The sequence below is a fragment of the Xyrauchen texanus genome, chromosome 20, assembly GCF_025860055.1.
Source record: "Xyrauchen texanus isolate HMW12.3.18 chromosome 20, RBS_HiC_50CHRs, whole genome shotgun sequence".
Classification (NCBI taxonomy): Eukaryota; Metazoa; Chordata; class Actinopteri; order Cypriniformes; family Catostomidae; genus Xyrauchen; species Xyrauchen texanus.
The window spans coordinates 33,310,909-33,382,997 of NC_068295.1; the positions used below are offsets into that span (position 1 = coordinate 33,310,909).

General features: G+C 38.6%; 1 protein-coding gene across 1 annotated transcript; it reads right to left on the bottom strand.

Annotated features, from left to right (window-relative positions):
- Nucleotides 1-409: 409 nt before the first annotated feature.
- Nucleotides 410-39,226, bottom strand: si:ch211-250c4.3 (uncharacterized protein LOC100535981 homolog). The gene is made up of 8 exons (XM_052150406.1): nt 38,854-39,226; nt 28,768-29,564; nt 17,792-17,956; nt 10,039-10,207; nt 8,253-8,380; nt 5,299-5,432; nt 2,785-2,888; nt 410-1,934 (listed from the first exon to the last, which is right to left on the bottom strand). Exons 1-7 carry the CDS (start codon nt 38,930-38,932, stop codon nt 2,795-2,797), a joined length of 1,566 nt encoding a protein of 521 aa, XP_052006366.1. The 5' UTR covers nt 38,933-39,226; the 3' UTR covers nt 410-1,934; nt 2,785-2,794.
- Nucleotides 39,227-72,089: the final 32,863 nt, after the last annotated feature.

Below are 72,089 nucleotides of genomic sequence, written 5' to 3' on the forward strand. Positions count from 1 at the left end.
TTGCTTAATTGATTGTTCAGCCACAGCATAAATATTCTATAAACTAAATGTTAATTCTCATACATTGAAGTGTGCCTCCTTGTATTATGAATGAATATTCCTGGTTTAATCGACAGTGCCTCACTGTAACCTCGATTTTTGCTTATTTGAAAGAAAAGTAGGGACGAGTTGAAATTATTTTTTGATTGGTTGAGCCTAACTTGTATTGAACCTGGAATATTTCTTTAATGTCCTTTGACAAATGTGTCTTGACTTCAAATGAATTGGTCATTTTTGTTCAGGGTTAGTTGCTGGCCCCTAGACTAAGATATATGTGAGATCTCTTTAATTTCACATTATTTCTCCACACTATAATTAAACACATGTAAACCAATTGAAGCATCAGTCATTTAGAAATATAAAATTGTATTTATTAAAAATAACTTTGAATAACAAAGCAATATGAATATTCAATTATTCTGTCCATTTGGTACGCTACAATACAAAAGATATATATACAGATCTTATATCTTCTGTCCCTAACAAGACAGACAAAAAGTTTTGCTTTACATCAGCTCTCATTCATTTTCTGAGCACTTGTTGATTAAGAGAACACAGAACAGTGACTACTGTATAAAACAATATGTCAAGCGTACATAAAATGTGCCTGGCCAGATCAATATCATGTTACAAACATTAATTATCTTTAAGTAGAAACCAATGTTTTATGTTTCACTTGAAAGATTGCAAGTGGTTTGTAACATAATTTAATGTATAGACCTTATCCAGACTAAACATCAGACTTTTAGTACCTCACTCGATCAACTGGCAACAAAGACAGCACTACAATAATGCACTACACTCTGATAAAGGCCTCTTTGCTCACTTTCTGAGCTTAACTTATTGCTTTTCATGATGGTTCTTTTTACCGTGGATAAGCTGGCAACCCATATGCGAGCAGTCGAGTGCATTGCATCCACCCTCTAGATATTTATCCTAGCATAAAGCATTAAACAAGAGTTGAGTAAAACCATTTAGCCAGCTTGGTTTGGTTATATCACTGCACACTGCCCTGTATTTTATACTGTTTAATTGATACAGTGTTTATATCTTTGGACTGATATTTTGCAGGCACTTGTAGAATCATTTGTAAATTCATAGTTAAAGATAATATTTCAGGTTCCTGCACTGGCATTACTAAACATTAAGGGAGGAGAAAGGTCACAGACATTATATAACATCAGACAGGCGAGCAGAGTACAGAATGGTCATACAGTAAGTCATGTATGTGTTACCATAAGCCTCATCATTAGAGCGACATATGACTGTAGAGATGTAGGAATTCAGACATGGGAGTGCCCTGCAAAAGACTCTTCCACTTATCCATACAAATGTTCCATACATCATAGATTCTACACACATATTTGTTACATCTGTGTATACACATAAGGCAGTTTTTATAATAGTGGTACAAAGAGTTACAAATTATTTTCCAAGGAGTATCTGTATCATAGTTAAAGTATGTATGTTCAACTTTTGTTAGAGTTTATTGCAAATATTGTACAAAATGTTCAACATCTGGTAATTTACATTAGACTATACATTATTATTAGAATACACCATAATTCCCTTTGTCTGAGATCACATTCTGAAAATACTTTTTTGTTGTAGTGTTCTAACTAGTGCTTTATACAATGATAAATGACATGTATAGAAATGTCATACAAGCAAGCTCCATCATGAGGTCAACTTAACATTTCCATCAACATATAAACATCTCTTAAAGTATTATGTACAAACAATAAAAACTTTATGCCATCATTACTCATCCAGTCCCGTTCATTTTCTCAGCTTTTTCTCCTAATGCATTTTTATTCCCAATCCGGACTCCAAAAACCCTGACTTTGTCCTTCACTTTATGGAAAAAACTGCTCAGATGGCCATCTGCTCAATGTCTGATGAGAAAACAAAAGCTGAGAGTTAACATGTTGCCTGTTCACTGTGTGGATGATATCAGATGTACTGGAACAACACTGGGAAAGATATAGCTCTACTGTCCAAACAGTGCTAAAACAACAAATGACCTGGAACAGACAATATTGGGGGCCAAGCACTGGTTGTATTGTTCTGTTTTTAATTTTATTTAAGTTCTGACTTTTCTTCATCTGCCATAGGAGTCTATGGCAGCCAATAGAATGGTATGGTAAAAAGTTGTGAAATTTGGCACACTGATAGGTGCAGATCTGATTAGTCTTGTAAACAACTTTGAGACCTCCCAGACCAACCCTTTACCAACCACCTAGAACAGCTCAAAAGTGACTTTTTCTTCTACTTATAATGTTTGAACGTCTAGAAACAAACCTCTTTTCGGTATTGGTACTATACATCTTGTACAATCTTTAACAGAGTTGGCACAAAATGACCTACAGACCTTTATGAAATGGATTTTCGAATGTTAGGGGCATTTTTCAAAGTAGCGGTGCAGTGAAGTTGATTGTACCAACACCAAAAAATAAATGACTGTATCTCAGCACTGCTGTGGCCCACATAAAATTGAGGTTAAATCTGGTCATAACATTTAAAATAAATGGCAAAATAATATTTCTGCAATCCTTTAATTCTTTGGATCATCCTTGATGCAGTGTACATTTTGGCCCCATAATTCCCTGGGAATTCAACTATGACCTTGATGTTGTTGGTGTTATGCTTTACCAATCAGATATCAGGCATTTATTTAAATGTAACACTTTTTACCTACAGTACATTAATGACAGTGACATCATATTTCACTGGCAATTGGCTTACCTGGTTAATACTACTGTGGCCAAAGATAGTCCAGTTTGTGATGGCCCAGAGCGATCATGGAGTTACGGTTTATCCTGGGCCTCTCTGCTGACATCACATCCGGTCTGGAAAGAGAACAAATCACATTTTAGCGGTCCATCCTAAAGACCTCATGAAATCAAAATGGGAGTTTTGTGGCTTCAAGTCCATGTGTGCTAGCTTTAAAGCCATCTATATGCTAGTGTACACCTAAAAGTTGACAAATAAAGTTGTGTTAATGTAGCAAATCATGGTTCATTGCTGTGATGTCACTAAAGCCTATTGACATTTAAAAAAAAAAAAAGAAGACATGCCCTTCTATATGTCCTGCCACAACACAGGAATGAAAACTGCGCTCGTCAAGATATTTCATGGGGTCTTTTACAGAATTTTACTAGAATTTGGTGTATTTGTGCTGGAATTAGGGTGTGGATTTCAAGCATACTTTAAATATCATGATAAATGTTGGGACACTGCTGTGTTTAAATATCATGATAAATGTTGGGACACTGCTGTGTTTAAATATCATGATAAATGTTACGTAACCTTTTCTAGATAGCACCAGTGTTTATTTTCTTTAAAGTAATGGAGTAATGTCTGACCTAATTTTCAAATGGCATTGCACATACTCAACACCCTGATTATGATATTAGAAAACAGAGACACAGAGCACAACATTTACACTCAGCTTATGAACTACAGGTCTATACGGATATATCCCTCAGAATACATCTGTTCTTGGAAGGAAAGCACGTTCAGCATAGCTCCCATATGTCAACTAATGATTGAAATACATAGGGAATTCTCTCACTCCCACAAACATACCTCTGACCTGACACTGCATCTATGTAAATATTCATCTGAGTCTGTGCCAACCTGTGTGTGCAGGATGACAGCTCACGTGTAGAATAGGGTGAGGGGCAAGGAAACCTGTGTTACTCCCACTAGATTCCTTGACATTTAAACCCTTAAAATGATAGTTGACAAAAACTTTTTGGATTATCATGTACTCAAACTCATGTTGTTCAAAATCTACATGACTTTCTTCCTTTCATGGGACCTGAAAAGAGACATTTAGAAGAATCTCTGTTGTGCTCTTTTCCTTACAATAAAAGTGAATGGTGAATTAGGGATGGACACTATTGAGCACATACAGTTACTACATATTACTTGTGCACTACATTCTAACTCCTCTTTGTGTGAGGAACAGATCATATAGCATCAGAAGACTTGAAATATAGTGCATGAGTTATATGTACCAAAATATAGTGAATTATTGTCATTTTTGGAGCTCAACAACGTTTGGCACCATTGACTTTTATTGTATGGAAAAGAGCACCACAGAGATTCTGCAATCCCTTTGTGTTCCACAGAAGAGAGAAGGTCATATGGGTTTAAAACATCATGAGGGTGAGTAAATGATGACAGAATTTTCATTTATTTGTAAACTATTCCTTACATTTAAACATAAAAGTAACATAACACTAATGATTTATGTAACCACTTAAAAGTACGGAAAACAGATCAGATGTGTCAATATAGTCACATTAGATGTTTCACAAAAACATCTAGAATAGAATAGACTAGAATAGAAGAACAGGGAGCCCTGCAACAGATGTCATGGCCCATGCAGTGCCCCCCTTTGAACATTAAGTCAGTCTGGGATTACATGAAGAGACAGAAGCAATTGAGACAGCCTAAATAGGTAGAAGAACTGTTGCGAATTATCCAGGATTCTTGGAGCAACCTTAAAAAACTGTGCAAGTGTACCTAGAGAATGGGTGCTGTTTTAAGGCATTGGGTGACCAAATATTGATTTAAATGTTAATTGATAAATAAAAATGTTTCATTCCCACTATACAACATTTTTTACAACTGCCTAAAACTTTTTGCACATTACTATTATGTATAAAAAAAAAAGTTTTATTTACATAATATATATATATATATATATACACACTAATATGAATTAGATCTAATACCTAATCAGTGTTATGCTCTCTACTCATTCATACAATGTGGTGCTAGTCACGGACTACCACATGAGTCCAGTGCCAAGATATTCAAGAGGAGGCAGTGTACGGAGAAGATTAGGAAGCAAGCAGTTTACAGATTCAGTGCGCACAGAGTCTTATCTTACATCACATGGAAACATAGTAAGTCATAACATCAAAAGACCGGCCCATTAGTTCTACTTGTGTTTGTGACATAGTTTCCCAGAAGCTGCTGTTATGGCCCCATGGGAACAAGCGAACAGAGAAGAGTGCTTTAGCTTAAATTAATTTAAGTTAAATTCATTTCAAATTACTTTTTAATATGAAAATGAATCATCCATAAAATATGTGGATTGAACTTTAGAAATAATAAATATCTGTTTATTTAGAAAGCAACATTCATGCAGCCTTAAGGGGAAGATCAAATCTGGCTTTTATTTGGGGTGCTAATGAACTGAAACTTCTAAAATATTATGAAAACACATCTTGATGGATTAAGTACCGGTAGAGCTGTGGACAGGATCTCTTCAGGGAGCCAGATGATAGTCCCAGTCTGCTCTGGTTCCTCAATTTGGTCATCTTTACCAGTTCTTTCACCCTTCCCCAAGTATAGTTCTCACTTAACTGCAGACAAGCCTAGGTATATGATGGTAAGCATGATGTGAAAGCATTTCATAACACCAGTGGACCTTAGTCAAGGTAGACGGAATATTTAAATTGACGCAAATGAAATCACAGATGCAAGGGAAAGAAATACAGTCCATTCTAAACGCTGAAATCTCATAAATGTTCTTGAACATTTTAAAACATGACATGTGAGAGGAAGATATTCAGTGAATAATTAATTTAATCTCTGTCTGTTTCTCAGACAAACCTTTTGTATGAATTCAGAATTGTTTTAGTAGTGCACACATCATGCAGGCTACTTTTATGTTTTTTATTTCTTTCTCCTTTTAGAGATTGTGTTCTATGATAAAAAATAATGCAATACATGTACAGGTTTGGTACCTCATGTAAAATATTGTAAATTGGGCTGTCAATTGATTAAAATGTTTAATCAAATTAATTACATGATATGCTGATTAATTAATCATAATTAATAACAAAAATATTTGCTCAGAAAGCCCCTTTAAATAACAATAATAATTTGATCATTATAAATATAATATATATTATAAATACAATAATTTAGATAATGTATCACATTATTGTGAAATACGTTAAAATAATTGATAATACAATAAAAATGTAGATTTAGAATAGTGCTGTCAGTCGCGATTTTTAATAGCGATTAATCACATAATTTTTTGTAGTCAATCAGGATTAATTGCAGATTTTGAAAGTGCTGGAATTTGACACTATATATTGCCATTTATAAAAAAAAAAAATGTGACAATAAAATGCTTTATTCTTTCTTTTCCTCCCCAATTTGGAATGCCCAATTCCCAATGCACTCTAAGTCCTCGTTGTGGCGTAGTGACTCGCCTCAATCTGGGTGGTGGAGGATGAATCTCAGTTGCCTCCACGTCTGACTGGAGTCACTCAGCACGCACTGGATTCGAACTCGCGAACTCCTGGGGTGGTAGTTAGCGTCTTTACTCGCTGAGCTACCCAGGCCCCAAATAATATGCTTTATTAACATTTTCCAAACAAAGCCTTCCACAAGAAATGCACTAAAATAGCACAAATTCAAGTAACATTAAATGTATCCCAAAGTTAAACTGGAAGTTTGACTAATTGAAAGGAATTTCACCAAAGGTTGCATATTCATTGCAATGGGCATTAAATCTCTTAAACTCTCATCCTCCACAATATTAATCTGCTGGTAGACTGTGACTATCTGCTTTGTTACAGCAATCATGAAGCTGCATTCATGATTCAAGTCAGAGCATCAACGCCAGCACCATGAAAAGTGCTTCCAGACAAAAATGTCTCATTCTGTGTTTTGGTGATAGTTAAGTCTTGACTTGCTTCTGTAGTAATTAAAATGCACCTTACAAGTCCCATCTGGGCTTGTTCTGTACATGAAATAGCACTAAGCGCTCCTTTCTCCATAATTTTATCACTGACAGGGAAATGCTGTCAGAGATTCTTTAATTTACTTAGATAACAACGGCTCCACGGCTCTATCATAGTAAAGTATTACTACAGTACCACCCACAGAATGTCAATGGAACCGTCATGTTATGCTATTTTATGCTAAGCTTGTAGTCTCATTTTGGTAGAAGGGCTGTCTCACTGTGGTGTGTGTGTCAGTGTAATGCTTCAGGTGGACACATTTAAAAGGTTCCGCCCTTCACACAAGTGTTTATGACATATTATTTGTAAATTTGTTAATCGCGATTAAGAAAAATTAACATGTTAAACTTTTTTTTAATTAATTACATTTGTTAATACGGTAATTCTGACAGCTCTAATTTAGAAGGAAATATATTGTTTATTTCCATATTTTTAAATATAAGCCTATCAATGCCCTATAGTCCACAGTGATCCATCTGGCAACTGAATGTGTCAATCTTGTGCTGTCGCTAGTGTCAAGCATGCCTGACTTTGGTTTGTTCTCTGTACCGCTGTGAGTTGCCTATACAGCTGGAGATTCGATTACTGCCCCCTGCTGATAACAGGTGGTTTTTCAAAGTTAAATTGCTCCGATAGTGGGAATATTTTCTTTGTTACATTCCAGGGACATGATTAATTGTATACATTTTTGGAAACCATTATTTTTATTTTTGGGTAAACTATTTTCCATAAACCATGTTTTCCACTGGATATTTTTTAAAGGTGCACTCAGTAACTTTTGTCTTGCACCATCTTGGATATACACTGACATCTAGCGGTTTGGATGCAGCATCATTTCAAATCAATAGTTTTCAGTTTCCGATGCCATTGTAAAAATTAGTTATTCACAGTCTGTCATGATTATTTTAATCCATGAGTAAAAGTGTCCAATAACAGTATGGTAACTGAGATTAAGCGAGTAGTATGCAGCTGATCATGTGATTCCAACATGGCAGCCCCCATGTGCGGACCCTCATCATGTAGAATAAAACAGCTTTTATAAGGTTAATGATATGACTAGTCCTCATCTCATGTGAGTGTGTTTCAAAATTACAACTCATGTCTATAGGAGTTCAATTTTTTTAATGAGGAAAAAATTGCACCTTTAAGATACATTTACAATGTTTCGCTGGCTGAACAATCAACACAAAGTAAACAACAGTACAACATATTGAGCAGACTATACCTCTTTCCCTCACAGCCTTATTTTAAGGTCTACGTACCCAACAATTCCTATTTGTTCTTGAAAAAATATTAACTGTATGAGGAAACGGATGTGTAAGATAGTGAGGCTTGACCAAACAATAGCTATAATTCCATCTCCCCTGATAGTTGAATGATGTGTGACTGTCAGAGTGAGTCAGAGTGTTCAAGGGTGTTAATGTTGGACTGACTCACTCGTCTGTGAGGAGCAGAGAGGACCTCAGCGCTGTCACTCAGGTACTTGGCATCTCCTTCTGTGTAGCTCCTCCTGTTCAGACCTCGCCTCCAAAGAGGAAGAGCTGATTGGCAGCCCACCTCACCATCTGTCCAAAAAAAAGTTGCAATCACGAACACATGCTGACATTTATACAACATTTTATTCTGGTTCTCTAATGAGATTGGACAAGTGATGTTCCAATAGTGCTGATGTTCTGCATAACAGCACTGGGACGTTCTGCTTTTTATATCGCTCTGCTTTCTTGTGTTTGCGACATTCCAGACTACAATATTTGAGCGGTGCAGAGTAAACGTGGAGTTTTTGAGGTTAGATCATCTGTTTCCTCTCGCTCTTTGGAACGGGGTTTCTCTCAGCAGTGTGTACTAGTGGACAAAGCTATTATGACATTTTGATTTGAATCTGTGATCCCGGGACTTCAACCTAAACTCCAGATGCACTGAAGTACATTAACTCTGGTTTCCTGCCAACCAAGAATTCCAGAATCCATGAGATATGTTTCTCCTCTCTGGGTGGAATACCAGAAATTCCACCTATCGCTCAAGTATTAATTTCCCATTTCCCCACAGACTAATGTTTTGTCACCCGCCCACCTGACGAAACATGAGATAGAGGCAAAACAAACAAGGATAAATATTATTTTGGTGCTGCGTGGACAGCAAGGGTGTTCACATGACACGCTCATGAGGTTAATGTGAGGTCTCACAGCAATTTGTCATCTCCTTGGGGTAAAATGTGAGCAACGCTAGAATTATTTGACTCATTCATTAACTTGATTTAGGTTTAGAGACATAATCTTTTACTTATAGTCTCCCTATTGAGTTGTTCACTGGTCCCGCAGATACTGTCCAACATCTGCAAGTTATAGCCATTAAACGAATATTCCAGGTTCAATACAAGTTAAGCTCAATCAGCAGCGTTTGTGGCATAATATTGATCACCACAAAAGTTCATTTAGACTCCCCCCTTCTTTTATTTAAAAAAAAAAAAAAAAGCTAAAATCTGGGTTACAGTGAGGCACTTACAATGGAAGTGAATGGGGCAAATTTTGGGGATGGTTTAAAGGCAAAAATGTGAAGCTTACATTAATTATTTTGTTAAAACTCTAAGGTGTTATAAATCATTATTTTTAGAGCTGTATTAGGGTTTGTTGGCATCACATCATCATGGCAACGAAGTTGTAAAATTGGATATAACTTTATATAGAAAAGGTTTGTAAGCGATTTTATCACACTAAAATCAAGTTAACATGCATATTGTTTATGTCTTGTGGCTATACTTTTGATTGGCCCCATTCACTTTCATTGTAAGTGCCTCATTGGAGCCCAGATTTGAGCTTTTGTTAAAGAAAAGGAGGGATGAATGGAAATAATTTTTGTGATAATCAATATTATGCCACATACGCTGTTGATTGAGCTTAACTTGTATTGAACCCGGATTATTCCTTTAATATAAAAACAGCTGGATCTATCTCTCTGTCTGTCTGCCTGTCTTTCTGTCTCTCTGCCTGTCTGTCTGACTTTAAAGCCCATATATCCTTAAAATTTTACTTTAAGGTTTCAGTTTGTCTTGACAAGCATTCCTTTTCTAGTTTAAATATGTTATTATATACTGTAATTCCATTCCGATATCAAATGACTATTAGACATAGATAAGCCTGATAAAAGCCTTTTTTTAAATGGGAGCTCCAGGCAGTGTAAACACAGTTTATTTTACTGTACACTCCAGGTGTGTTTGCACACTAACCTGTTATGGCTGCACTGAGGGGGATTCGTGTGACCTCAGGGATCGTGGTGAGGTCGGACAGCGTGCCGCTTGATACCGTCATGCTGTAGTGGTCACTGCGAAAGTGTCTCCTCAGTTCCTTGAAGGCCAGACTGGCTGCTCCACAGCTACAGTGCTGCAGGAAAAAGTCCTGAAACAGAGACAGAATTGAGATGAGATTTGAGAAATTGTCTCATAAAATGGGGGGAATGTGATTTACTTACCTAGTCACTATAAATCATTCCCTCTCTTGATATCTATTTTATGAATTAATGCATATATACATTGTAAGAATACACAGGGGTATTAAAGGCTTTATGTTTATATAGGTGTGAAGTGCCCAAAAATAAAAGTGAAATGTGGCCACTTTGGGATAGAAGCACTCTTAAAAGAGTATACTTTATGAAATCTAAGTTATTTAATTTGTTAAGTTAATCTAACTTGTTGATGTTCATGCCAATGGGTCAAGGAAGCCATCAAACATGCACTGACTGAAAAAAGGAAAGCAACCATTTTTTTAAGAGTTATAGATATTTATTTCACAGTCCATCTCAATGATTTGTAACACTTTACAATAAGATTCCATTTGTTAACATTAGTTAATGCATTAGGTCTTATGAACTACCAATGAACAAAAAATGTTACAGTATTGTTAGTAATTAAAAACACAATTGTTTATTGTTAGTTCATTTTACTATATAATGCATTAACAAATCTTAGCATAAACAAGTTTTGATTTCAAACTGTTATAACTATATGTCTAAATTAACATTAACCAAGAATAATAAATTATTTAAAAGTATAAGTATTGTTCATTGATTGTTAGTTCATGTCATGTTAACAAATGGAACCTTATTGAAAAGTGTTACCCAAATATTTTGAGTAGCCCTGCAACTTCACAAATGTCAGATTATTTATGTGAATAAGAAATCTATACAATTAGTGTTCATTCCAAATCCCACTTTAGTTGATCTTATTGGACTTATATGACAGAAAAGATTCAAAGAGGTGTCAGTTATGTTATCAACTATGTTATCCACTTTGTCCCATGTGTTTCTACAAAAATTCAAAAGAGAAAGATAGTTTGGTCAATCTGATTTGAGTTCATATTGAGATCTATGATTGCTGATTGCAGACTTTGATATTTTGACAAATCTGAGACATTGCGGAGATCTCCTATGAAACTCTAGAGGAGACGCACCTTTTTCTGCCCAAAAAAAAACACAATATGTGAAGCAGGAGACTTACGCAAAATGTTTCATTTGCTCTACATTTAATTTCATTTTTCATTAAAGGAATATTCCGGTTTCAATACAAGTTAAACCCAATCGACAGCATTTGTGGCATAATGTTGATTACCACAAAAATTATTTTTACGACCTTTATATTTGTAAAAAAATAAATAAATAAATAAAATCTTTTAAAAAGGCAGTAATGGGAAGTTTATAATTTTATAAAAGCACTTACATGAATTCTTCTGTTTAAACTTGGGTATTATTTAAGATGTAAAGTTGTCCTATAAAAATGTATAGGATTTACGTCATTATATCATCATGGCTCAGAATTTCAAAAATTGGATATTGCTTGAAAAGGTTAGTATGCTATACTTTTTAAACAGCTAGCATTTTAGTGTTTACAGATTGGCCCCATTCACTTCCATTGTAAATACCTCACTGGAACCCAGATTTTTTGCTTTTTTGAAAGAAAAAGAGGGGCGAGTCAAAAATAACATTTTGTGGTTATCATTATTATGCCACCAATTCTGTTGATAGAGCTTAACTTAAAGTGAATCCGGAATATTCCTTTAACATTAATGAGATATCATTTATAAAAACAAATTTCGATAGGGAACACTTCTCTCCAAACAGTCAAAATCATGAAGCCAAATTAAAGTGGCCATGACTTGCTTTTCCAATAGGAAAAGTCTATATCTATGTCACTATTTTAGGCATTTTACTTGTGTATTTCACATAATCACTTGGAACACCTCAACATCTCACTCTGAAATCTGCTAGAGTCGTTTCCACCAATTATTCCTTTTGTTGCTCATATTTGCCTGCCAACCAAATGTACGCTGTAAATATCACATAGTTTTCAGGGTAGTGCTTCTTACAAACGCTTGAGAGCCTTGCATTTGCTTTTTAAATATTTGTAGGGAACAAACTGTGAAAGATAAGACCTAGTTTCATATACAAGGAACATTTAGCCACTGAAATTTATGGTGCAAAGTGTCTTACAGTCGGAATGCCAGTAAGAGTGATAAGGTGTTTCCTTAATATGTTTATCCAATGGTTTGTCATGAGATTATCCTCTTGGTTGCATTACATTTGTATTTGCATGGTAAACACTGGTTGATTGATGAGGTGATGATGCCATGGTTTATGCCTTTTTCTGAGGGTTTGATAAATTGTTGTTGCCCTGAAAGCAAGGAGATTATTCTTCAGCTTTACTACCTTCCATTGATTTGACCATGGTGTCACTGATTCCTCAGCAGGTATGTGTGGACCTTTAAGATTTCTAATTTGAAAAGGAAAGGGGAATTTTTGAATGGAAAGGGGAATAAGAATGGGCTCTGTCCCTAAACATAATGAACTGCCCTGCTGTCTACTGCCTACATAGTCAATATCCCAATTGAAACGAAATCTCATAAATTACATGAAATGCTCTACATAGTTCATCATACAAATAGCACTCCTCATGCAATGTGCACAAGAGACTTGACTCTTGACAATTAGTTTTAGCTTGGCATTAGAATGTTGCTAAGCTAATATCGTGACACTTTAGAGAGGTTATTTTTAGTCTGTCATACATAAGAGATGCATGAATAGCTATATAGAGGACTGTGGATTACAGATGAAAGAGGAACATGGACTACAGATGAAAGCATTCCCATTAAATGTCCCATAAATCAAAACAGCAAATGTTTAAACCTGCTGCACTGTGATGGAGGTTATCTGTTCACCTGATTGGTCATGGCTGATAACATCTAAAGAGATCAAGGTGTAGGACTAACAAGAGAGACATTGGTAGTAATTGCATATTGTGTGAGCCCTGAATGCTTTTTATGAGGGTTTAAGGGCAGGAGGGTAAAAAAGTCTGGGAGGACACTGGCAGACAGCTTGGTCCATTATAGTGGAGACTGGGGCATGTTTAAGCGGAGTTCCCCTGCCTTTTGATGTGTGTAACAGCATGTTGCTGCCTGTTGCCTTTTCTCCAAAGACACTAACAAAGTCTCTGACAGAATCTATGGGAGTCCAAGCTGTGTGGTCCACAGACTGTACATGTGAGTCTTTTTTCTCTTTGTTCAAAAACAGTCAAATTGACAGCAAGGTCTGGAAGGAAATTGTATTGTAATTTAACAATCACACTAATTTATTACAAAAAGCAGTACAAAATTATTCCAAACAACAATATGCCGCGTCCAAGTGCTCTGAAGGCATAGCCTTGTGTAGAGTTAGCATGTTTTTTACATTAAAAGTTTGCTAATATTTGGTATCTGAATAGATGCTATTCTGCTCATTTCATTTCATTCAGTTCAGTTCATTTCATTTTCATTTATTGTTTATTTTTACAGGGACAATGCACAATTAAAAGTAATTGCACCAGAATTAGCTAATAGCTAGTTTACATCTGCTGTCCCTGGGCAGGTAAACAAATAAAATAACATACATTACATATACCCCACATAAACCATCACAATACATAAATGTACAGAATATAAAATTTAAAACCAGAATATAAAACAGATAATGTACAACACAGTCATTAGTGGTTGCAGATCTGTTGTGATAGTAGCCAGTACTTAAGCTTATTTTTAAAAATTAAGAAGCTATTGAGGCTTTGAATGTTTGTAGGTAGGGAATTCCACAACCCCACTTCATGGGGTTTCATCCCCATTACAATTGTACAGAGTGGTTATCTGAGTTACTGTAGCCTTTCTGTCAGTTTGAATCAGTCTGGCCATTCTCCGTTGACCTCTCTCATCAACAAGACATTTCCATCCACAGAACTGCCGCTCACTGGATGTTTTTTGTTTTTGCACCATTTTGAGTAAATTCTAGAGACTGTTGTGAAAATTCCAGGAGATTAGCAGTTATAGAAATACTCAAACCAGGCCGTCTGGCACCAGCAATCATGCCACGGTCCAAATTATTAAGATCCATTTTTTCTCCCATGCTGATGGTTGATGTGAACATTAACTGAAGCTCCTGACCGTATCTGCATGATTGTATGCACTGCACTGCTACCACATGATTGGCTAATTAGATAATCGCATAAATAAGTAGGTGTACGTGTGCACCTAATAAAGTGCTCAGTGAGTGTATACACTGATCAGCCACTACATTAAAACCACCTGCTTAATATTGTGTAGGTCCCCCTCATGCCATCAAATCTGCAACAACCCGCATCTCAGAATAGCATGCTGAGATTATATTTTTCTCACCACAATTGTACAGAGTGGGTATCTGAGTTACTGTAGACTTTGTCAGTTTGAACCAGTTTAGCCATTCTCTGTTGAGCTCTCTCATCAACAAGGGTTTCCATCCACAGAACTTCCACTCACTGGATGTTTTTTAGTTTATGGCACGAATCTGAGTAAATTCTAGATACTGTTGTGTGTGAAAATCCCAGGAGATCAGCTGTTACAGAAATACTCAAACCAGCCCATCTGGCACCAACAATCATCCATGAGGTTATCTCATCAGACAATCATGTGGCAGCAGTGCATAAAATCAGGCAGATACAGGTCAGGAGCTTCAGATAATTTTCACATCAACCATCAGAATGGGGAAAAATAAAATAATTAGTGATTTGGACTGTGGCATGATTGGTGGTATTTCCGTCCTAGAAATACCAACAATAGCATGGCTAGAACCACACTTTATGTAAGAATACATACAAGTACTCATAAGATTACACTGAAAGACTGGGGTTATTTGAGTCATTTGTTCGCAAATCGGACTGGTATGTTTGTTTTTGCGTGCAACCAGTGAGGACAATGTAATCTGAATATTTATAGTGAATAGCGTTGTCTCTTGCACATATGTTGTCTTTGTAAAAAAAAAATATAGATTTTTATGTTAGACTGCAAGCTCACAACTCAGCTCAAACATAATTTCCTTTGCAGAGGTGCTGTATATTTAGCAGGAAACAGTGTTAGAGTATTTTAGTATGGAGCTCTGTCCACATGTTGAAGAATCAAGAACAAACCGAGCATCATTTTTATCTTTTTTTAACATGGATCTGGTTCTGGACTGATGCAAAACATTTACTTGAAACACACACTTGGTTTTCGTAAAATAACTTATGTTCTTGTGGGGTTTTTTTTATGTTTTCCCTTTCTCTAGCCTCTATTTCTCTCTGGCTTTCTTTGATGACTTTGAAGTGCAAGCCCCCACTGAGCTCACTCATTGTGACGTGTAAGTCTTTTCCGGCCCCGAAGCCCAAACTGACAGAGCCAGTTTAGAGCTGACTCTCTGAAAAACCATGAACAAAACTGTTCTCATTCAGAGGCATTGAGTCAAGAGGTCAGGAAGACAGCTACACAATATACTGTCACAGGCCTTTAGTCAGTAAGAGGAGGCCGGGGTGAAGGATGGGAAAGTAGAGGGTCCATTAAATGCATTTGAATTTCACTTATATACTGTATACACACTCACTGAATGCTAGGTACACATGTACACCTACTAATTCATGTGATTACCTAATCAGCCAATCATGTGGCAGCAGTGCAATGCATAAAATATTGCATTTATGGGTCAGGAGCTTCAGTTAATTTTCACATCAACAATCAGAATGGGGGAAAATGTGATCTCAGTGATTTTGACTGTGGCATGATTGATGGTGCCAAACAGAGTATTTCTGTAACTGCTGATCTCCTGGGATTTTCACACACAACAGTCTAGAATTTACTCAGAATGGTGCCAAAAACAAAAAACATCCAGTGAGTGGAAGTTCTGTGGATGGAAATGCCTTTTTGATGAGACAGGTCAACAGAAAATTGCCAGACTGGTTTGAGCTGACAGAAAGGCTACAGTAACTCAGATAACCACTCTGTACAACTGTAGTGAACAGAATAGTATCTCAGAATGCAAAACACGTCGAACCTTGAGGCAGACGGCCTACAACAGCAGAAGACCACGAGGACCATAGTGTTCCTAATAAAGTGCTCAATGAGTGTATGCATTTAATATGAAGTTGTTCTGTTGCACTTCTATCCTCTCAGTCATGAAATAGATAAAGGGACATTAAGTCCTGCCACAACTTTGAAAGTATACAGTGATTTTTAGTAATATATAGCAGAGCTTCAATGGATGCCACACCCACAACCAACTAAGAAGACAAGGCTTTGGAATATTTGCTTATATTATTAAATAAATGTGTCATGAATAATTCTGGGCCATTTTCAATAAGATTTGCTCTTTGATAAAATGTATGTTTTATCCAATTTCTATAGCTTGCCCCTAACCTGATGCCAACATTCTTACTTGACAAGCTCAATTTCTGGGCTCAACATTTTGGAGTTATGTACTAATTCAACAGAGGTATATGAATCTCAAGTGGAAAACAATGGCTGATGTGTTAGAAAAACTTGTTACTTTACAAAATATTGTAAAAAGTGTGGATGTTTTTTTCCTTGGCTTCAGGACGATAACATTCAAGGTCAGGTGTTCTTGAAAACAAAAACGCAGCACTGAGGTCAGATTTTTATGGATTACACATTGTGTACTCTGTTGAATGTGAGCAATTTACCCTAATTCCTCTATATTTTGTCATATTGTATTAAATAACTGCATTATTATGTAGCGATATTATATATATATATATATATATATATATATATATATATATATATATATATATATATATATATATATATTAGCTTGTCTGCTTTTTAAACATGTCTTTTATCAAGCAAAAAATATTTTATGCCTGAAAGAGCTTCTCCAAATGACCTGTCAAAGACACAGGAAAATACTTTTGTCCTCTGTAATTTTAACATGACACAAATAAAAACAAATGAAAACCATGTGAGGTGACACCAGGTCCTTTGAAATGTGTACCCCATCTGTGTATGGGTCAAAGAGGAATGAACCCAGCTGCCCTATTTATATAATATGCTTTTATCCATTGCGACTAACTACCCGAAAACCCCCCAAAACAGCTGGGTTTTCACTGAAACAGAATAGGTCAACAATCCTTTGCCCAAGGCATCCAAATGGGGTTTAACCCACAACAAAAATCAAAGTTACAAGACCTGTCATCTCTCTGGCCCAGATCTACAGCAATGCTCTTAGATTTTTACCTATATTATTCAGATAGAGGAAGCTAGATCAATGCTTTTTTGATGGGGGTTCAAGCATGTTATTCAGGTAAGACTGAGAAAAAAGGTTCTTCATTGGCTTGTAGGAGAACCATTTTTTGTTGTATAGGATTCTTAAGTTCTAAGTTTAAATTATTTTTAAAACAATAACAATATTATAATAAAATAAAAAATATTGATGTTTCATTATAGGTTCTACAGATCATTGCGTCAGTTTTTTTGGTTCTTTAAAGCATCAGTAAAAGCTTTTCAAAAGAACTAGAGAATAAAATGCTCTTTGTGGAACTTCAATTCTCCTATGATATCAGGCTGTAAAACGCTTTTTGATTTTATTAGAATCTTTCTTTTTAAGACTGCATAAAGATACATTTTCTGTGGTGTAGTTAAGGTAGTTGGTTGATCATACAGTACCTCTTTAGTCTTGATCACTCTGTCTTCCTTCTGTCGGCCACAGATCTGTTTCTGTAGTCGGAGGTTGTGTTCTTGTAACTGCCCAATCTTCTCTATGAGCTGGCAGATGTGCTCCAGGTAGCCCAGTCCAGAGCCCAGTGGATTAGACTGTTTGGCATGGCTCACCTTGTTGTCAAGACACAGCAGAGACAAAATCATAATGGGCACAGTAAACCATAGTATCTTAGTAAATGAAGAATAGTACTGCATGCCTGGTTTTTGAACTGTCCAGAACATGAGTCGATAATAGAGCATGCACTGATGTTCTCAGCAACTGTTAGACTATCTTTGTTATCTGATTTTATCTGATGATTCTCCTGTAGCTCACCTAGCAGAACATGGTGCAAGGTCATGGGTTTCATTCCTAGGAAACCAGTTAGGGCTGAACTAGTATTATGATTACAGCTCATCGTAAAAAGAACAACTGATGAATACAGCATTCCATTCTACCCTTGTGGTGTTAAAGAGTTCTTTTAACAAGTGTTTTTTTAAGCGGTTGAGTATACTAACCAAACTCAGACATGCCCGTTGAGTACTTAAATGGTAATTGTGACTCAAACGCACTTAAATTAGTCTATATCATCTTATTAACATGTAACAGTAATGACAACCAATATTACATTTGAACGGTCCAATCCCCAGATTCTTGCTTTATGTTTCACCACTGTTCACAGTGGAACATGGAAATTAATGCTGAAGAAACATCACCTGACTCTCGTAAAGAACAAAAGTGGAAAAACACGGTTGGTAATTTGGAACTATTTTGGACAGGAGTGGACTGGGAAGAGAAATCGGCCTGGGATTTTACATTGAAACTGGCTGTCCTTGTCTGCATATCACTGCCGCTTTCGGCATATCGCGGCGCAGTTTTGTGGCCCGTTCTGCATAACGCGGTTGGTTCATTTCAGCTTAGTGCCGGTTCTCCCAATGGCCAGTCTGCCACTGATCGGCCCAAATTTTTTTTCCTTAACTTTCCATCGCAACCAGCAGTGGAATGGCTCTTCAATAGTGGGATTTCCTCTTACATCAAACTCTGGGATTCCCCCAATGTACTTCAGCACATCACAGGAACGTGAAGGACAGTCGATATTTTACATCGGTGTGTATAAACATAGTGTTTGTGCTTTTCCCACTGTAGGCTACTCCCAGAAATGTTGAATTCTTTCCACTGTGTTGACTTGTTGTTGGGATCCTTCCTATGATGTTTGTTCATGCACTCCTCAAAAACCTGTAAGAATGCCGATTATGTGTTTACATGGCCAGATAAGCCATGTTCTCCAGGAGAAACCTAGGTGTGTTAAACAGCTTTCTCTTAATCCCTTAAAAGGTGTAAAGAAATCGGCATTATCGTGCACATGATGTTTCAGAAAGTCGCTTTCTGCAAAAACCCTGGAATATACCGTTTTCTTAAGTGCATGTAAACGTAGTCAATATAGATGGTCAATACACTGCAAAGAAGCTGTATAAATAAAATAGCGGAAAGGCCCTTTCGCACCAAATGCGATGCGAAAAAGCGAGAGAAATTGCAGACAACTGGCCTATTCACAACAAAACTGACATAAATACTCACTGTTAACACAATATTGACCACAAAAACAATATTATCTTAGAAACATTTGGAACCCAAGTAAGAATTTACTTGTATCCATTCATTTTTGCAAAAAAGCATAAGAGCCATCACTACAGGGGAAACAAATACTGATAATAGCTTGAATGAAGCGTAAATTTACATTTACATTTATTCATTTGGCGGATGCTGTTATCCAAAGCAACTTACAAAGTGAGGAATAATTCATCATAAGTGATTTATCTTAAGGAGACATCAGTATGAAAAATGCTGCATTACTAAGTTTCACTAGCATCAGAATAGTAGTGTCCAAGACAGATTAGAGTGCAACAAGAATATATATATATATGTATATATAATATACATATATAATATATATAATATATATATATATATCTATCATGAGTGCACGGTTAAGTGCTCATGGAAAATACGTATTTTTAGCAATTTTTTGAAGACAGAGTGTGAGTCTGCTTGGGAATTGGGAATATCATTCTATACAAGTCTGGTAAAGTGCTTTGGTGCCTCTTTGTGTTGGTACAACAAGGTGCCGCTCATTAGCCGACTGCAGGCTTCTGGTGGGAACGTAGCTTTCATTCAGAGCTCTCAATCATTATGTTACAGTAATCCAGTCAAGTTATGTCAAGTGACTGAACAAGAAGTTGTGTGGCATGTTCAGAAATCACTTTGAAAAAGGAGCGTCTGCAAAATGCATAAAAAGCTAAATGTAATAATAGAGAACAAAAGTGAGGTCTTTAAATGCTGTAAACATATTCACGTTGGGCAATAGGACTGTACTCCTGGGGAAGGACACTCCACCCCTCTCTGAACAATAGGTAGGCCGTAAATAAGGGGATAACAAAAGATGTTTAAGTTCACCATGGGGGTTAAACAACTTTTGTTTTACAAGTAATCAAACCCTACTGCATTCAACTGTTTGAAAGCCAATGGCTCATTTTAAGTGCTAATGAATACACAGTAAAGCAAAGGTTCCTACAGTAACTGATAAAGATCATTCCACAAGCATGACTGTATGCGTTCAGGTGGACCATAAGAACAAAGATGTTGACTCAAACCAATGATGCAAATCACCAGTGTCCAAGATGAGCTCCACCCATTATTTAACACTAGAGCGAACACAGAGGAATTCCAAATGGGATTTTTACAGCTTCAATCAAATGAGATGTTTAAACACATTTATAATGATTGCAAAATACAGTTTGCCCACCAGTTCACTGCTCCTTCTTTAAACAATCTCACAGATTCCAGGAGATCTGATATCTTCTAGAGTTAAACATCATTCACATTTTTTCCACCAAAACAGTTACATAATTTTCTCTGTACCAGGCATTCAAGTCATATGCTACAGAAAAACATACTTTTTTATCTTGCAAATGTACAGCTCAAATAAATGAGTCTAAATATATATTTTGCTCTTGAAACTGCAGCGACGTAGTTTAGAGTTGTGAATTATTGATTTGAAAAACACTACAACAAATAATTTAGCCTATTTTTAATTATGTATTTCAATTTTATAACAAAATTAGATCAAACTGAATTGGGTAATGTTTAACCAAATTAAATGAAAAAACATTTTATATATATTTTGTTCTTTTATTTTGTTAAAGATTAATCAATTTAATTTTGTTATGAAATTCAAATGCATAAATCTTAACGTAATTTTTTAGTGAAGGGTGCTATGTCTTGTTTATTTTATATTATTTTATTTTATTTAATTTTTCTATCTTTACAGCTGCAGATGCTCGCGTTTTTCCAAATTCAAAGGAAGTTTTGAACAAATATTTATAGAATCACTAACATTCCAAAAAGTGTCCCAACAAAAGCAGGATGTGAGTTCAGGTCTTGGGCTTTTCCTCTCAAAAAGCTTTTCCGTGCCACTTACATCCAATCTAGTCCCAAAGCCCAGCATTAATGGAAACACGGGAGCTAAACAATAGAGGACCTGCCAGAAAGCTGAAATACTAAAAGCTGACATCACTCACTTCCTTTGACGGAATGTGAGATCCTCAGCAGATCAAGCTTTTACTCCCTTGACAATGAACTTTTCTCATGCTTCTCTTGTACACTAAAATACCATTATTGCTTTAAAGGGCTCCTGTCATCATTTTATTAATATTTTATTTTCCCCTCAGGTCCACTTATATTGTTAGCAAAGTTTTGATTGTTCCAAAAGCCTTCATAATTTATTTTTTATTACCGTTTTCCACCCTCTCTAATCCTTACACTAAAACTGGCCGGTTTTTGCTGTTAAATATCGTTTTTAACTATCCCATCATGTAATAACAGCCTCTTTGCAAAGCCTTGATTTATTAAACAATTTACTTATAATATGACCCCTGTAATAATAATTATAATAATAATGATACTAATAAATATTTGACTGAAAAAAAAATATGTTATTCCTCTACTTCTGCCAATAGTAACTGTAGGAAACACGCTGTAGTTCATATGTGTAAGCTGGATTGCTTCTTTAATGATCCTGTCAAGGGAATTTTTGGAAAAAGACTCTTTCAGTCTCTGACTTTGCTCAGAGTGTGAATGAACTACAGACAGGGTTTTCTCTCGGTTAGACTCATATATATATATACCATTATATATGGAATTGCTAGCCAAACAGGTGGCACATGACAAGTGTTCCTAAGAGGATATCAATGAAAGGCGACGCACCACATGCCGCATACACAAGACAACAAGCACTCAGTGATACTGCGTGTGAGGCAGCTGCAAGAAAATAACCAGGGCTTTCTGAAAACAGAAACATGACAGATTGAATCGGCTTCCCTGTGCACTGGATCCCCAGTGACTCAGGAGAAGGGAAGACCAAAAGTTTTTGGAAAGCTCCACTCCCTTCCTCCCCACTTTCGTCTTCTTTCCTTCTCAATGTAAAGTATCTATGTTTCTCACATACATTTTTGCACAGACACAGAAACAACGGAGGCTGGATTTTCTTATACTAAAAGATTCTCAAACAAATTAAGATAATTTTCTATAGGGCTGTTAAAATGTAAGGGTTAGTTTAACCAGAAATGAATATGTCATAGTGACTCTTTAAAGCTTTATAAAGCACCTAAAAGTGTCATAAAGTAGTTAATTCCAAGTCTTCTGAAGCCATACGATCACTTTGTTTGATGACAAGACTGCAATTTAAGTCATTATTCACTTTCAAATCAAATAAAATCACTGATCAACTCATATAAACAGCACACAAATCTACTTTAGCAAAATATCAATAACATCAAACCTTGTGTCATGATGTCATGGTAACAAGATGCATAAGAACCAATGAGGGTTGATGTTATTGACGTGTCACCGTATTTGATTTCAGCTCTGTTTATGTGAATTGATAAATGACTTGATTCGATTTGAAAGTGAATAACAACTTTTTTTCTGTTCATCATACAAAGTGATCAACATGGATTAAAAATGGCAGTAAGTCTCAATAATTCACTGCAACTACAATACTATGAGAATGTGCAAAATGATTGACAAGTCGAAACGTCATTGTCTGCGGTTCACAGACACATTTTTGTTTGCCGTTTACAGAATCTAGAGAGGTCACAGAAACAGTTGAAATATCTTACAACACTTATTTCAGTAATATCTCTCAGGGAGTAGGAACATTTTTTGCATACCTATCCATGAAAAAATCATTTACAGCACCTTTAAGAAGACTATAAATATGAAGCAAAAGTCGCATGGACTACTTCTATGACACTTTGGGTGGTTTGTTAAGCTTTAAAATTAGGCACTATTGTATAGAAATCAGCATCGCAACATTCTTTGAAACATCTCCTTTTGTGTTCCACAGTATAAATAAAGGGAACATCATATGGGTAAATAATGACAACATTTTTATTTTTGGGTGAAATATTCCTTTAAATATGGCATTCTGGTTAAATAATTGATTGTGCATCATGTGGATAGTGTAGTGCTCTATCTGCTTTGATGATTTGTTTTTTTAACCACACAATGAAGATCAAAATAAACTGGGAAATACAATTGTGCAAATGCCTTTGGGTTGGATTGCAGGAACAATATTTTTGTAATTGCATAAGCTTGGTATTACCAAATATGAGGAAAGACATTATAAACCCATCGAGGCAAGTCTAAGAAAATCACTTTTTTATTTGAAATATTTGAGTAAGTCTGTTTTAAAGCAATGCTTTCCTATTCATGACACCACTGGACAGGAATGAGGAACCAGATGTGGTGTGAATTTAAAGATATGGGAGGATTTCTTTTTTTTTCTGGGCATACTATAGCTCTGTCCGGGATATTTAAAACAATGGATAGGATAGTTTGATTGGATTAAATGCATTTAGATATAGAATCTGATTAGATGAGTAGCCTGTTGTGTTATGGGGCTTTTCCACTGCACGGTACAACTCTACTCAACTAGACTCTGCTCGCTTTTTTGGGGTTTTCCACAGTGGATAGTATCTGGTACTTTTTTAGTACCACCTCGGTCGAGGTTCCAAGCGAGCTGAGCCGATACTAAATGTGACGTCAAAATCCTGCAGATCACTGATTGGTCAGAGAGAATCGTCACTACCAGCGTCACTGGATTTCCGACACGTGACATCAACCCACTAGTTTTAAAGTTAGCAACAGCGATAACAGTAGCCTATCATTTGTTCACGCGACTTTCGAATTGTGAAAAAATAAATGTCTGTGTGCAAAACCACGCTGTGGTCAATAAATGAAGTGCAGACGTTCCTCTCGTTAGCGAAGAACAAAACCAAAAAGTCTCTCAGGAAATGTCTCAGCTGTTGGCCCACACGGCTACCACCGGACCTACCAACAATGTAGGAAAAAGTAAAAAATAAATAAAAGTGACTACAGCACCATCAAGGAAAAGTGGAAGTTGTTCAACCAAATTGGACGCTATCTAAACCGGCGAGCAATGGAATGGACTCAGCCAGGATGGAGGATGGTACATTTTATTACGTTAACTCTATTCTCTTTATTACTTTACTTTATTTAGTTGACCAGCTACTGGAAGCTTGCTTCTAAAACAACCAGGCCAATTTAACTGTTCCACTTGTGTAAAATCACCATGCAACAACTGCTTTATGCAGCACAATGAGCTAGTAGCTAACAGCTAGCGGTTGTGTTATTGTTTTGGTCAGTTTGTGTCATGTTTAAGATGATGTCATGGCAGTAGAGCCGGCGCAACTATGACGATCAGTCTATAATCCCAACCAGGTTGAGTGGCACTAAACTGCAGTGGATATGCAAGCTCAGAAAAGTAAAGCAAGTAGAATTGATGCGAGTTGAACCGTAATGTGCAGTGGAAAAGTGCTATTTTATGATTTAAAGGGATAATCTACTAAAAAATGAAACTTATCTCTTTTCATTTTTATTCAATAGGGCTATGTGATGTAGGAATATTCAATACATCACATAGCCCTACATGCCATCATTGAAAAACTATAGAACACATAAATCTTCAGGAGTTAATGCTGACAAAAGTTTAAAAACACTCCTATTATTCCAAGTTCACCCTGACTATTTTTCCTGAAGGTTAATTTACAGTTCATTAACAGTTTACATCCTGAACTCATAGGTGTTACAGTGAAGTCCTGAGGGAGATACATTGAGCTTGTTTTCTTCTTGAATTTAACACTATATTTTTATTGATCATACTGACGATTACAGAACTGAGAACTAATATTATTGGGTGATGTTATATCTTACAAAACAATCTTTGTGTATTTAGCCAAAGGCTTGCTGCGAGACCAATAATATATGTTGATATCCCATGTTTTTCTGTTTATCCTAAAGCGATGAAAAATCCTTTAAGTTTCATGACCTCTTACATCACATTTCAGGGTGTCAGCCAAAAGTTTGAGGTTAGATGTGGCGTACACAGCACTGCTTTCCATGCCTCATCCATCATTAGATTAAAGCCTCACACTAGCATGCTGGAAATGTTCGCATTGTGACTGTGTTTATATGCTACAGCCAAGGAATTCAACTCCTCAGCTGTGACCGTCCTGGGGTGGGTGAGGGGGGCAGGTTGGGCTATAGCAATTATGCTGTCTTTATTCCACCCCGACACCATATTTCACTCTGCTCCATGCATCTGTCAACTCAGATTTAAAAAATGCTTTTTATGTCCCATAGAACCCCATGAAGAGACACTAACATATGCAGGCATCCAGCTGAACACATGCATTTGATTAACACTCAATCCTTTAGAGTAAAATACATCTCTTTCACCTTTTTTATAATGAGCAATTCAATCTAAAAATATTGCAATTAAACCTGTCACATGCTTACATGGAAAACATTTTTAAAAACAGTGCAGATGGACACAAAAACTTGTTTAGTGTGAACGATCCCTTAAGCAGGATAGATCCATAAAATGAAAGCTAATGGAGACTAGGAGCTGCCAAGCCCCAAAAATGCAAAAAAAAAAAAAAAAGCATCATAAAAGCAGTCCATATGGCTTGTGCTCTATAAGTTTTATGAAGTCGATACAATATTAATATGACAGCTTTTTGTCAGAAACAGACCAAAAGTTGAGTGGTGGTGGCATAGTGGTCTAAAGCACTATACTGTTAATAAGAAGGTTGTCGGTTCGACCCCCACAGCCACCACCATTGTATCCTTGAGCAAGGCACTTAACTCCAGGTTGCTCCGGGGGGATTGTCCCTGTAATAAGTGCACTGTAAGTCGCTTTGGATAAAAGCGTCTGCCAAATGCATAAATGTAAAAGTTATTCACTTAAATTTTTTCCCTGCATTACTGATTTCAAATCTCATTGCACATATGCACATATTCAAATCTGGTGCTCTGTTATCGGTTTACAATAGATACATTAGAACACGTTATTTGTCATAATAGGCATCAAGCCTAGTGTAGCAATTTTTTATGTGCCATATTGGAAAATATGCATACATGAAATCTGAGAGCTGTGGTGGAGAAAATTATCAGTGAATAATGACTTACATTTCCTGACAAGTCAGTTCCACACACAAACATATTATGTCTTCAAAATATTTACAATATAGCACATTAATTATTACTATTTTATGGTACTTTTTATAATTTTTTTTAACTTAGCCCCTGGTTCGTGGTCACCATTCATTCTTATTGTATGGAAAAGAGGGACATAACATCTCCTTTGTCTTTCCCAAAGGAAGTCACACTAATTTGGAACAACATGTCAATGTGTAAACAATTACAGAATCATCCTTTTTGAGTGAACACATTTTTTACTATGTTTAAATCCTTTCTGCAGAATTTCGCAGAAAATATGAAAAATAAAAAGCCAATCTGGGCCTGCTCATCAATCACTTTATCACGATTGGCTTACAGCTGCTGTACATTTAAATCTTCACTGTAGCTTTATGTCCTTCCTACCCCATACATTGGAAAAAAATCAGATTAGAAATGAGGGGGAGAGAGAGGCCCTTTGAAGTCGCCATGTTTGAGGCGGATGGGAAAAAAGCTCATTGTCCCTCTTCAATATCCTCTTCCTCAGGCCACAGAGCTCCATTTAACAGGCAAGGGAATTAGCTTATTAGCTGTGGTGACAGGTGATGATGAAGACCGCCCTGACTACCTGTCATCGCAGCTCCCGTAAAGTAGTCCATTCGTCAAAAAAAAAAGTCAAGTCACCTGCCACCAAAAGACCTCGAAGCTATTAAAGAGGCATTATTTGGAATAATATGTGAGTAATTTGAGCTATTTGACACCTGTTTGTTGCATCCAGGTTGGCTTTGACAAGCATGGTGGACTGAGGGGCACGGCCCAGATGAGAGAGACTTTGATTATTCCAGCTGTAATCACTGCAGCCATCTGTATGGTCTCTCAACACAGATGAACAGGTGCTGTGTGATGTGGCAGCCATGATAAAAGCGGAGAGATCTGTAGCACAGTCTACACTACAGTACATTCTCTCTGTTCTCAGTACAGTACTAGCACAGACAGCACATCCAACTCTATCTTAATAACCTTTTGTGGCTGTTGTGGTCATCGGCAATTAAATCAGATACACCATGTGGTTGCCACTACACAGGTGAAAGATCATACCATCAAAGCATCAACCATATTTGCTAAGCCAAATTCTAAAAACAAACTAATCCAATATACCATGCAAATGCGATCAATATGTGATGGATTTGAACATCGATACATTAATATTAGAAGAGATTATCTCTAACATTTAACATTATCTATATTTGCTCTGGTCCTTTCACCTGTTCCAGTGTCTATTATATTCATCAGAACACTTTAAATGTAATGCTGTTTATTCTTGTGTACTATACACATATGCTGAAAGGCTTTTATCCTGTATCCTTTTCCCTCACAGTATGCATTCACATTCAGGGATTAGTTGATGACGTCAAGTTACAGAAAGGCCGTCATTATGGCTAATGAGAAAGTATGAGTGTATGTCCATAGACTGTGGGTATAAACACGATGCTGTGTACACTGTTGATCTCTTTATCACACAGCAAAATAAAATATTCGGTTAAAAAAACTAAAATAGTATTTTTGTCTTGTTTTTCAGTACAAATATAACATCCTTGACATTTTCTTGTTACGTCGCTCATTCTGTGGCTGCGCTGCTTATGAGGTTTGTTAAGGCAGACTGACTGCTCTGCTACATAAAGTTACAGGCACTTTAAGCTTGAATTGCTTTGATGGTAGAAAAATAAGTGCTTTTATTAGAATCCTTTATTTTGGTCACACATTATACACACAGTTTTTTGCATATATACAGTGAAATTTATTAGTTTTCACATATCCCAGCTAAGCTGGGGTCAGAGTGCAGGGTCAGCCATGATACGGCGCCCCTGGAGCAGATAGGGTTAAGGGCCTTGCTCAAGGGCCCAACAGTGACATCTTGGTGGTGCTGGGGCTTGAACCCCCAACCTTCTGGTCAGTAACTCTGAGCCTCAACCACTGAGCCACCACTGCCCCTACGGAATTTACGTACGAGCCAGGGGCCATGAAAAAAGAAGTTATGATATCTTAAGCAACCCCTCCCTCCCCCACCCCAATGTTGTTTAAAGTATGTTAAGAGAGTTAGAGTACTGTAAAACAATACAAAAATGCTGATTGAGAAATTACTTTTTGCAGTGCACACCTTTGTTTGAAATATATTTTCATTCAAGATTCCTTGACCTTAGGAGATGTCAAATATTGCTCTTGATAAATAAACTTTAATTCATAGCAGTGCGGAAAAATGCAATTCTCCTGTCCTTGGATGTAATTTAGTTTTTATAGCATTTAAATGCTTGCAATAAGGCTCACCATATTAGTTTATAGAAATGCAGATGTTACACTATTATGTCAAGTAAATAACAATAAAAATCATGTAAACTGTTGTTACTACCTCACTAAGCCTGCAGCACTCTTCCATGTACTCATCCAGACTGTCTCTTCTTGTACATTTTCTCAAAGGTTGTTGTTGAAATTCAGGTCCTGTTTTGCCATCATATGCTTCAATAGAACATCGGTTCCTTGACTTTGTGTCCTCAGCCGTTGCAGTCTCTTTTATTTCCTCCTGTACTATTCTGATTTCTATGCCATCCTTGCAGTTCTCTCTGGTGTGCCACAGGGCTCTGTCCTCGGACCTCTCTGAATTTTCTGTGACGTCCATTAAATCATCAGCAGCATTCTCATCTTCTATTCTATCTCCAAGAATGACAAGATTATCTTGTTTAGCACACGTACAAGATGTTTGTTCAGTTTCCAAAGAGTCTGAACTTTCTTCAAGAAGACTTTTGGCCAGTACAGGAGAGTTCAGGTTACTACAGTCACATGAAAATTCTCTACTGTGGACTACAAAGCTTTGCTCTGAACTTGTAGGGGTGGATGGGGAAGTTGCTCCGCTAGTCATCTCTACCCCTGAGTCCTCCGATTCAAATTTGTACAACCTTGGATGTGTAGTATCTGTGAAAATTGTAGATAGAAAGTCTGTTTTTGATTCAAGTACTGCTGGCTCAGGAGCAGCACTGTGGATTGAGATCACCTCATCGGCCTGGAAGGGCTCAGAGTTTTCCTGCTCAGACATTGAGTTTGAGATGATTGAAATGGAATCTTCAACATTTAGGAGTTTCTCAGGGAAGTTATTGAGGAACTTCATCTTTGTCAATACAACCTCATTCTCAACCACTATATCCCCTCTGCCTGCAAAAAAAACAAAAGAGGACAATCAATAAATAACATTGTACTGTAACAGTATTGAAACAAAGACCAAGTATTTCATGGTAGACAAATGAGGGACACAAGCATTGGAATAAAGAATGACAAAAAATTTTCCATGAGTAAGGTTTTTTAAGCACATTGTACATTAATATAAAATGTGCAGTCACAGGTGTAAGTTTATTGGCATTTTACAATGTCTTTGATCAGATCAGAACATCCCATCAGAAATTTCCATTGTACTAGGAGAAACAAAATATCTACAGCTATTTTTGACATGGGATTGGTACTATCATTCATAAGAGCACATAATCATTCATCCTTCTGAAGTTATGTTTAAAACATTGGTTTTAAAACAAAATGTTCACTTGTGTAAGAGGCGATAGTGAAGCCAAAATTTCTTTGCAGGGTTCGGCTCTCATTATTCAAATTATATAAAAGCATTTCTATGCAGACATGCTTCCTTGTGCTGAAAGAAGACAGCTTATCTCACACTATAAAGCATTCTTTAGCATCAGCGGACCACAAAAACTCAGAACACAGATATATATTGTAGTCCTGTCCTGCTCTTTGATCTGTACATTTACTTAAAGTTATTGTAGGGTTCACTCAAATGTGACCTCTTTTTTTCTCAGTATTGGAAATCCGATACATTTCAGGTGTGAGTCTTATTATATCTTTGTCTAACTGGTTCTAAGAGTATTTGCTTCTATCTTCCACTGAAAGTGTTTTAAAGACAATATGAAAACAAAAGCTTTTTTTTTTGTTTTGTTTTTTTGGAGTTTTGTGACTTTTATTACATTTGAGGCCATCTTTATGCTAGTGCAGTCTTAGTTGACAGAATACATCTTTAGTTTTATACACATTTATAATGTACTGTCTTTCTCTTCTGGGAACACTGACAAAAATATTGATGACTCCATTTTGAATGGAATCTTGCTATTATGGGCATACCCAAATTTTTATCCAATAAAATGCTTTAGAGTGAGAATGTTTCCTCCCTCTAATACCACCTGCCACTAGGGTTGCTAACTGTCACTTATTAGCCAGGATGTCCCATATTTATGTGGCGAATTATTCAAACTTTCCCAAAAAAAAAATGTATATGGTCTTTGGCTCAGTCCTTGGCTCAATCATGTTGAACTTTATTGGTAGGATGAGGCATGAAGAGAATCTTGTAGTGGGTGCTGGCTAATTATCACATATGAATCACAGGAAGCATTGTGGCATTCTGAATATAGTTGGAAGGAAATGTGCCACTAATTTACGTACGGTGAGGAAATTGAGACAATGAGAAATGTCTAATGGCTTTCGGCCTTGACCCCAAAATTTCACACTGATACACTGTGAGATTATAAATCTTATGAGGTATCATTTCATGAGGCCTTGAAAATGATCAAATTAATGATAATTTCAGCTGTTCCCAGCTCAAAACAAGTGTGTGTGTGTGTGTGTGTGTGTGTGTGTGTGTGTGTGTGCGTGCGTGCGTGTGGTTTACGAGGATATTTTTTTTAGGTTACAAATGGATAATTACAAGGGTATCATGCTATAAATGTGGTATATGAGGACATTTGTAGTGGCCCCATAATTCAAATCTCTTTAAAAAAAAAAAAAAAAAACCATACTAAACAAATGTTTTCCTTTGAAAATGTAAATATGCAGAATGTATTTTGTGAGGGTTAGGGGTAGGGGATATAATCTATAGTTTGAACAGTATGAAACCATTATGTCTATGGAGAATCCTCATAAGTATAACCACACCAACGCGCGCGTGTGTGTGTGTGTGTGTGTGTGTTGCTTTGAATAATAAGCAGTCAGCTGAAGCCCACCCATGTGTTTTGTGAGAAAATAATCTGTTGTAATATTTTTTTGTTGTTGTTTTCAGATTGGAACGTGACTGTGAAAATAGTGATAGCATTTCAGTTATTTGAGGTTATCCAAACTTTGCATCTGGTCCAAGTTTCTTCCCATTCAAAACAGTGCCTGTGTTTTTGTGCCTGTCCTTTCTCATGGGCTCTGCCTTGTGTATACAACACCTGGACGGCAGTATAAAGCTATGTAAAATCTGATACAGATAGTCTATTAAATGCTAAATCTTATTTTGACTTTGATCGGCCTGTAATAATAATTATGTGTGGTCTTTAATGTCACATTTTATCCAATCTAAATGAAAATGTTATTTAAAGCTGTAATTAAATTCACACTATGTCCTAACCAGCTTTGTCATTTGTCAGTTGGTTGGTTTCTCTTTCTGTGGTGGGTAGCCACAGTGAAATGTCAATGGACCTAAATCCTGCTTCACTTAAGTCAACTCAAGTAATTTGAATTTGTACAGCGCTTTTCACAACACACATCATTTCAAAGCAGCTTCCCAGAAGATCAAATATTAACAGAAAATGAAACTGTAATATCTATAATATAATCTATTATAATGAGTCATCATTAGAGTCAAATATACATAACTGTATATTTAATTTCAAATACCATCTGGATAGCGGTGAATGAGTTGCATTGTGCTGCATTTCACTAGTATGGACAGACAAACACCTCATTTAGAACACATTCTCAGACTGACCTGACAGTATGTGTCAATACCTATAGGATCAACAATACTAGTCAATAATTATGCATAAGTTCTATCTGAGGCCCAGAATCATAGTTTAGCTAATTAACTTTTGAAGGTCAATTAGAGTGGCCTATTAGGTCAGCTTTCATACGGCAGTGCTCTCCAGCTGAGAATACAGAACTGCTGATGGTGGGGCATTTTTGATGCCACTCAGTAGGAGCAAGTAGTCAGCATCTAAATCCCCCCTAGGTTTCCAATTAACATCCCCGAGACATGGCTGCTTGAAAAGAGAGATCAAAAAGCCCTTGCCCAGCCCCTGGCAGCCAGGAATTTAAGTAATGCTAAGGTCCTTCGTGCTCCAGAGTATAATGCATTCAAAATAAAAACAGGAAAAATGAGGTCAGTGGCAGTGTTGGCAGTAATCAAAACCTACATATTTCTAGTCCTTATTGCCCTGCAGGCTGCAAATATGTGCTGAGGAATTATTTCAGAAGTTTCAACACTATAAGAGTGTCTGGGTGTTTCTTTAACTGGCACTTATGGTCATGAGCTCTTTTTTAGAAAATAAACACCCTAAACACACGTTTCATACTCTCACAAGTTTATTTGATTTTTCCATTAGCAATTCTCTAATTTGTCTGAGATTTCAAGAGCATTTCCACTAGTGGTCAACCGATATATCGCTGAGGCCAATTTTCCCATTTGGCCGATTTTTTCGCGAGGGTGTCAAAAATCACCTGCTTGCATGTGAAGCCTCAGAGACATGTAATCGACCAGTTAAGGTTCACTTTGTTATTGCGTGCTATCGTGTTACTACAATAATAGACCGTTGTGCAACACAGTCTCATTTAAACTGTCCGAATATCAGAGCCGCGACAGAAGCGTTTGAGCTCATAATGTTAAAGTGCTCACCTGTTCCATTCTCCCTCTCTCTCCTCAACAGTTCCCTGTAACGTTAACTGTCTTGTCTAATGAGAAAAAGGCAAATATCAATAAAACTAATATCATATACCCAGGGGTGGATCTAGAAATGTGTTCATGGGGTGGCATGCAGACTATGAGGGGTGGCAACACCAAAGCAAGTGCCTATGCATTGTTCCTATGGATTCAGATACCAAGCTTCATTGCAACAAGTACTAGTTCATAAATTGGAGTCACTATTAAATTATAAATGTCCATGAATTTGCAATAGAACTGCATTTCCACAGGAACCATTTTGCTACTGATTTGCCAACATAACAAAATAGACAAACTAAACAAAAATCTCCAGAGTACAAAGTCATAGTCTATTAAACACATCAACAAATTTTAAATGTTCCTTAGCTTGACATAAAACTGGCAGTCTGGAATAAACTTCACCACAATATGAAGGCCAAATTGTTTTATTTTGTTAAGTGTACCCATGGATGGAGACTACATGCATTCCCAATGTTATTCTGCTAATAAAATCCTGTAGGCCTATCAACTTTGTAACAGCTGGAATAATCCATTTGAAAGGGAACATATCAAGTTATCTGCCTACCTTTCTGGATGCAGCCCAAGGTAAAAGCATTTCACGTGTGCTATGAGTAAATGTCTTATTCACTATGCGAACAACTACTAGCTCCTCACCCCACTATCTAAACTTACTACTTCAGACTTCTGTGCCCTCCGGAAGCCTGTGCTCTGCAGGTGAATGGCGCCTCATGGTGCCATCTCATAGAGGCTCAAAATCTCTGTCCCGGACCTTTACCTTGACTGTTCCCCGCTGGTGGAATGATCTGCCTAATTCCACCCTAGCGGCTGTGTCATTAGCCTCTTTCAAAAAACAGCTAAAGACACATCTTTTTCGTGAACACCTAACCCATTCATACAAATGCACTACCTTCGTGTTCTCCGAAAAAAAAAGAATCTGCTAAATGAATAAATGTAAATGTAATTGTATGCCAGTGTCACATCTTCCCTAAAGACTTGGATCAGCTGTATAATATCACTGCCAAAAAATGTATCTGTTGGCTTAATATAGGTTACAGCAATAAAAACAAGTCCTAGGATCCACACTTTCAGTGTACAGATCAAAAAATGAGTTTTAAGACCCCATGAATGCATTGATGAAGTTACTGAACAAACTTTCCTTTGTTGACATACAGTTGGAACTGGACATTTCAAAAGGCTTGTCAAAGGCTTGGCAAATTTGTGGTCCATTTTTCATGCATATATCTGCTATCACTTTTGGCAGTATACTCGCAAATAGATGGCCTCAGTCAGAGCTAATGGACTTCCAATTTGAATTTTGGTTAACAGCGTAACTACTAATGTATTTAAATGCAGGTACTTTAAATGTAAGTAAAATGCAACAAGTATGTGCAGAATAAGTACATTGTATCAAATGCTTAATTATATAGTAGTTAAAGACACCTAATAGAAAGCGGAACCAAACTGGATTATGTTGAGCAGAAGCACAGTGGGTTTTCAAATGAACTTAAGAAACTTTTAGAATATTGTTAGGGGATGCCATGAGATAAGTATAGGTACTTGAAGACTGTGTTGTCTGCAGACACTGCCATTGTGATCATGGGTGAAGAGGTCAGAGGCAGGCCTGGGCTGGTCTTCTATTTTTACAGCCAGGAGAATGTCAGAACCCTGTTAGAACTTGGGTGGTCAGATTGAATGACCGAGAGAGCATACGGTATAGTATAAACCAATAATCTCTGTCTTATATGGACTGTTTTAACATAGAATTGAAATCCTGACCATGCCAAAACAATGCACAAGACTCCTAAAGACATAATTGCCATTTCGCAATATATGTAGGAAATCATGAGCATTAAAATGAAGACTGCACTCATATCAGTAATTTTATAAAAGCTGTTTTATTCTACATGGAAAGGGTCCACCTGAATACTACTGAATACTTAATCTCATTAACTATCCTGTTATTGGACACTTTTAATAATTGATTAAAGTAATCATGACAGACTGTGAATACTAAATTTCTACAATGTCATCTAAAACTGAAAACTATTGATTTTAAATGATGCTGCATCCAAACCGCTAGTTGTCAGTGTAAATCCAAGATGACACAAAGACAAAAGTTACTGAGTGCACCTTTAAATTACATAGTACTGAAAATGGCACACAATACAGTCTAACAAGAACTTAATAGTCGAGATTGGGGAGGTAAGCATTATTGATCGTATTTAGGGTTAGTGATTTATTCTTTATTATATTATATATAGTATTAAACATTGGTAATGGTACCTAAAATGTTGTGGCTTGTTGAGATGTGTTTTATTACTTTTATGTGATCAGACATACCAGTTTAACCCTGTGGAAGAAAATAAATTATCCAATAGACAAATTGAAGGATAGATTTAACCCATATTTAGGGACCATAATATCATAGAAACTTGAAGCTGGAGTCTTTTGAATTGGGCCAGAAAGCAACCACCCAGAATATCATGGCAACCACCTAGAACACCTTAGTCACCAAATGGCACCACGTTATAAACCAGTCAGAATAAGATTATGATGATTTAAGTACCAAAAGTCTATAGGGTCATTAGAGACCCTAGGCATGTAATAGTGTTTTTTTTATTTTATTTTTTTTTACTTCCATAAATTATATTTGTGACTATTTCATATCTATATAAGTTAACTATTACAGGGTATATATTTCTTTGTTTATTAAAAGAGAAATTAGTACTATTGTCATACAAATAATCTCACATGTATTTTCTGTGCAAGAATGAATTAACAACAATGGTGGATTTTCAGTATTCCATATGTGTATACACATACATATTATACACTTTATTTCTTACTCAAGGTGACACTGACGTTTCAGTGATTGACTTGATTTACATTTAACATTGTTATTTTATGAAGAAACAACATGGAAGTAAACTATAGCAAGTACAACACATGAACAGTGTGATATCACTAATGTCATTAAGTCCTCAATCTATTTAGACTCAAAAATTGAAAATACTTATGTGTAGCTTCTGTGTAGATCATGTGTTATGTGTAGCTCAACATGTGTTTGACAGCCAGTTGTGTCTCATTAAATTTCAGAGTGAAGATAATTAATCCTGTTTTAGATTTGTCTTGATTTGTTGCATTATCTCTTCGATAAATGAAAAATAAAACATCAAAATATATTTAATGTTATTATTTTCTAATTGTACAGAAATATTTAGAAAAATGTACACTATCTTAGCATTTTGTAGATACATTTTGATAGATGCACATGCCAGGTCTCTAAAGACCCAAATATGTAAGAGTGTTTGGTGAAATTCCCATGCATTTAAAGGTTAAAACATACAATTAAAATATCTTAGGCATGTGGGTTCCAAAATGATGCATCCCTATCAGATGCCGATCTGTGTTTGAATATATAGGCTAAACCCTTTGAAAGTGAAGGGTTGGAGGTGTCAAAGGCCAGATGTCAGGTTTGATGAGATGTGAAATACAGCCATACACTTTTTCTCCTTCTTCCTAATCTTCCAAAAGCCAGCAGACCTTTAGTGCCTCACACCTCTCTGTCTCTCTCATCACAATGCCAGAACATTATCCCTCCACTCGCTCGTCGTCCACCAAGGCAATGGTTTTGACCCTAAGGATTCTTTCCAGAAGCACATAATCATGTGAGCTGAAAGGTCCAGTCATTCATTATCTAACACCATTAGGATAAGGCAAGAATGTGCGGGAGCAGCAACATCAGTCAGGCCTTCAGGCAAACTCACCCCATCAACCAAAGGCTGATTCCCACTACATCTATGAAATTGCAGATTCCATAAGAAATTGTTGACAAAGTATAAGTGATGTAGAATTGACAAATTTAGAAATGATGTATCTCCTAATGTGGCTTAGACCAGTGGTTCTCAACTGGTCCCAAAAATGGGTTGCGGGTATGTTCTGAAAGAGTGGAGGACAGAAGGAAAATACAATGCTGAATCAAAATTTAAGAGACGTTTAAATACCAGAATTGGCAGTATTAATTTTGATTTTAAGGACAGTTTTGTCAACTTTTGTACGATAAACATTTTTGGTCACCACTTGATGTCCAATGTACTTTAAAATCTGGGTCCTGAAGCAAAGCCAGTTGAGAACCTCTAACTTAAACGTCAGAGTGAATTCACATGATTTGCTATGAGAACATTTCAGTCTAAATGTCATTGTACAATGATTCATAATGTTGATCTCTCTTCTTGTCTCTTCAGGGAAGCTTCAATTCTGTATTACCTGAATCATGTGTCAGTGACTTTAAACTAGCTGATCTTACACATGAGGAATTCAGCTCAGTGCGGCTGTGCCTGGTTTCAGTTATGAGTCACATATAATATAACTCATGTAGAGGAGAGGAGCCTTAATGATGAAGCTGTCACCACTAAAATATTCACGTCTGATATCACTCTGGTTCTTATGTTGGTTTTGCTTGAGTCTGAAACAGTTCAGATCACACCTGTGTAACACTCATCTAACTGTCTTAAATCATCGTAATATATACATCTAAACTCACATCTAAACGGTCAATTACTGAGAATCACACCTGATGAGTTAATCCAGTTAATACAAAAGATAAACAACAAACTGAAAGATCTTTTGCATTGCTATGTGATTTACGAGGTTTTAATTAGATCCAAAGGGGCTTTTGGCAAAGGAGAACCCTTTTTAAATTCCAAAAAAACTTTTTTTTTTTAAATCCATTTGTACTTGTGTTCTCAAGACCCAGCAACCAATATTCTAATTTGAAGAACTATGAAGTATCATCAAAAACTTTTTAAATCTTCAAAGACCCATCATGAACTCAATAATAAAAAAGACGATTCTTTTTGAACTTAAGGTGTTCAAAGAGCCAACGAAGAACATTTATATTAAAGTGTACATAGGGTAGCCTTTCCTTTCATTCCTTCTCTTTCATCCAAGATAAAAATCATGATTTCATTTTCAAGGCAGAATTATGTCCAACACTAACAATGAATGGAATCTTCCCTAGTTATGGATCCCTTGTGAAATAAGCCAAAAACCTTCAAACATCTCATGATAAAGCATAATCCTATTTAGACTTTAGTAAATAATAAGTCAAACAATTGTGTCAACAACTTTCAATTAATTTCTAGGCTAAAAAGTGGATATTTGAATTACATATTACCATATCTTGCTATACGAAGTTAAACTGTAAACAGTCAGAAGTTACCAGAAAATAAAACTACTTGTGGTGATGCTTCCAATTACATAAACAAAATGCTGCTGTGATTTACACAAAAACAAAACAAATGGCTTCTAAATTACCTCTCATTAAGCTGAATTTTCCTTTGAATGTCTCGCTAAATCCTCTTTGCCACATGCTTTTCTAGTTAACACCAAAGCAATAATAACAACAACATACAGTATTATTATAAAGTTTGTGTGTAAAGCTTGTGGGTTTTTCAATATTAGATCAGCTCTGCCAGCCAACTTAACAGAAATGACATCAGCCAATCTACCTGTGGGACACATCTGATGATAGTTAAATGAATGTTTTTAAAAATAATCCAGACTGTTTTCAACCAAGCAGATAACACTGCAAAATTCAAATTACAGGTTTCTAACAATACTTCAACACCACAGCCAGACAAATTACTACCTGTGCTGCAAATCCAGGTGTTGCGTAGAGCTGACAGAGCCAAGCAATATGTCTCCAAATATCCAAACCAGCAAAGCATGTATTGAGTCACACCAGCTTACCTTTTCTCCATGGTGCAAGGATGGCAAAAGACTTGTGCCAGTTGAACACCATGCTCGGTTTCCTCTTTTTTAGACTCATCGTGGACGTCCACAGCTCCAGCAGCTTTGAGTGACAAGTTGAATAGATCTCTTCTCTGACTTATTCAAGTACACCTCATACCGTAGTGTTGAATTATCTTCCTTCTCAACTGAGAGTTTAGATTGTTGAAATGTCCCAGAAAGGTGTGCTGCTTGGCTTAAATCCTGTTTTAGACATATTTGCAGAATAACGTCTTACTGCCTTCCACACAAGTGAATGTAAGAGAATGAGTCTGGTTGTTCTTCAGTGTGCCTGCCTGAGTGAGTGAATGAGTATGTAACTGAGTCTTGTGGCGTCTATCCTGGCACTGAGTAGAATAAGCAGGCTGCTTCCAGCAGTACCATCTGCAGCTGGAGGAGGGGTGACGGATCGCCAGAAAGAGGGAGGGGAAAGACTCAAGAGAAAATCTTTGTGTATGTGTTGGAGAGAGGGAGAGATAGTGGGAGAAGCAGGAAAATGTGTTTTGCAATCAAATGCCAGTGAATAGGCTATATTTAATTTCTTCTCAGAAGACATTGCTTGAGGAATGCATCATATTATGTTGACTAGACAAAGTTATACAAGTTATAGGTTATAGGGGCAATCAAATGATCCCAAAATCAATCAACCATCAATCAATCTATCTATCTATCTATCTGTCTGTCTGTCCTTCCTTCCTTCCTTCCGTCCACATATGGTCAACATTCGAAGTTTGTCTTGACACTTTTTTTTCTAGTTAGTATTTGTTATTTCAAAAAATATCAAGCTAACAGTTGGACTTGTGAAGCTAACAACGCCTCTGACAGATACATGAAGAAATTCAGGCACACATTAGTCTGACATTAGAAATTTGGAAGTAAATTAACTTCATTTACACGACTACAATAAACATAATGCTCTCATTTACACGACTACAATAAACATAATGCTCTCACAGCCTTCTGTAAATTGTGATTTTTTTTGTTTTCAACTGAAACATCAATCATGTAAACCACAATTTATTTTACTCAGTTGCACATAAACTAAAAAGCTTAACAACTTACAAGTTTACACAGCGTACAATATTAAAGTGTACAAAAATGTCAGTCCATAGAAAAAAGATGGAATTCAGATGCACCCACACACTACAGTTTTCAAGGCAACAATGACAGGCTTTCTCAACTGTTCCTTACTTTTGATGTGGGAGGGAAAGAATTAGAAATGCAATAAATATTTTAGTTTTTTTAAATGAAGCATCCCATTGTTCTGGGAAAAACAACACTGTATTTCACATTTGCCACAATAACCAAGGTTTTTACTATTTTATTATTATTATTATTATTTAGCTTTACATTTTTATTATCACCAAAATATACCTCTGAAGGTTTGTTTGTTTTTGATATCTGAAGCCATTCTTGTACCCTGTGTTGTTTTGGTAAAGAACAGATGAGGATATTAGTGGGGTATCAGACACAATTTGTTTAGACTATTCCCTGAGCTAAATAAGACAAACTAAGAAGGTAATAATGAGTGATGACCTCAAACAGACCTGAACATTGCTGTGGTCTCATAATGCTGTCTCATAGTGAGGCAATGAAGAACATGAAAAGCCATTCAATTTCCCTAGATTTGTAATGCCTGTTGAACATGATTACACTTTGTAGTTGCCACTCGATTACTGTGGCAGGGCGGATGGTGGGGCCAGGTTGGGATTCCGCACACCCAGCCCCCTAATCAGGCAGGGGTCGGGTGTGCGGAATCACAACCTGGCCCCGCCCTCCTCCCTGCCACAATTACATAAAGTCTTTGTTACGCAATCATCCATTAAACAAAATTTGAATATTACAGTGGTTTTTTGTTTCTTCCTTTTTTCTTTTTTTTCCCCCCAACCCTTCGCAAAGTTTCCAAAACATCTCAAACAACACAACCTCAATGCTCATATTTTACTGCTGATTTGAGATATGTTTTTTCATCGTAATCTTGACCTACCATTTTGGAGATCAAGTAGATATAAGCTGTAATTTCATGCTGCTTATATCCATTGAAAATAGCTGCCAGGGAGCGTTCCCAAGATGGCCACTGAGTAGACTGACTGGCCTTGAAAGGCACTTACTAGGTGGTTGCTAAGGTGCCATGAGTTGTTGCTAGGGTGTACTTGGTGGTTGCTTTGATGTTGCTAGGTTGCTCTGGCTCATTGCTAAGGCATCGAATAGAATAACAGTGTCTAATGTTGTCTTTGTCTAAAACAAATCTTCACACAGCTGCATAGGACACATCTACAGTATGCAAAGTCTCAAGTGACATGAGCTTCTTTGGAACCACACAGAGATAGGATGTACAAAAATGAAAATAGTTGGCCAAATGTGTATTTATTTAGGAACTTCCAATGTGATTATTACAGTGTCTTGTTGGTCTTGGATTCTGAAGACTTTTTATTTGAAGATTTGAAGCTGTGCTTTTTGTGTTGTTATATAACACTGATTTTGAAAAGTAACATAGTGGAACATTTCATGCTGCTTTGGGCTTTCATGGGTGTTTCCCATAGTTTTGCAAAGGCTCGCAAGGAAGTATGGGAGCTCTTTTATCATGAGGGACAATTCTTTGAGTTTGAAAATGAGAAATTAAAGGCAAACGTTTTAACAGGCCTGTGACCCTTCTTACGTCATCTGTTTGAAGATGAAATATGCAGGGGAGTGAGTTTTTCCTAATGGAAACCATTGCCTGAACACATGAGCCCTTTCTAACATAATAATTCAGTAAATCCACAGTTACTGTGCAATAGTAGTTGTCAGTAGATATGAGGAGAACCCAAACACAGACAGTTCCAGCTCTTAAAACAGTCTTGATTAAAAGGAAAAGATTTTCAAAACATAAAACACAAAAATGCCCAGATTAAAACAAACAAAACCAGAAATCAAAACAACCGAAAAAGGGACAAACCAAATAAATAAAATTAATAAATAAAGACCAAAATACTTATAAACAGAATAAACTAGAATAACGCAGACCAAAACAGTAGACCAAGATGGAACCAAGAGACAGAATAGTTGCTTTTACACTGCAGGTACTTAAACCCGTTTTAGGTACTTTTCCCCAGGACTATAGTTCCTAGGAGCCATTTTCAGGAGATATTTATAGCTCCTATTATGGTGTTGGTAATATTTGAAAATATAGGGACTGTGGGAGGTGCTGCAGCCTGTGATTGGTCAAACACGTTTACAAATAGCTTTGAGAAACGCATAAGTCTGCAGCCGCTATTTTGAACAAACTTTACAGTTTCCAGCCGGCTACTCAGAAGTTTGCACTAATTTTACAATTCCCTTTACAGAAATAACATATAAAAACATAGTATCCAAAGAGGGTCACCCATTTCACATACAGTCAGGTCCATAAATATTGGGACATCGACACAATTCTAATCTTTTTGCCTCTATACACCACCACAATGGATTTGAAATTAAATAAACAAGATGTACTTTAACTGCAGATTTTCAGCTTTAATTTGAGGGTATTTACATCCAAATCAGGTGAACGGTGTATGAATTACAACAGTTTGTATATGTGCCTCCCACTTTTTAAGGGACCAAAAGTAATGGGACAGATTAACAATCAGAAATCAAACTTTCACTTTTTAATACTTGTTGCAAATCCTTGCATCACCAGACGCTGGGTTTCATCCCTGGTGATGCTCTGCCAGGCCTCTACTGCAACTGTCTTCAGTTCCTGCTTGTTCTTAGGGCATTTTCCCTTCAGTTTTGTCTTCAGCAAGTGAAATGCATGCTCAATCGGATTCAGGTCAGGTGATTGACTTGGCCATTGCATAGCATTCCACTTCTTTCCCTTAAAAACCCTTTGGTTGCTTTCGCAGTATGCTTCGGGTCATTGTCCATCTGTACTGTGAAGCGCCGTCCAATGAGTTCTGAAGCATTTGGCTGAATATGAGCAGATAATATTGCCCGAAACACTTCAGAATTCATCCTGCTGCTTTTGTCAGCAGTCACTTCATCAATAAATACAAGAGAACCAGTTCCATTGGCAGCCATTCATGCCCACGTCATGACACTACCACCACCATGCTTCACTGATGAGGTGGTATGCTTTGGATCATTAGCAGTTCCTTTCCTTCTCCATACTCTTCTCTTCCCATCACTCTGGTACAAGTTGATCTTTGTCTCTTCTGTCCATAGGATGTTGTTCCAGAACTGTGAAGGCTTTTTTAGATGTTGTTTGGCAAACTCTAATCTGGCCTTCCTGTATTTGAGGCTCACCAATGGTTAACATCTTGTGGTGAACCCTCTGTATTCACTCTGGTGAAGTCTTCTCTTGATTGTTGACTTTGACACACATACACCTACCTCCTGGAGAGTGTTCTTGATCTGGCCAACTGTTATGAAGGGTGTTTTCTTCACCAGGGAAAGAACATCCACCACAGTTGTTTTCCGTGGTCTTCCGGGTCTTTTGGTGTTGCTGAGCTCACCGGTGCGTTCTTTCTTTTTAAGAATGTTCCAAACAGTTGATTTGGCCACACCTAAAGTTTTTGCTATCTCTCTGATGGGTTTGTTTTGATTTTTCAACCTAACACACACCTGGCCATGGAAGAGCTGAGCAGCCAATTGTCCCATTACTTTTGGTCCCTTAAAAAGTGGGAGGCACATATACAAACTGTTGTAATTCCTACACCTTTCACCTGATTTGGATGTAAATACCCTCAAATTAAAGCTGAAAGTCTGCAGTTAAAGCACATCTTGTTCGTTTCATTTCAAATCCATTGTGGTGGTGTATAGAGCCAAAAAGATTATAATATATAATTTTTCTGAGGAGCCAGAAATGGTCCAGCCACAACAGTGGCTCGGCTCAGCGACGTGGCCGGGAGGACACGTAACCTAGGCGTTCCCCGTCTGTCACTCACTTTGACGTTGCGTTGAAGAAGCGACACTAGGGGTCCAATTTAAATCACGCAATGTCCTGAGCCGTGTCTGTGTACTACTGACACAGGAGCGGGCAGGTACTGCTGACGTGCCAAAACGACCAGCTGTATCAGACTGCGCGTACCCTTCCCCAATGCCCCATAAAGTCGTTGGAATCCTTATAGTTACTCTAGACAGGGGAACAAGGCGACGCTTGCCAACCTGGGAACGGGCTGAGCCTAGCCGGGCCTCTTTTCACTCTATGTTTCTCGCATAGAGTCAATGGCTGGGGCCCTTACATGCATCTGGGAAGGAGGTCTTACCCAGTTTCCTATTCTTTCAGGGGGAAAAGACCCTGCGGAGACCACACCTGCCCATAGAGGGGGAGGTAAGAGTGGTGACATACACCACGTGGGCTTTTGGGTCACATGTGGGAAGTGGTGCGGTGGTAGATCCCGCCTCTTCAGAGGGAGGAGTTGCTACAGACACAGCGAACGGGGGGCAGTAGGAACTGCCCAAGGGAGACGCGGGTCCGCTTGCAAGGGGACCGTACCACAGAAAATACACACAGGGGGGAAGTCCACGTAGGAGCCCTGACCTGTAGATTTGAGTACCCGTTGTGGATTAGGTCGGCGAATTCCTCCGCTGAATTGCGGACCCAGAGGGCTAGGGAGGAGTCATCCAGGGAGCCGAGTGAGTGGGATCAACTGGGAGAAAAAGTGCACAGTTTTACCTCAACCGAGGGAAAGGGCGCTTAGGTGCAAGCAATCCACCCGGTCAGTCCGTCAGTGTGTTACAGAGTTCTACTGGCTCGGACCTGAGAAAACATGGGCCGAAACTGACTCTACACTGAGATTGTAAAATCTTGCAAAGGTAATAGGTGTTGCCCAACCCACTGCTCTGCATATGTCTGCCAGGGAGGTGCCTCTGGCCAGTGCCCATGAGGACGCAACACTCCTTGTTGAGTGCGCTCGGACCCGCGGGGGGGGGCACGGCATGGATGCGATAGGCCAATGATATTGCGTCCACCACCCAGTGGGAAAGCCTCTGTTTGGAGACAGCTTTCCCTTTCCGCTGTCCACTAAAGCAGACAAAGAGCTGCTCAGAATGTCTAAAGCTCTGCGTGTGGTCCAAGTAGGTACGCAAAGCACATACCGGACACAGCAACAAAGGGGCTGGGTCTGCCTCCTCCCGGGGTAGCACTTGCAGGTTCACTACCTGGTCTCTGAAGGGCATGGTAGGAACCTTGGACACGTAGCCCGGCCGTGGTCTTAGGATCACATGGACCGAACTCCAGGCAAGTGTCGCTGACAGAGAATGCTTGCAGGTCCCCGAACCTCTTGATGGATGCGAGCGCGATCAGCAGGGTCTTTAGGGAGAGGGTCCTGAGTCCAACTGATTCTAATGGCTCGAAGGGGGATCTCTGAAGGCCCGAGAGGACCACTGAGAGATCCCAGGAGGGGAACAGGCTTGGCCGGGAGGGATATAACCTCCGGGCACCTCTTAGGAACCAGACGTGGAGGTTCCAGAGGTCTGGGTGCGGATGTCAGAGTGTGCCTCGTCCCTGAGAAAGAAGGTCTTTCCTCAGGGGAATTTGCCAGGGAGGGGCTGTCGCGAGGAGTACGAGGTCTGAGAACCAAGCCCGGGTGGGCCAATAGGGAGCCACTAGAGTGACTTGTTCCTCATCCTCCCTGACCTTGCACAGCACCTGTTCAAGAAGGCTAACTGGGGGAAATGCGTACTTGCGCAGCCCCGTGGGCCAGCTGTGTGCCAGTGTGTCTGCCCCGAGAGGAGCCTCTCTTTGGGCATACCAGATTGGGAGGTCTCTTGGGAGGCGAACAGGTCTACCTGAGCCTTGCCGAACCGTTCCCAAATCAGCTGGACCAACTGAGGGTGAAGCCTCCACTCTCCACTGGACAAGCATTGTCATGATAACACGTCCGCCACCACATTGAGGTTGCCAGGGATGTGAGTGGCACGCAGCGACTTGAGTCTAGTATATAGTCAACAACTCTAGGCAGTTGATGTGCTGGCACAGCGCGGCCCCTTTCCAACGGCCCGCAGCTGTGTGCCCGTTGCACACGGTGCCCCAACCCAATTTAGAGGTGTCGTCGTGACCAGGACGCGTCGGGACACATGCTGCAAGGGGACTCCTGCCCGCAGAAAGCAGAGGTCTGTCCAGGGTTTGAATGTTTGGCGGCATGTGGGGGTGACCATCACACGGTGCGTGCCGCGCCATGCTCGTCTCAGGACTCGAGTCTGGAGCCAGTGCTGAACCGCAGTGCCTGGCCTGAAGCCGGCGAGGCATTTCAGCACTGACTGCGCGTGCTCGTTGGTGAGGCGCGCTGATATTGAGACTGAGTCTAACTCCATGCCGAGAAAAGAGATGCCAAAGGGGAGGACCTTGTACTGATACACCTGGTCGGAGGCCAGTGAGTGCGCTGTGAGGTGGGCGGCCCACAGGGACTTACCCGGCGGGGCCGTACCAGTGAAGCCCGCAAAACGTCTTCAACCACTTCGGCTTCGAACCCGTAGGTAGGAGAGCCGGGAAGGGGGTCGCATGAAGAGGAGCTCCGTCAGAAGAAGGAGAGCTGCGCTCATAAAATGGCCATGGTCATGTTCTCGCAGCGAGAACATGAACCATCCACAAACGCTTCCTCGACATGACATTGGCCCAGACACGTGAGGCAGCGTTCGTGACCATCATAGACGGAGAGGTAACAACCGCATCCAGGAACTGCACAGAGACGGATCTGCATCTTTAAAAAGACGTTCAGCGTCACTGTGCACACTCTTTTAGTTTCAAAGCGCTGTCGAAGAGCCCAGGGGTGCAGTCAGCAGCAGAGTACAGAGTGGAGAGAGACGGCTGGAAAGCGCCTTAGATCCAACAGCAACTCTCTGAGAGGGAAGGTAAATGAATGAGCAGACGACTTCAGCTTGCTGTAGTGCGACCGCTCGTCTCCGAAGAAAATATCTGAATGAACTTGCCTGCTGGCCTCCCTTTTATACCCGTATGTTGGGGGAGTGGCGTGCAAATTCAACTCGCCAATTCTCATTGGCCTTTTCTCAAAGATCTGAAGGTGTTTCGGTCTCTCAAGTTCGACCCCTAGTGTCAATTCATCAACACAACGTCGAGTGAGTGATAGAAGGGGAACAAAATAAATGCACAGACTAGCGGAAGCGAGTAGGACGATGTCTGGACATGGCCATGCCAGCTTTCATTCCACTGCAATGCTGTGATCAACCTTCATGCTTGATGCTTAATAGTGATGCCTGGCTTTACAAAAAGTACTAAAAATAATATGTCTCCATATACACTCACATAAATATAATATGATCTTTCTTTCTGAGATTATAAAGACCCCATTATGGCATCATAGCGATGCCATGATGACATCATAAAGACTTCACTATGTCATCTTAGAAGCCTCCTTATGACATCATAAAGACCTTATTATGACATCATAAAGGCACCATTATGGCACCCTAGATCTACAATTATGACATCATAGATGCCCCATTATGACATCAGAAAGGTTCCATAATTACATAATTGAAACCCAATTATGACATCGTAAAGACCTCCTTATGAAATCAAAGAGCCGCCACTTTTATATTTCTGTCTCCATTCTAGGCAAATAATAGTTTTATATCTGTTTTGTGTACATTGGGAATGATAACTTAATTTCCAAAAATTATGGAAGTTGAGGTTGGCCCCAATTTGAGCTTAAATCTGAATCTTGCCTGGAAAGTCACAGATTTGCTGTGCTCGTTGACTCTCCTGAATCGGCAAGTAAGTTTAACTGTTCACATTTATTTTAACTTGTTTTAAAAATTAAACATTCTTTTTTCTTTTTGAAGTTAAAGTAAATAGCCTTGCAGTGTGTTAAATACATTTTTAACAGACAATTATTCCATGTGTGTCAATTAAGATGAGGCCATAGAAACTGCATGTATAATAATAAATATACAAGAATTAGAATAAAAGTTGTTCAAAATACTTATAGAAGAAGTATAGCATGTCACACTGCAGGTCACAGCTGATGTTTGATGTGTCATGTCACCTATCCATCAACTTTTTACTGGATTTCCTTTTAACACTGCTTAGTTTCGAAGAGTTATGTTTACCTCACAATGCTTGTTGACTGTCCGTCTCATGTCTGAATTGTGGCTTGTACTATTTCAAATATTTCTCTAAATCACACACAGCTTGTCTTGTGGGAACACCAAAGTATTTTAATGCTGCAAAACAAATCTAACATCTCAGGGAGCAAAACAAGAAGAGATGTTTATAAATGATTTGAGGGCTGTATTTCTTGGCATATATATTAAATCAAAAAGTCTAAGCAGATTCAGAGTAAACGGAACCATATGGGCCTACAATTGTGCAAAAATCTTTTGAATTAATGCCTTTGCTGATAGTGAGGGCATATCTGGTTCAGATGTCCAAAATCTTTATTCTGTTTGACACATTTCTATTTTTCTTTGGTTTACATAGTTCAGGCATTCCCTATATCGATACAAATCTGAGATATATTCCACAAAGACATTCATAAAACATCCTCTTTTTGCTTGATATTCTGTCACTTCATTTTAATTTAAAATGTCCTTGATGAAGTCAGACAGAACAGCATATATTTATCTTTTACAGCTGCAGTGAAGCTGGACAGACCCCCCATCACACTACAAACACAATTTTTCCTAAACTCCCCAAACATTTTCCCTAATCTCATTTCCTCATATTGAGGGCCGTGCAACAAAGACATCAAATGAAAAAGCAGGCTTCGGTTAAAAGTGGATTTTTCCTACTTCTGGCGACATGTGCTTCAGCACATTGCCAGAAAGGATGTATTTTTTTCTTCTTTGGGAATTTGTTTACCAGATTTTGGGTTTTCCCTTTTTGTAATTTTGTGGGCATCCTTTTATATCATCTGGTCAGATCAGACTAATTTCTGTATAAGTGCTCTCAGTCAATTATGAGCATGACATAAAAGATCAAGGGATGTTGCCTAAACCAAGAATAACCAAATTAGCGGTAATTTACTTCCAGAAAACACACCACTTTGGGTGATCAGGACAGTAGTTGTTATGATGTTCTTTAAAAAAACATGTGAGCTATCAGCATTTCTGCCATCCCAGATATGATATGATTACATTTGTCTTTTCCACCATTTCAGAAGTGTTGACTTTACTTGAGGCCAGTGTTTATACGGATATTGCTGGAATTGGGTCATTCTTGGATGGGGCGGAGGTTTCTAATCCCAATCACACACTCGGTTAGATATCCATGACCTTAGTTATTAAATTATTCTTCATGTTACAGTATCTTAAATAACACTGAGCTCTTTTAATAAATGTGATCATGCCTTTGACCTGATAAAAACGTATTGGGTTTTCCAAAACTTTAACTTGTCATGAAAAACTACATTCCAGGGTGCATCACTGGAAAAACATCAAAATAGACTCTACCTACAGAGAGTTTTCCTTGAAGAATACTGTGGCTGCACAAATGCTGTAAATATGTTTCATAAAAATCTTTCCTTTGTTGTGATTGTGGCTTTGTTAGTTTTATCAGGGTTTTTAATTGTCTTAAAGCAATAATATACAAAAAAATGAAAAATCTGTCATCACTTACTCCCACCCACATTCTGATCTGGACCCATATATATATATATATTATAGAGAGCATTTTTAAAATGTTAAAACTCTGAATATGCCCCAGAGTGCAAGATGATGTCATCAACATTTTGGTCTGTTTTCTTAGAGTAGTCTGTACATTTTAAATGTGTATATTTGTTAAAAGCACATTTTGTTAACTTATAGTAAGTAAACTAACATATAGATGGCCTCAAAACTAACAGACATAGACTAAAAGACACAAAACTATTTTAATTTCATGAGCTCTTTAAACCCAAAAAGGGCAAGCATCTAAACGGTACCTCTGAAAATGTATTAATTGCGGTTTTTCAATACATTAGGGCCCACATAATACATTTCCATGTTTTATTTGTAAAATATCACTTTTATTTTCAAATGTATAGCTTGTAGAAATCATGGAAATAGCATTGAAAAGATAAGAGCATTTGTCTCGAGGTCAGCTGCCTTCTCAAAAAATGCTGCCTTTTACATTTAGATAAAGATTGTGAGTTGAAGCCAGACTTTATTTACAAAGTCACATGTCCTTAGTAGTTGCAGGGACCTCCTTTAAAATATTTTTCAAAATAAATTGACCGACTCACTCATTGTTCCTCTTCCCAGATTCTTAAATGTTTGTATCCCTCACGATACAAAAACCTTTATAGGGTTAAGATAATGTGAAAAAACGTCTGTTACTTTAACATCTGTTTATCAGGACTTATTAAGTCTTTATTACTTGACAAGCGAAGTCTTGATGGTATAAAACAGTACAGCAGAGAGAATAATCTAAGAACAGCCATTTTACTAATATCCTGTTCACAAAACTAGACAGGAAAAAAATTTAAATATTTCTTGAATGCTGAAATCTCCCTGTCAATGTCCATGTGAGTTTACAAGGATGACAACACTAGGCTACACCTTTGTGAAGTTTTTTGGATCTCCTCAAGTATATGTTTAGTAATTTGATCTCTTAAACAGAGACAAAACCTCAATTTATCCTGAGTGAAAAGACTATATTTCTGGCCTTTAAGCAGGATGATTTATGACGAGTACAGGAAACCTTGAAGTGTTTGCAACAAAGACACAAACCAGGTCCCTCATGTGAGCTCCTACCTTTATTGTTGCCAAAAGATGCATAACAATGTGGGTAGAGGACAATGGAGCTTTCAGTTGGCCAACACCACCAGCACATCTTCAAACAGCTAGAAATGCAACAAGAAAAATTTAACTAGATCTCATTAAAGGGATATTTAACAAACTTCGGACAGGAGGGGGAGATGGACACAGGTTTCTTCTATGCAGAGGTAAGGCTTTTAATTAATAAAGTCCAGCACACACAGCTTCTAAATATCACAACAGCTTTTCAGTGTTACAGAACTCATCAGCTTTACAACGAGACTCTTGTCCCTGACTCTCTCTCTCTCTCTCTCTCTTCTGGCTGCTGGCATATACCACTCTCCCCAAGCTCACTGCTATTAGAAACAGGTGTATGCACCCTTACCACTTTCCCTCTCTCCAGATGGACGCTCAACCATGCCCCTGCTGCCACAGGATACCACCCAAAATAAAAAATTCTGTCATCATTTACTCACCTTCATGTTGTTCCAAATATACAATATGTGACTTTTCTTCCATGGAAAACAAAAGGAGATGTTAGACAGAATGTTAGAGACTTAGAGCTTCAGTCACCATTCACATACATTGTATGGCAAAAAGATGCTGTGAATGATGACTGAGGTGTTAACATTCTGCCTAACATCTCCTTTAGGGTTCAAGTGATGGAAGAAAGTAACACAGCTTTGGAACAACATGAGGGTGTGATGACAGAATTAAAAATTTTTGGGGGGAACTGATCCTTTTGAAATGTGCATTTCAAACCGTCCATTCAAGGTAATTAAATGTAATTTAGTTGTGTTATATTTCAAATGCGCTTATATATAGAAATTTTTTTGTTTTCCATTTGTCCCTTTGTGATTATTTAAATAAATTGAAATAATCAAACCACTTCAGTATTTATTTTGTGAAAATTATTTATATGATTTTTTTCCAGTCTCTCAGTTGTGGAATATTTTTTGCCTATATTTTCAGTTGTGCAGTTAGTGTGGTAACCAAGTTGACAAAGGTAAAGAGAATGAGTGGAGACGGGGTGTGGTCGAGCAACGCTCTGTGGAGAATGAGGCCAGGAGAGGGGAGTTGTAAGAATGATCTGTTGAGAATGATTTCTAACAGGTGTTTTGTGTTGCAGTAAGAGCAGGAGAGAGATAAGAGCAGCCAAGAGCCATATATGAACGGAGAAGAGGGACCGGAGTCCTACTGCAACGATGACTGCTCTTTCAGAGAGTGCTTATTTCTGTTTGAATATTAGAACACTGAATTTGAGTTTTGTGTTGTGTGTAAGCTGAATAGCGCCATGAAATTAAAGACACGTATCTGTGTAAGATGGTCCCTGCTTCCACATTCCCTGAGATTGACAAGGAACTTGTCACAGTGGTGCTGAAGCCTGGGATTTTGAGGAGGACAACGCTGTCATGGAATCCTCGCTGCTGGTTGAAGTGATCAAGACCCTCGCTGTTATCCAACAATCCCAACATCAGGCCATCCTGGACCTGCGCACTAGTGGTTCCAGGTGCTCCTTCAGGCCCAAGCAGAGGACCGGTGTTATGGAGCTTGGTATACCTCATGAAATGCTCATCAAGATGGGCATGCAGGATGATTCAGAGGCATTTTTGAGCTTTTCGAACAGACAGCAGAAGCCTGGGAATGGCCTAACAACCAGTGAGCGGTTCTGCCACTGTTGTCCGGGGAAGCCCAACTCGTGGCACAACAGCTTCCAGTGGCAAACTTCCTTGAGTACGAGGACTTAAAACGAGCCATCTTGCAATGGGTAGACCGTAGCCCAGTACAGCACCACCAGCATTTCCACTTGCTAACGCTTGGCGAGCTTGTTCGTGTTTGTCCAACAGCTCCGTGACTCCTGCCGGAGGTGTCTGCCGGCAGCAGAATACGACGCCATGCCCGTGGTCAATCTGGTGGTACTGGATTTAGAGTTTATCTTCCGATTATCGGCATTTGCGGGGATGTTCGCAGGTGTTGTGCAACATGCCGCAAATGACAGCTGGTGAATCCACCAGCCACCCCAAAAGCGCCATTGCACCCTCTTCTGTTAATCAAGGTCCCCTTTGAGGAAATTGGCATGAACCTCTTCAGGCCATTGGAATGGACTGCACAAGGGCATCGCTTTGTATTGGTTCTGGAGCGGTGCCTCTGCACAACATCTCGGCACAGAGTGTTCTGGAGGTACTCATCAAAATTATCTCCCAAGTGGCGATTCCACGCTGATAAAGGCACCACTTTTATTTCACGCTCCCTTCGCAAACTATACAAATTATTGGGAATCAAACTGAATTCTGAGATCGCTGAAGTGGGCGTTACTAATGGCCAACCCGAAGAAGTGCGCAATTGGGCAGATGGAAGTACGGTATCAAGGCTTCCTTTTGGGTCATGGGCCGGTGCGGCCCACCCGAGACCAAAAAGGAGGTGAGACAGTTCTTGGGGCTGGCTGGCTATTATCGTAGGTTTGTACCTAATTATTCGGATGTCACCAGCCCACTGACTGATCTCACTAAAAAGGGAGCACCAGACCTGGTCCAATGGTGTCAACAAGCTTTGATGTGAGTGACAGCTGCACTCTGTGGCAGACCGTTCTTCCACTCCCCTGACTTCTCTCTCCCTTTTATTTTGCAGACGGATGCATCGAACAAGAGGTTGGGAGCAGTGCTGTCCCAGATGATGGAGGAGCGCCCTGTGTTGTACATTAGCCGGAAGCTCTCGGTGAGAGACAGTAGGTAAAGCATAATAGAAAAAGAATGTTTGGCCATCAAGTGGGCGGTCCTCACCCTCCGATAATATATGTTGGCTTGGGCTTTCACCCTCTGTTAGGACCACACCCCGCTCCAGTGGCTCCATCACATGAAGGAGGCCAACGCACGGATCACCCGTTGGTATCTGCCACTTCAGCCTTTTAAAGTCAAGATGGTCCACAGGCTTTCGTGGAGTTCCTCTCTAGAAATGTGGTGGGGGGGGTGTGGTGGAGTGACGCTCCGTGAAGAGCGAGGCCTGGAGAGGGAAGCGGTAGGAATTAGGGAGAGAGATAAGAGCAGCCCATAGCCGCAGATGAACGGAGCTGACAGCACTTTCAGAGAGTGCTACTTTGTTAGATTATTAGAACTCAGAATTTTGTTGTGTTGTGTATAAGCTGAAAAGCCTATAAAAGACACTGAATTCTGTAAGCTGATTCCCTCTTCCTCATTCCCATTGATTGACAAGGAACTTATCAGAGCATGCTTGATGTGGGAAGAAAGAATAAAAAAATTGTGTGTCTTTAAAGCACATCATTTCCTATCAAGCTGCAGTTTTTTCAAATGATGTAACGTGTGAAAGTGTATGTGTTTAGGATACATAAAATGCCAGCTATTAAATTAGTTTAAGCAAGAAAAAGAAGAAAAGAGTTTTATTTCAGTAGTGTTAAAATTACATTACCACAGAATGATTTTAAACACTACATTATTTCAGATGTGGTGGAAATTATATTGTAGCGGACAAAAATTACAGACATCACCTGTGCAGTGTAATCTGACTACAAAATAATTAGTTATTCTATTTATTCCATTTAGTTAATCTTATTACTTTTTAGTAGGGCTGTCAATCGATTACAATTTTTAATCGAATTAGTTACATGGCGTCCCGATTAATTAATCGCGATTAATCGCATATACAAATATTTGCTTAGAAAGCCCCTCATATAACAATAATTCAATATATAATGATGAAATAATTATACATAGTTATCTTTAAATATAAAAAAAATTATATTATATATATAAAATAAACAAATATTCAGATAATTAAAATGCATTACATTCTTGTAGCAGAAGAGTTCATCATTGATAAAACAATATAAAAGTGGCTTTAGAATACAATGTATTGTTTACTACCATATTATTGATCATAAGTCAATCATTGGCACACAGTTCACAGCAATCCATTTCACAAGTGAATTTGTCAATCAGTTGGAGATTAATTATGAGGGCTTGTTTAAGAACCCATCAATTTACACCTGCATCAGTTATTTTTTATTTTTTTTTAGAAACAACCCAGGGGTATACATAGGGTGACCACCCTGGCTATTGCTCTGTTGCAGGTCAGCAGACCTGATTTTGCGGGACAATGCGGGACACGAGGGAGAGATAACTTACTATTATTGTACTAGGTGGATAAATATTGATTTTATATTAGATGTTATTTAGATTCTTATAATTAGATTTTTGCAGTGATGTTAAATGACGGCGCAGTGAACGTCACTCAGTTTGGCATAAGGTCTACGATACAAACAAATTTGAACAACTCAGACCTTCTCAATGTAAATATAATGAAGTGAAAATAATAATCTAAATCGTTAAAAAGCACATTTCCAAATGAGCACATCAATTCCATTATTAAAGAGTAGAAAGATTAAATGCGTTCTTACCGGATTTAGTGCATCTTGAATTAAAAATGTTTTGTCTGATCTGGCTGCTTGGAGTAGGGCCTTCTCATTCATTATGACTGTAGAACTCCTGGCAGGTGTTGGTGTTCACTTTCACCAGGAGTTCACTTTTGATGAGGTCCACAGATGCTCAGTTCCTTGTCTCTGTCCACGCAATGGTCAAATGCTTCAGCAGAGCTGTCCGTGAAACTTCGGTGGCATACCCTGCACTCTCCTTATTTAGGGTCACCTGTAACTGGTTTTAACCATGTATATATTTTCTCCAATTCTTTATTATACGAACAAAGACACTTTTTCTTCTCGGGAGCTCCGGATAGACCAATTTTTCTGTTGCAGTTTTTTTTTTTCCAGTGTTTTCCCGCTCTGGCAAGAAAAAAAGGCTTAATAAGGTGTTTTCTTATTAACTTTTTTTTATAGTGATTTTGTAATTAATGGCCGATGAAATAAAATGATGCCGAAATAATAATAAAGATAAAAAATTATACAGTCAAAATTGAAATGCGGGACACTGCTTATGACTTGCGGGACGCGGAACAAAGCTTCCAATTTCGGGACGTCACCCTACCATACGACCTGCATCAGACATGATTGTGTCGCGTCTCGGGTGTGTTGCGTCATAAAAATAAAATGTTTAGGTCACTGTGTCAAGTTAAATACTCAATCTTTAAACCCATATTGAGATCCCTTAGTTCGCATTTAAGCCCTTACCGTGCGTTCACACCAGAGGCGGCGAGGGTGTCAAAATTCACTCTGGCTGCCCTGCCAACAACGCTATCGAAAATTTGTTGTCGGAACTATTGTTTGGTGGGAACCAAAGTTTACACCAGCGTTTCTCAACGGGGGCGGTACCGCCCCCTAGGGGGCGTTTGGACAGTGTTGGGGGGCGGTGTGAACGAGGCAGCAGAGAGGGGGCTCAGGCACAAATGGGGGCGTTACTCAGAGGTACTCAACAGGCGGCCTGCGCAAAAATGTTTTCAGCTCTTCTCCTTAGCCTATGTCTTCGTCTTGCTCGGATTACTGCTGCCACTTCACCAGGAGGATATGCCAGGAGAGCCGCTTCCTAAGTTACACATGCTTTTAAGAGGCGGAGAATTTTCAGCGCCAAAATAGAGGCGCTTTCACCGGCTTTTTCTGTACATAACGCGGAATACATAATTAGGCGCATAATTAGTGCTCAGGGCTCACACTAATGACCGTAATTAATAAAAAAAAAAGTGGCTGTTTTTGACGTCGTTTTTCTTCGGTTCAGTTCAGGTGGCCGAGCTGTTGTCGTCTTTGTTCGATCATTTGAAATCAAATGACCGTTTGTAGGCTATTCAAATTTGAAGCCTAGTATATATTGCCTAATTGAGTGCTGTGAACGACCGCTGCTTTTTCATTGGCCATTTAGGTTAGTTACGTTATTGTTCACGTGATTAGTTCATCTTAAAAAAATGTGTGTGTGAGCCTGAATTTGTTTGAATTTCTAAATACATTTGCAATACCTTTCAAACAATCCATGTGTTTTTGCATTTTTTTCCAAACACAATATTACTCAACTTGAGGCTTTTACATGTAGTTTAAATACAATAATAAACTTCTGTTTCAGTTTTTTTTTTTTTTACCAAAACTCATTTTTTTTGGGGGGTTGGGGCGTTAAGAGGATCATGAAGAGGTCAGGGGGGCGTTTGTTCAAAAAAGGTTGAGAACCACTGGTTTACACGGTTGTGTTCTCTAGACTTCGCTAGAGCAGAGCATTTCTATATTCCAATAGGTTGCCGCCGAACCGCGTCAAAGCTCATTACCATATTGTTGGCTGCACTTTAACTTTCCTCTGACGCCCACACCGCCCAAGACTCGCCGCACCGCTTCTCGCCGCCGAGAGACACTGGCTGTCATAGAAAATGAATGACTTCCAGTCGATTTGACGCTCTCGCCGCCTCTGGTGTTAACCCACGGTAGTAACGCATATCTGTGTTGTTTTCTTCACTGTATAAACTGTGTGTTGCTCACACAGCTGAAATTTCACTTACTGCCCTCTGGAGTATATAGGTGGTACTGCGTTTAATTGGTTAAAAAATTTTAACGCGTTATTTTTTGTATAATTAATCGCGCGTTTTTAATGCGTTAACTCCACAGCCCTACTTTTTAGTCAAAAAGTAGTTTAAAGCTGGCACCACACTAGCACACTCAAAACAACTTGCTTTGGCCGAGGATATCACATATGCAGAATATTTTGACAAGATCTCGCTTTCTTCAGTTGGAGGTATGACACACATGTAGATTTAAAAATGTTGGAGGGGTGACACACATACTGTACCTATTCACCGTAACTCTCTCTCTAATCACGGTCACGTGGAGCTCACGGAAAACGCAACATGAGTACTGTGTGAACATAAGCAATTGTAAAAGAGTGATTTAGGAAGCGATTCATTGTGAAACTGTGTGATTGTGTATTTATCCCCTCAAGGCTTTCAGTAGAACAGGAATGTCCATATGCAGCATTCAGTGAATCAAGAAATTATGTTCAATCAAAACAGACTGTTGTGCTTTCTGATTTCATTAGTCATTTTTGTAGGGAAAAACACAGGTAAAAAAAACACTTGGTGATAGAATCACTATGGATTACAATCAGCATTTGTGATGATATGCAACTGAGATCTCCTTGACGTCTTGCAAATTGTTCAGTAAACGAAGAAGCTCATTGGTCACTTGAAGAAAACACAAGAGCTCACCCTGGCAACTGAGTGATTTTTTTCTAACATGTTGGATCCTTTTTTCCATTGCTGGAACAATAAATTCACCAGGGAGTCCCTACGGTCAAGTGATTAACACCTCCCGCTGGCAGACATTAATGTGTGTATGGTCTTCTTCCACCTGGCCGGTGATTATGTAAATGAACCTCACACCTGAAAATCACTGAAAAAAAGATTGTATAACTTTACGCCGGCTTTACACAAAACATTTGAAATTCTTGCAATCAGATTACAGTTACTGACTTTCAATTAAGGATATTATTTTCAGGTGCATTAATTGGATTACACATAGGCAAGATAAAAAACATTTCTGAAAGCGCATGATCTCCAACCCCTCAGACATCACTGTCTTAAAAAAAAAAAAAAGTAATTCATCTGTAATGGTTCTCATAAACATGGGCTTGGGATTACTTTAGCAAACCTTTGTTAGTCAACACCTCTCGCCTCTGCATCCACTGATGCAAGTTATGACTTTACTATGCAAAGCAGAAGCCCTACATCAACACGGTCAGGAAGCACTGCCAACTTCTCTGGGCTCAGTCTAATCTTAGATGGAAAGTAGAGCAGTGGAACCGTTCTGTATTTTTGAAATAATAACAATATAATGAGAATATTTTGCAAAACATAGAGCTGCCTAATTAGTCATTGTAAGTTAGAAACAAGTAAATTACTTGCATGCGACAATAAACATGGAGGCAATACAGTACAAGCATTTTTTTTTTATTCTTTAAGCAGAAAAACAAAAACTGTTCTGTGAAAAGTATTTTAGAAAGTAACTTAAAAGTAAAGAAATTATTAATGTAATTACTTTTTTGAAGAAGTAAAGTCAATTAATCTGATTACCATTTTAGAGAAGTCAATCAGGGGTGAATTAATGAATGGGCTTAGCCAAAAGTCCCATGGAGGCCCCATTCGTGGCCTTCGCACCCTATTCCCTTTGAAGTTCATTTGTGGAGTGCATGTAAACATGTTCAGAAGGAGATGCTGATATAAACACGAAGACGGTATGCAACAACGAAAGTCATCTGTCTAGCTCATGGAATAAGTGTTAGACAGAAACCTGGAGGAGAGTAGAGCCCGGGGTTCCGCAGTATCTTAATGCACCCCTGAAATTGTAATTTGAAGTGGATTACTATCTTTGAATAATTTACCTAACACTGCTCCTGTGATACTTGCTGGGCATAGCTGGGCATTGATAGTAAATTAGTGAGTGTAAAAAGTGTGTTTTAAGAGAATTTTTTTCTTGTAAAAGTCAACAGGGCAAAGGCACAATATGGGCTTTTATGTCTGTAGTGCCCAAGAAATCCCCAGTTACAAATGTGAGTAGGTTGCCAATAAGCTACCTCAACCTCAGTGACTGAAGAGAAAAGAGTAAAGGAGAATGGGTGGCAATACTTAAAGTCTTAAATAACAGACAGTGAGCTACAATGGGTTAATAGGTAGTTTCCATATGTTTACAAGCAGGCGGCTGTCCACGATAACCTCTTGATAACCCAGACGTATCCCCCACTACTCTCACTTAACACACCCTGCATGTGCCAACAAAAAGCATTTCCAACAGATACGTGTTACAACCCCAATTCCGAAAAAGTTGGGACAGTATGAAAAATGCTAATAAAAACAAACAGGATTGATTTATAAATTATATTCACTCATTGCTATATTGAAAGCACTACATTTACACATTATATGTTGTTTTCCCTTGTGAATTGCATTGGATGTTTATGTACGGTAATTCGGTAATCAGATGAGTACAACATGCTCCAAAAATGTTGAGGCAAGGGCATTTTAAGACTAATAACCATTTGATGAGTTGAAATAACAAGGCAATCTGAAAGAGGAAATGTGTAACAGGTGAGGCAATCATGTCATAGTATGTAGGGAGCCTCCATAATTAGCCTAGTCCTTCAAGAGCTAGGATCATACGAGACTTGTCAATTTGCCAACATATGCTTCAGCAAATAATCCAGCACTTTGAGAACAATGTTTCCCAAAGACAAATTGGAAGGATTTGGGGCATTTCACACTCTACAGTGCACACTATAATTACAAGATTCAAGGAATCTGGTCAAATCTCGGAGCATAAAGGGCAAGACGAAAACCATTTCTGAATGTGCGTTATCTTCGATCCCTCAGACATCACTGTTTTAAAAAACATCATTCATCTGTAATGGATATCATGAACATGGGTTTGGGATTACTTTAGTAAACCTTTGATAGTCAGCACCATTCGCCACTGCATCCACAGATACAAGTTAAGATTTTACTATGCAAAGCAGAAGCCCTACATTAACACTGTCCAGAAGCGCTGCCAATTTCTCTGTGCTCAGTCTCATCTTAGATTTAAAGTAGAGCAATGGAGTGTTTTTTGGTCTGAAGAGTCCGCATTTCAAAAAGTTTTTGAAAAACAAAGCCATCATGTTATCTGTGCCAAAGAGGAAAAGGGCCATCCAAGCTGTTATTAGCATCAGGTCTAAAAGCCAGTGTCTGTATGGGTATGTCAGTGCCCATTGCATGGGTAACTCGCACATCTGTGAGAACACCATGAATGTACAAATTTTGGAGCAAAATATACTGCCATCCAGCACAGTTTTTTCCAAGGATGTCCCTGCATTTTCCAGCAGGACAACTTCAAACCACATACTGGTCGGATTACAAGTGCATGGCTGTGTGAGCAGAGAGTGTGGGTGTCTGATTGGCTTGCCTGCAGCCCTGACCTGTCTCCAATTGAGAATATGTGGTGCATTATGAAGCACACCATACTGTATATTTTCAAAAACAATGAAATTCACAAGCAAAAAACAATATAATGTGTAGTTGTACTTTTTTGGAATTGGGGTTGTTTTATTCTGAAAGAATTCAGCCAAAAGTTACCTCTCCCTCTCCGTTGTTTGGCTATTGCATATTTGAGTCAATGATTCACAAAGGTGAACATAAGATACATACTACACTGTTTGCTTCAATGCCAGGTTGTTACACCAAAACATATAAATCATGTAATCTTTGGCTGGTACTAATACAATTATTGATTTTTCATGTCTTTTCAAACACACTTTTTGTTTCTCACTTATCAGCGTTTGTGTCAATATTCTCCCAAAATGTAATACTTGAAAAAGTTTCACTTACAAAATTACTCACCACAAACTTCTTGATTTGTATAACGGAATACCACATTACACTCTATATTTTCCAACCATTAAACAATGTTGAACGTCCTATAACATTAATCTGGGCCAGGGGTTGCTAATTCTGAATATTAGAAGAACCCAGCTGATAACTTTTATATTTGATACAGAAGTCTTTTATTGTTATTTTTGTCATAATGACCAGCTGACTGTACATTATCCCACTTATTACAAGGCGATTTACCAAATGAATAAATACATGGACATGAAATATTGATTATTATGTGAGAAGAAAGAGGTCATTAAATGATGCAAGAGACATTAAACTAGCAGAGCTATTTAGGAAAATGTTTGCTTTGGTCAAATGTCAATTATACAGCCTACAAACAGATTTCACCATTATTAACCAATCAGAAAAAGTATTACAGAGAGCTGAGTAACAAAACTTATAATAAATACAAGGCAAAATCAGTTCAAATGTAAATTGAGGACCTATGGTACTCTCTCTCTTTACATTTTAAGATGATCTGAATGAATGAAAACCCTCATGGCCACATTCTTTTCCATTATTTTACTTGATGTAAGGCTCTTGGATTTCAAGGTACAATTTGGGCGGGTTTGGCCTCAGGCTCATGCGACATCTGCAATGTTTCATTCTTCAAGATGGAAGCAAGAAAGGAAGGCTAAAGATGCAGACATGTGACAGAGCACACACTCTCCCAAAGGAAAGATAAGACGATGGCTCTGGGACAGTGCGCAGGAGGGAGTCCTGTGCTTTGACGGAAAGCTGTTTTGTAAATGGATCTGCTCTTATCAAGCGTGAAGAATTTCAGAGCCACCTTTGTTTCACTACAGTTGGCTTATGCTCAGACTCTACTGACCCAACCGTGTGCACTGGAAATCAAATTAAAGGCCATAAAGCATGAGATGACATGCTTTTCAGCAAAATGCAATTATGTTTATTGATCATGCATTACTAAGATTTTAAAAGACATTTTAAATTAAGACATTAATAATTGTTATTTTGTGGTTATTCTTCAAAAACACACTAAAAAGTATCCTTCAGTAAAGCTTCATTGAATTATATATATATATATATATATATATATATAAGAAAAGTAGAACAAAATCAAATGGGGAAAGGATTCTTTTATTTTACAGAATGAGTGTCATTAATTGCCTACATACAACAGACTTTAAAAAAGCAAATCAAGAATGTGAAGCAGTTAGCCTATATATATATATATAATAGTGTTCTACTATATAATAATATTTTAAATGGGTTCAGTAGCCAATGGTCGGCTCACCTAGTTTGAACTCAACTAGTAGGTAGGAAAGTTCTCTGATGACACCTTGTGGCTAATTCAGATCATTCAGACGTCATCTGCATCAAAAGAACTATCGCAAGCCTAGAATCAGGGTTGAGCGGGTTAGGCCTACTTTAAAAATGTATTCCATTACAGATTACAAAATACATGCTGTAAAATGCTATTTTGTTATTTGCTAAACGTAAGTTCGGGAGGAGCGAGTCCATCTAATCTTTCAATTAACAGCCAGAGTATAAGTAGCTGTTTACCTCTCTTTGGTCAGTTGTTTCCAGCGTTCAGCCCCGCCCACCCGCGACAGAGCCTTGCGACGTCTTTTTACTCTGCATGACTCATTCGTCCTCCTTATCAGATAAGGTTTTTATAAAAATCATTATGTTATTTAACGAAAGATGCCGCAGCAGCTCACTATTTGCATATATCGTGATAATGGTGGCTGCCACTTTAACTGTTATTTTCTACCCTTACTTTCTTCCTTTTAATCATTACTCGCAAGCAGATCCTATTGTGTTGAGGCTGCCTCCGCAAAACGGGCCAATGCAACGCCATATACTAGTGCTACCGCTTAATATGGCCGCTCACTGGTCCTTTCTTCTTCTTCTTCTTCTTCTTCTTCTTCTTCTTCTTCTTTCCAATTTAACGGCGGTTGGCATCCAGCTTTTTGGTGCATTACCGCCCCCTCTGCTCCGGAGTGTGGATCAGATACTATAACTACAAAACATCATTGTCCATTCTCTTTCCTACACTTACATAACCTTAATTCCCTTCAAATAAACACTCACACAAACAACAAACTTTATTTATCAATTAAATCCTATTGAAAACTCCCACTTCCCTTAAAGTCATCAATATTCTATTCTGTGTCCCATTTACTGCTCTTAATAACCCTTTTAATGTAATCTCTTGCACCCCAATCTGCCTCAACTTATTCTTCATCACCTGCCTCTGCATTTCATATCTCCTACACCTCATAATTATGTGCTCCACTGTCTCCTCTTCTTGACATCCCTCACACAACCCTGTCTGGTGCTTCCCTATCATCTTTAGTGTTTTGTTCAGCGAACAGTGTCCCAACCTTAACCTCGTCATCACAGCCTCTTTTCTCCTATTCCCACTTCCCACCCTATCCTCTTTTACATTTCTCTGAATTTGGTACAAGTGCCTCCCTTTCTTCTCTCTATCCCACCTCTCTTGCCACCTTTTATTTATTTTCTCCCAAATTATGCTTTTAACCTCTGCTTTACTAATATTAACCTGCATTTCTACATTCCCTTTTGTTAGCACCCTTTTAGCCAGCCTATCTGCCATCTCATTACCTGTAATACCAACATGTGCTGGAACCCACATAAATTTAACCTGACATCCCATATGACTTAATCTTGTGTTTAATTGAAGTACTTCATACAGGATATCTTGCCGAGCTTTTGAATGGAATGACCTTAAACTTGCCAAGACTGATAAAGAATCAGAGCATATTAAAACCTTTTCCTGTCTTACCTTTTCCACCCATTGCAAAGCACTTAAAATTGCCAACATCTCTACAGAATATACCCCTAAATTATTAGATGTTTTTATACTCATTTATACTTCTTTCCCTGGAATTGCCACCCCAAACCCTGTTTCTTCCGTCTCTGGTTTTTTTGCACCATCCGTATAAATCTACATAAATTCATTATAGTTTCCACCTACTCTGATATTAAATATACTTTTCAGATTAACTTCTTCCTTTCCCTTCCTTTTTTCCTCAAGCACATACCAGTCTACTTCAGGCCATGTCATCTTCCAAGGGGCAATCTCTGGAAAAACTACCGTAGGGCTTATTCTAAGATTAAATACTTCTAACTCTTTTGCTACATTATTTCCAATCCGACCAAAGTTTTCCTTTAACTTTCTTCCATTTTCCCAGCAATCCTGCAATACTGCTTTCGTGGGATGCGAGTCATTATGGCCCTGCAATCCAGCCCAGTAATTTGCCATCAATTGATTCCTTCTTAATTCCAGTGGCAGTTCTCCCATTTCCACTAGTATGGCAGGTACTGAAGACGTTTTAAAAGCACCACAGCAGATTCTTAAAGCCTGATTCTGAATAACCTCCAGCCTCATTAAAAGAGACTTAGCTGCAGACCCAACCACTATACTACCATAATCCAACACTGATCTTATCAGAGCCACATATATACTCTTAAGCGATGACCGACTGGCTCCCCACTCTCTTCCTGTCAAACATCTCATCACATTAATTACTTTTTTGCACTTGTCTTCCATTTTCTTTACATGTTCTGCAAACGTCAACCTTGCATCTAAAATCACTCCCAAAAACTTAATGGAACTTACCCTCTCCAACTCTCTCCCATACATCATTAGCTTAACTTCTTCCTGAATTCTTTTCCTGGTAAAAAGACTGTCTGAGTCTTTTCTATTGAGAACCTAAATCCCCAGTCATAAGCCCATTCTACCACTTTATCAATTGCTTTCTGTACCTTCCTAATTGTGTACTCTATATTCCTTCCTCTTTTCCACATAGCCCCATCATCTGCAAACAATGATGTTCCAATGTCTTCTGAAACATTTGCAAAGACATCATTTATCATTATAATAAATAACAAAGGACTTATCACACTTCCTTGAGGAGTCCCATTCCCAACCTCATATTGACTTGACACTTCTGCCCCTATTCTCACTTGAATTTTCCTACCAAACAGAAAATCTTTTATCCAGTTAAACAAATTCCCACCTATACCTATTTTATCTAACTTGATTAATAGCCCCTCCTTCCACAACATATCATAAGCCTTTTCAATATCAAAGAATACTGCAACTACAGTCTCTTTAATTGCTTGTGCCCTTCTTATTTCAGTCTCTAATCTCACTACTGAATCCATTGTGTTCCTTCCCTTCCTAAAACCACTCTGATAACTTACCAGTAATCCTCTTTTCTCCATTTCATACGACAATCTCTGTTATCATCCTCTCCATTATCTTACACAAGTTAGATGTTAAGGCAATTGGTCTATAACTTATGGGTTTACTTGGATCTTTGCCAGGTTTCCTAATTGGAATCACTACTGCTTCTTTCCATGCAACTGGCAGTTTTCCCTCCTTCCATATCTTGTTAAAAGTTCCAGTAACTTAAATAGTGATCTTTCACCAAGATGTTTTAACATTACATAACACACCTGATCCTTTCCTGGAGAAGTAGGCTTTGCTCTTTTAATCGCTCTAACCAATTCCGCCAGAGAAAAAGGCTCATCAATGACACTACCAGTCTCTTCCTTCCTATTTAACGCATGCATATTTTGATTTAAAGTTACTGACCTTCTCCTTCTCTCTTCTTCTGATAAATTTTCTGAACTGTGTATCTTTGTAAACGACTTTGCCATTATTTCTGCCTTTTCCAGATTGGTGACACCTATCTCCTCCTCTAATGTCAATACTGGGTACTCCCACTGTCTCCTATCTGCACCCATCCTCTTTATCATAGTCCATACCTTACCCACCGGTGTTGACCTTCCAATTTCATCACAAAATTTACTCCAATTTGCCCTCTTTGCCTGCCGAATATTTCTTCTCACTTCTGCCTGCGCTTTTTTATACTGAATTAATGACTGCATATTGTGATCCCTCTTTACTAGTTTAAACGCTTTATTTCTTTTCCTCACTGCCTTTTGACACTCTTCATTCCACCAAGGCACCAATTTCCGATTACCTCTGTTTTTCCCCTTAGGAATAGCTTCTACCGCTGCCATTATGATTGCTGACATAACTTGGTTACTTATCTCCTCTATACTTCCTGCTGTTTCAATCCTAGTCATAATTTCTTCACTCATCCTCTTGAATTGATCCCAGTCTGCTTTCCCAAATATCCACTTTGAGATCCTTTCTTCTACCCTTATTTCTTCCCTCCCACCTACTCTGCATAAAACTGGGTAGTGATCACTACCCAGTGTAGTTGTTTGCCATACCTCCCATCTAGTATTTCCAGCCAACGTGTTAGACACTAATGTTAAGTCTAATGCAGATTCCATTCCTGTTACTAAATTTACCCTAGTTCCCCTTCCATCATTCAGACTGACCAATTCTCTTTCATCCATCAATTCTTCAATTATCTTACCATTTGCATCTGTTTGTCCTCCCCCCCACACAGGGCTATGAGCATTAAAGTCTGCACACCAAATTACTTTTTGTATATCCTGACCTTGAATACTTAATAAATTATCAATCATCAACCTTTTACATGGGTTATAGTAGTTAATAACACTTATCCCCTCCCCTCTTTCCCACACCTCCACCGCTATATATTCCTGCTCATCTCCCATTTCTATTAACCTATAAGTCAATCAAAGCTTTATAAATGTTGCACACCCACCTCCTCCTCCATCAATCCTATCTTTCCTAATCACAGTGTATCTATGAATTACAAAAGCAAGACTTGGTTTCAGCCAAGTGTCCTGTATACACATCACATCTGGTTTCTTTTCCAATTCATTTATGAAATGCTTAAATTCTTGACCATTTGCCATTAAGCTTCTAGCATTCCATTGTAAAAGAATTACCATTAAAATGATTAACCAACCCATAACGCTTCTTGACTTGACTGAATAGTAAGGTTCTCTCTTACTTCTTCCCACGTCAGTCCTACCAGTCCTAAATGATTAACTGCAGCTTTAACTATCAACTGGATTTTTTCATTTTTTGATTTAACTTCTGCAGTGCTATTAACCACCCCTGCTATGAATGTAACTAGATCTCTTTTTCCCACATACATTCTTTCATTGGTTCTTTGATATTGTACTTGTTCTTCCACAACTTCTGGCTCTCTCATTACATCTACCCACTCTTTTGACACTCTTACAGCTTCAGCATAGGATATCCTTTTCTCCACTATTATCTTTTGAATATTAGTCTCCCGTCTCATAATTTCACACCCTCCATATGCCACATTGTGGGCACCTCCACAACTGCAACATTTTGGTGGAATCCCTGTACCACACTTCCCATATTCATGGTCTCCTCCACATCTAGCACACCTTCTCTGCCTATTACAATTCTTTGCTGTGTGCCCAAATCTCTGGCAGTTAAAGCACCTCATCGGCTTTGGTACAAACATCCTGACTGGATAACTCATAAAACCCAAGAATACTTTCTTTGGAACATGTTCTCCTTCAAATTCTACTGACACCGATTCACTATCTCTCATCACTCCTTCCTTTGCTGATTTCAGTCTTTGTACATTAAGTACTTTCCCTCCTTTAATATTCCTTTTTAATTCTTCCATGCTAATACTTATTGGCACCCCCGTTATCACTCCTATGTTTCCACCTCCCATCCGAGTTCCTAACTCTATTTTCCTATCTCTTTAACTTTTAGCGCTTTTTCCATTTGCACTGCATCAGCACATCTCACCAATAAATTGCCATCATTTAGAACCTTTGCATATTCGATATCCCCTATCTTGTTTGCCAGAGTTGATGTTAGCACTAGTGGGCTAACTTTCTTCATACTCCCCTGATTCTTTTCATTAAATCTTATTATGACTACATACTTTTCCTCTCTTTCTTTTTGAACCATAACTTGCCCCTCTACTTCACTGTCTGTATCATTATCTTTCTCATTCCTGACTCTTTTATTCCCTTTGGTTCTTTTGTCACTCATCCGTCCCCTACTTTCTTCCCTTTCTTCATCTTCTCCATCATAATCCATATTATTCCAGCCACCTACCTCTGATCCATTCACGGAGCAGTCGTGCTCAACCGCCCTTCCAATTCGATCAGTCGTCCAGCAATCGGACGCCATTTCTGTTTTCACTGGTCCTTTCGTCTTAACTGTCAACAATTTAATCCCACATGCTTGATTGTTTTGTGAGAGGGAGCGCGAGAGACCGCAAAGCGCCGCTAAGATGAAACACCTGTGCTTGGAACCGGATTTAAACAATGCAGATACGTCAATCATGCAAGACGTATATTGTACAGCAGGTGGCGGTCATACAGTGCTTCTAAGGAGCGAATGGCCTCAAGTAAAATAATGATTGCAAGTCCATTTCTCCGTTTCCAGTGCAGAACTAAAGCTCTTATTTCTTGGATAATTGTATACTGTTGTTCACATTGTTTTTAAAGCTGTATTTCCCTGGAAGATCTCTTTACAGCCCTCATTACTCTTAGATAAATTGTATGCTGTTGGTCATATTATAGTTTCTAAATGTCACTAATATTCATTTTAAATATTAATTTTCTCTTCTTTCTGGACATATGTCCCTGAAATGTTGACCATATGATTTCCACTCAAATAAGCATTTGCAGAAATGTTCCCTCTGCAATTGAAGCCCACTCTCCAAATGTGCTGTCCACGTGCCACAACTGCGGCATCTTTCAGGTCATGCAACAACGAAACCACAAAGCAGCGCAAAGGTGCTGTACAGGTGCTGCGACTGTGAAAACTTTCCGGCCGTGCCACTAAATTTCCCACAACACCGGAACCTTGTTTCCTCTTATAAAAGTCTAGGGGCATGACTCATAAATATACCCATCGCAAACCACAATTCAGCAAGGTTCATTACTCCGCGCCACCTGCCTTCAAATGCAGTGTGGGCTCTCGCGTATGGACGCAGCGTGAGCTTCAGCGCATTGGTTGCAGGCCCTCCCATTCGGATCGCAGGGTGGGATTTCATGTCCTTTACTCTGTGGGCTCTCCCATCCGAAATGTTGTATGAGCTCTCCCATTTGAGTGCATATTCACTATGCGCTCAAATACTCATAGGAGCCTTTAGCATTTCCTGTCAGCCTTTGCGTTGGCATTTCTTATGTTCAGTTAAAATGAGCCCAACGCATAATAAATAGACCCTGATATAACCTCAAATAACCTTGTGCTTTCCTTACAGGCTTGTGTAAATGCAATAAAGCCATGTGTGCCTCACTTGATTCTGCCGCAGCAATGACCCATTTGTACGCCACAGTAGTACCTCATTTGATACTGCCTATGCTCCTGCCTATGCTCGATACCGCCACAGCAGTACTCATTTTACTTTTGATACTGCCGTAATGGTGCCCTGACATGACATACCTAATAAAGTTGTTTTCCTAACTAAACTTTTGCATCCCCTACAGGGAATTACAGTTATTTATATTCTCTCCACCGGTGCTTTTCAATGTCTAAATTCCATTCTTTTATAGCAGTGCATCTACAGCAATGGAAACACAGCAGCGCTCCCACAGGAGCACCTTCACTATGCCCTCAAATACTCCATCCACTGCCGCAGCAGTAGTTTAAACTCCACTCCCGCATGAGCTCCCCCACCTCTCCCTTTTTACTAGTCCATCTCCACTGTAACAGCACTGCTTTAACTCTGCTCCTGCAGGAGGCTCACTTTACTGCCGCAGCAGAGTTTACCATGCTTCCTCTAAAGCCCTTTTTCTTTGCTTCACAGCAGCTGTAACAAGCATTACAGCTGCGGTCACCATCTCCTCCTCCTGTTAATTTCAAGCACCATATTTCCCTGTCTCTGGGAAGACCATCGAATGAGGCTACTGCTGCAAGTGAGTTGATCTGAAAGTATATCTATGGCATAACTCCCTATTGTTGTACACCGGTCTTTTTAATCTAAACCTTCCACCTGGATCGGGCCCTTATGTGAGGCTGCCACAGTAGTCTGGCTGATTAGATGCAATATATCAATGTTATTGCCCCATAGCTGCATAAATGTCCTTCGTGTAACCCTTCCACCCAGATAGCCCCTTTGCGTGAGGCTGCCTTTGCAAGCTGGCTGCTTCAATGCAGTTTACCAAAATCTAGCTCCAGCAGACCACACTCTTGGACAACTCCACACCCCATCTATGGGTTCAGTACTAAAAGTCATCTCTCCCAGAACACTCCAAACTTACTGGACAGCTTTAAATTCCTTCAAAAACTTCCACAGAGCATACAACTTAGATTACAACCAGGTAAAATACAACAAGATTTGACCCTCCTCTCCATATCCTCTGTCATATCAATTCAGCCATGAACAATCAAAGTCTACCTCAGTGGCGTACATTTTATCTTTAAACTCATCCACTTTTATTACCAAACCCCAGATAGCTCTCCTAATCAAGGGTTTGCGCAAATTGAATCCCACCCATTTGGACACAAGACAACTACTGAGTACATTGACATCTTAACCAAATGCCTTTTGTTACTCTTCGCTCCGGTCTATTTTCCCCCAACAAAACAAGAACCCTAGATGCCAAGTTTAATTTGGCTTTCTTCAGCTTCCTCAGAGTCTCAACTCCCAATCCACCCCACCTTCTCCGAACTTCAATTCTTAAACCATGATACAATCCATTTCAACATCAGAGTAAAACTGCTCAATTGAAACATGGACATTTCAGTTGTCATTTTTTTATCTGCCAACCCCCATTCAGCCATCCCTGACCTTATTTCTACACCAAAGAAACTCTCAAAATCACCTCTCCGCTCGACCCTCTATTTGCTGATGACAAAAACTTCCCCGCGTCTAGACATTAGACATTATCCTCCACTGATCAGGCATTCCTACCAAACATTTATCTTCTCATTCCTTCCGCATAGGGGCCGCGCTACTTCAGCCACCCAGAAAGGAATCTGAACACCAAATTAAAAATGCTCTGTCAGTGGACATTCCACACCTTCGAAACATACAATAGATCCAACCTCAATCACATCAGACAAGAACGCCAAACAATTTAGGCTCGGACCATGCCTCCCTACTATTACGCACCTCGCTGCTAAACTAGCCCTGTCAGTTCGAGTGCGCGTGAGCTACCACGCCTAGCATGGACTCTCCCATTCAAATCACCATGTGGTTCGAATTGCTGAGTGAGCTTACCCATTATTATTATTATTATTATTATTATCTGTCAGGGGCTCTCCCTTTCGAAGTGCAGCGGGAGCCTTCCTGTTTTGCGTAGCATGGACAACAAAATGCTATGCTGCAACATTTCAGTGCCAATGTGTCTGTTGGAGAGTTATCCCTGCCAGGGGATCTGTTACTCCCCCCTAGACACCCAGGAAGATTTAGCGTTGCTTGACAACAGTTTGAGGCAGGATAAAGAGCTCCAGCAACGATTTGTAAGTGTGCCGATTTCGTTTATAACGCCATAGGGTAATCTAAAAAGTAAAATTAAGATCGTACACTGCATATTCTACAGTCTGAATCCACAGCCTGTCACATTTTAAATTTATGAGACGCTTCAGAGAAATGTAATTTGTAACATGTTTTTTTGTATTTTCAGCTTCGGTTTTTGGCAATCAAATGTGGGAGGGACCTAAAGACAACCGTGTGGCGAATGCTTCAGAGTATCTTCTCTAATCACCTTTCCATCAATACAACCTGGACTGGTTTAGGGGATAAAGCATGTTTTAGAGACATATCCTGAAGACCATTGTTCAAAGTAAGTTGGATATTTTTTTTATATTTAAGTAGATGTGTATGACCTTATGCCATTCAAATGGAATGACAGATCTTTATTTTCTATAGGAGCCATCCGGAAGAACCCGGCAACCCAGGATGCCACTGATGAGGCGATCCAGGTTAACGTTACGCGTTACCTGAAAGGAGCATCTGAACATGAAGGTGGAAAAAGGCGCTGCACAGCTGAGAGGGACCCACAGCCGACCCCTTAAACCTAGGCTGACTACTGACACCCCAGCATCACTGACAACTGGAACCCTTTCTTTATCCTGCAGTCAGTAACATCAAGACCCCTAAAAAAAGCCTGCTAAAAGTGTGAGACTACACTCACCCAATCCATACTGTTCACTGTGGAAATTGCTTTTTTTTTTTTTTTCTTCTTTTCTCTCGTGACCCTGCTTTGAGGGCAGCTCCTTGGATGAATATGGGATGGTTTGTCCTTTTATACAGGCGCACGAGGAATCACTGAAGATATGCCAATTTGCACTGCCTCATTCTGGAGGT

Bases quoted from the DNA above. Each gene is read 5' to 3' on its own strand.
- si:ch211-250c4.3 (XM_052150406.1), bottom strand. From the start codon at position 38,932: ATGAGTCTAAAAAAGAGGAAACCGAGCATGGTGTTCAACTGGCACAAG. The intron at 10,208-17,791 runs GTACTGTATGAT...TCTCTGTTTCAG, and splicing joins GAGTGATCAAGACTAAAGAG to GACTTTTTCCTGCAGCACTG. The intron at 8,381-10,038 runs GTTAGTGTGCAA...TTTTTTGGACAG, and splicing joins CCTCAGTGCAGCCATAACAG to ATGGTGAGGTGGGCTGCCAA.